This window comes from Pinus tabuliformis, chromosome 4_1 (assembly GCF_031772625.1).
Source record: "Pinus tabuliformis cultivar Carrire ecotype Pingquan chromosome 4_1, CPIR1, whole genome shotgun sequence".
NCBI lineage: Eukaryota > Viridiplantae > Streptophyta > Pinopsida > Pinales > Pinaceae > Pinus > Pinus tabuliformis.
The window spans coordinates 947,753,026-947,825,114 of NC_142303.1; the positions used below are offsets into that span (position 1 = coordinate 947,753,026).

Sequence of the window (72,089 nt, forward strand, 5' to 3'; positions counted from 1 at the left end):
TAATTTTAATTTACAGACTCGTGTTGTTAGAGAACACAACCATACTGTAATGAGACTTGAGTTCAATGATTAATATATAATTGACGTTGTTGTTCATTTGTATTCTCTGAAGTAGCTCAGCAGTATTCGCGGGTGGCTAAGGGCTGGCCTCTGGAGGATTAAATTGCTCCCTTGTGTTATATATTTTTTTTTCTCGCAAGTTTGATTAGTTTGATAATTTTCTCATTTTCTGTGAGTTTATCTTATTTGCTATTAACTGCTTTCCTATATTGAAGTTAGTACATTTTCTTTACATGTTTTACAGCACTGTCATTTGATTCTATTTACTCTTATTGTAGATTAAATTATTTAGCCATTAAGACAATGAATCTCTATAGGGAACAACACTGGAAAATCTCAGCAATTCCAGCAGACTTGTAAGGGCAATGGAGCAAAATCAGGCAACTCTTAAAAGGGGTAGCGCCAATCCACCATGATGAGGAAGATGAATATCTCTGGGACCCAAGTGGTGGACATTATATAGTTAGGATTGGGTACAAAATCCTTCAAGAACAACCAAATCAACAAGAGTGGGATTCTTGGAAAATAGCATGGAAATCAGAAAGATTGCCTAAGATAAAAATGTTCATCTGGACTCTTTTAAAAGGGAGAATATTGACCAGTGAAAACTTAAGAAAAAAAGGCTTTCAAGGCCCAACACAATGCCCATTATGCATGCAGGTTGAAGAAAATATTCAGCATCTTTTCCAAGAATGTATCTTCGCCAAATAATGTTGGCAGCAGCTGATAAGTCCTTTGGAAATAAGAGAAATTTTGAAAAGCCCTTGCTGGATTTTCTACAAACCTTTGGGAAAGCCTACCCATACACAACAAAGAGAAAATCCACAATTTAGAGGATATGGAAATGTATTCTAGTGGTTCTATGTTGGCAAATTTGGTTGACAAGAAACAAGTGCATTTTCAAAAACCAAATTCCAAGGATAGGGAAGACCCTTTCAAAAACTTGGGGTCTAACTTCTGAAATACTCAATGTCAAAGGAACAGCTCCAACAGACTATCAAATCCTTCAACAGGAAGAGCGGGATTGGCTAAGCAAAGCCATAATAAATAATAATGGGTAAAGAGGACAGAGGAAGACAAGCACAGGAGGTATATGGAAAATAAGAATGAGTGAAGAGGAACTGACAAATTGGAGGAAAAATCAGAATAGATACTGCCTATACTTTGATGGGGCTTCAAAGCATAATTCGAGAAAGGCAGGGGCAGGAGGAATAATCCTCGATCCTGATGGGAAAGAAACTGTAACTTATGAATGGGGCTTGGGACAAATTTCAAATAACAAGGCAGAAACATACAGTTTGTTGATGGGAACAAAAATAATTAAAAAAAAGAAAAATCCAAAATCTTATCATAATAGGAGACTCAGCCATAATAGAAGAGGCAATGGTAAGAAATAAAAAACCAAGCAATGAGCACATAAACAGAATCTTTAGAAGAATCAGGAAGAACTTGGAAGGATCTGGTGATGTAATTTACAGACGTGTATTGAGAATTCACAATCAACAGGTAGATTACTTTGCAAACCAAGTAGTGAAAAAAAATGAAGGACTTGTTCGTGAAAACCAGGAGGAATATCATAGCTCAATCCCTTAACAATCAACAAAATCCTTATGTTTAAAGCTAACCAAATCCAAAGGAAAATCACAATGAGAAAAGCAATAAATCAAAAAACAACAGTTACAAATCAACAAAGGACACAACACTGCAGCAAAAACCAGGAAAACAGGGGAAAGCAAAGGAAAAAGCATGAAACTCCAGGCTCTTGTACGAGCAATAGCAGGAATGAAGGAACTGATCCAAGTCACAAGAACTACATTGCAATCTATCTCATCGAAGGTAGTTTTCGCACTAAAATAAAGCATAATAAGAACAGAGGGTACATTCATAAAAATTGCAGCAACAATCCCATCGAGGAAATCCCCATTTTTCATGTTATTATAAAGATTCTATGGTCTCCAAGACCCTCCCTGTCCTATCTAATAGCCCAAAGAGTTTCCTCTACTCAGCGTGCAGACTTCAGTTTAAGCCTCCACCCATCTATTTACCTGTGCCTCATCCAGACTTCAAAAAATCTTTCATTTGCATCTATTAATATTGTCGGGCCCGCACTACAAAACCTTTTCCGTAGTGATGCTCCCCCATTTCCCCGATTTTCGATCAAGTCAGGACCATTGATCGGAAGCCCGATCTGACAGTCGTTGTTTAGCTCGACCATCCAAATCTGCGCGAACCACCCGCACCGTCGATCTGTACACATAGGATCAGACAACTCTCACCGATTTCGGGCAGTCAACAAGCACGAAGATTACCCGCCTGAAAAGTGATTTTCTCTCCCTCCTTTGATGCTATGTGTCGCCCGATCAATGGAATCGGGCGACCCTTCCCTTTTACCACTTATGGTTTTTAACTTGCCCGATATTCCACCTCCGCGTTTAATCCCGCCCTTCTGCTCGGTTAACTTGCGGACCTGTTCACGCCCGATGACCGTCGATCTCAGCCATCGACGGTTGCGATGGATCCTCTAGCCTCCTCTTCCATCAGTGCCTCTGGCTAGTCCCCTCTGCACAACCTCTAATCCCAACCCCTGCGATTTAACCTTGGCTGCTAATCTCCTGATAATCTCATCCGTTGACACATCCAACGGTTCCTGTTTATGCCAAAAAAGAAGTGGACATCAACAGCAAAAAAAGAAGCATCTCAAGAAACACAAAATTAAAGATATACAGCAAAATTCAGAGCAGAAAGAAAAGACAAGGGAAGAACAAGCACACAAATCACATGGTAGCCAACCCAATAAAGGAGAGAACTCATCGAACAACAAGGGAAAGGACTCGGACAATTTTGACAAGAAGAACTAGTCAAGTCATGAGCATTTAGTCTTTAAGTCCTGAAAATCTATCAAAGAGCTCATGACTTGTAAATTTCTTTTTCTAGAGGTTAGTTCATTAGGCAATACACTAGAATACATATAAAACCTCATGAAGTCTTGAACACAAGCCTAGGAGAAGAGACTGCGTTCCTATCTCATGGCTTAGAGGTTTTTCATGATACAGTCTTTGCAATAGGAGCTTGCTCCATCAAAACTTTTGGTAATATATAAACTACCCGATCTTGTCAAAAAAAAAAAATTTATACCATATATTTTATTTTTATTTTAAAATAAAATAAATTATTGTTTTTATAATTAAAAAAAGTATATTAATGAAAAATAAAATCGTTTTTTCACTGCAAACGATTAGGTATATTCATGACACTACAATGTGGGATATGGATCTCATTTCTTATAGTTCAGACGTGCTTTAACAACTAAAGGTACATATGGTAATTAGATCAAACTTTGAAATCCTAATGAAATGGAATTTGATTGAATGAAATGAGAAAAGAGTTAAAAAATCCATGTTTCAATTAGAGATTCAGAAATTTGGATCCTTTTATTTTTTAGATAGTCTTATTCATGAAATCATTGGTGAACTCTAAAATGCTGCTTATATTTGATATCATAAATAACTATAATCTTATTTATAAATAAGCTCGTAAATAATCGGAAAATGAAAGAGCCCGGTGTTAGAATGTATCATGTGCATCCTGCTCATTTGAGATGAGCACCTATATAGTAAAAATGTATCATGTGCATCATGCCCATTTGAGATGAGCACCTATATAGTAAAAAATAGGAATAAGTATAAAATTAGAGGAATGTTGTGATAGCCCAGTTACATTTCCCATTTATTGAAAATTAAATTAAATAAGAAATAGGAATAAGTATAAAATTAGAGGAATGTTGTGATAGTCCGGTTATTTCCTCCGTTAATGGGTTGATTCAGTTAACAGTCATTGGAGATTTTACGGGGAACACCTGTTATAAAAGGAGTGGTCCATTTCTCTGTCAAAAGTTTTTGCTATTGATGCCATTGACAGAGTCCTTTCACATCACATGATTTTATAGGAGGATTTACTAGGAGTATAATTATTTTTCATAGTTTTTTTGTTTTTAATTAAATTGTAATTTTTTGTTGTTTAAAATGTTGTTGAATGCATAAATAGTTTCAGTCATTTGTAACATTTAAGGGTACTTGAATGTGTAGAATTTACAATTCAAAATTTTTAAATAGTGAGAAAATCTATCATAATTTAATTGTTAAATCAATAATAAGGATGGAAAAACTCAATTGTGAGCAAATACAGTTTGACTCATCACTATTAATCAAGGACTAATTACCTATTATGGTATGTAAGAGGCAGGTTTCACTTCTAATTCACAACTCAAACTTATGATTTCAAAAAAAATCTACTTAATTTCAAACAAATTTAACTCTAAAACACATCACAAATAAATTACAATAATATTAATTAATATATTAATTAAAGTGTTCATAAATATATTTTTAACCTATCTAGATTTTTTTAGAAGGTTGAATTTATTTATATAATCAAAAATACATTTTAAATGACTAAAAATCACAATTTCACTTAAAATCATTAAATTTTTAAAATAAACTTAAAATCATTAAATTAAATTAAAACAAAAAAATACAAAAAAAATTACCAAAAAAATAATTTCGAACTTAATAAAAATCCTCCTATAAAATTCAATAAAAAGAAAGTATATTCCACTAACAATACTTTCACTACTCATCCACTTTTTAGGTGTCATAGGGGAGTAAACTGGTTGAAGTTCACCAGTTTACCACCACTAACCTAGCTTGATTTTGAAAGTGTGGCTCAACTGGAGAGATCTTTGCCAACAATTTTGTATCTTGGTTTTTTCCTCTCAATTTTTTACTAACATATTTTTGGTCACATAGCTAGCGTTTCCTACCGCATAGTTTAATTATTGAATTTTGAAAGCTATGAACCAACTCTTATATTTATATTTGAAGAAAGGCTACAAAATATGGTAGCTCAATTGGTGATTATCTTTTCTATGTAAACTATAAAATTCAAAGCCTTGCAGGTCATTCCAAAAAGAAAATCAACATTCTTAATTCATAAAATTCATATGTCATTACTTAGACACATCAATTAAGCAAAATCGTTTTGGATTCTTTATATTGAAATTTTTCTCTCTCTATATGTATGAATTAATAATACATAGTATAATGGTTAGAATAATGTTTTGAACAATATTTTAATTTTTGAATCAAGAATATAATTGTTTTTGAAAAAAACAATTTAATTAGTACAGTAAATATTTTTATAAACAAGAATGTGGAAATATTTTCTTATTCATTAAAAATTAAAAAGATATTTTTGTTCATTCAAAATAAAAATAAAATTAAAATTAAAATATAGAATAGAAACTTTATTTAACAAACAAAATCCCGCAAGGATTTTTGCAAATCCAAGTTATAGTTGTTAAACTTCAAAATTTTAGGCGTGTTAGACGTTTTTGATGGTGCTGAATCCATTTCCACCATCAAAAATTCAAACACTGTCTCTACAAAATTTTTTGAAATAATTTTGCCCAAATTCTGGCCACTTTTGGTTCTCAAAAATTCAAACACTGTCTCTACAAGATTTTTTGAAATAAATTTGCCCGAATTCGGGCCACTTTTGGTTCTCTGGGCAATTCCTCCATCTCCATAGACGACTCCATAACTATTTAAATCTAAAAAAATTAAAATAATTTATTTTAAAAAATTAAATTAATTTTCTAAAGTTAACTTTAATAAATATGATTTAATTTTTAATAAAAATGAAACTAATTGGGAGTCAAAAAAAATATTGAACGCGTGTACGCGGCAAGGATAATAAGACTTGCTTAAAGATGGTATAATCCCTTTGGATAAATGTTAAAATCAAGTGGGGTTGATGACATTGAATTGTCATTTTGATTTAGAATATTAAAATGTGAGAATCGACACATAGTCCCACCTTCAAGAAACATTAAATTACGCATCCTTTCTTCCGATGAGGACCCGACAACTTTGAATGATGGAAGTTATAGTGGTCATAATGGTCAAATCAATGACCAATATAAAGAAGATGAAAGATGACAATGCTAAATACAGAGTTACTGGACTACTGTTTGATACCAAATCATCATCAACTCCAAGCATTGCAAGTGATAGATGAGTTTGGATGTCACAACTCCCAGAGTTTGCTCCAGATTCGTCCTCAATCAATTCATCTAATTCCATGGGCCTTTTCAATTGCCTCTTGGTCCAATAAGGTAGGTCATCTCCTTCTCCTCACAGTAATTTCAAAATCTGCAATAATAAGTTACAGATAAACAATGAGGAAGAATAAGTTCACGTTCTTACATTAACATTTATCCATTGTTTGAAATTTGACAAAGCTAGTTTAATGCAAAGGTAAGCCACTTTATTTGGGGAAACCAAAGCTTTCAATTCAGATCTTGCAATCCAGATTTCAGCTAGGATAGTGATTCTCAGGAAAGATATATACTCTCTTGATATTGGAGCGAAAGCAGATATGCTGGCTCTTCTTGCCTATTCAGGGAGGGGTAATTTGCATACTGAAGCTTTGGTTTGAGATATGATGTAATCTCTTTTGCTAATATTCAAAGAATCTTATATTTCATTAATGGAAAAAGAGATTATTGGCAATTGAGGCTTTGAATATTTTGCCATAATCCACCATCAGCATTCAGGGCTAACCTGTTTAAGGGTGATGATTTTACAAATTGAACTACTGAACAAATGTTTAGATTACAACCCTAAACACTAGATCTAAACACCCTTAACTCTATGTCAGAAGGATATCAACTCGATATTTCATGTGCCATTCTTCGTTATGGGCAAAAACAATTCTAGCACTAACTCCTCACAGGAAAGGAAACATCTTCAAGCAACTAAATTTGACATAAGATCAGAAACTGAAACATATATACGCAACTAAAGAGAATAAGAGTAATTACTCTATTCATTCAAGGTCGAAACTGAGCTGCCTGTCTCAGACAACATGTTGCACCAATGACCATTCTCTTCATCTCGCTCATGTCATAAGCATCTTCCAAAAGTGGATTTGCAAGTTCTTTTACAGAGCCAGCTGCCAGTAATGGCCTTGCCTAAATTTTGAAATTTACAAGAGATTAAGATTTTGAACCAAGACAAAGAAACCAAAAGAATCCAAAATTATCAAACACAAAACAAGCAAGGACACTAGAGCCCTACCCACATAACCAGGCTTTCTTGGCCTTTAGGATTCTTGTCATTGATTGGTTTTCTTCCAGTTATTAGCTCTAGAAGAACTACTCCAAAGGAATACATGTTCATCTTCTCATTAACCTTGCCATACATGAAATATTCTGGAGCCAGATACCTGAAATATGATAGCAGCTAGTTTTATGAAATCTTGATTATAAATGACATTTATTTTCCCATGGAAAGAGCTGGCGTAAAGAAGGAAATGGATATTTACCCAAATGTACCTACAACATCACTACATGTGATATATGAAAATGTTGTTGGCCCAAAATCTGACAACTATTCACAGAATATCTTTAGTTAACGATCCATCGAAAGATAATTTGCTAGTTATGATAAAGCAAATCTTATTATAACATCTCCAACCAAAAAATACAAACAATTCAACAGAAGCTTGAGAACTTGTTTCTCTCACAAAGATCAAGATACCTGAGGTTCAAAGTCTTCAGAAAGAAAAATATTAGATGATTTCACGTCTTTATGGATGATAGGATGAGAACAACCTTCATGCAGATAAGTCAAAGCTTCAGCAATTCCAATGGTCACTTTCAGTGTATCTTTCCAATGACCCTGTGGCTTATCCTCTCCTCGTGTAACCCAACTTTTTCTGAGAACTGGGAACAACACTTAACACTAAAAAATAATAAAAGTCTCCAAGGACATAACATGATAAATGCATGAAAATTGGCATACTACATACCATAAAGAGTTTCTTCCAGACTTCCTCTCAGTAACAAGTTGTAAACAAAAAATTACTCCTTCTCTTCAACACAGTAACCAATTAATGAAACAATTTCTTCGTTATGGGCAAAAACAATTCTAGCACTAACTCCTCACAGGAAAGGAAACATATTCAAGCAACTAAATTTGACATAAGATCATAAACTGAAACATATATACGCAACTAAAGAGAATAAGAGTAATTACTCTGTTCATTTGAGGTCGAAACTGAGCTGCATGTCTTAGACAACATGCTGCACCAATGACCATTCTCTTCATCTCACTCATTTTAATGTACACACAAACTATTGGGTAGTTAAAAAGAGGAATCTAATTGTAGCAGAACTTAGGGCGAACAGCAATAATGCCTGCTCTAGCTTCACTAAATTTGTACCTGCACGGTCCAATAGATATGCTAAGCAAACTATCAAAACATTTTTACAGACATTCTTATCCACCCAAAACTTCCAAAGTCATAGACTGCTGAGAAGATATGATAACTAGCTAGATTCAATGTAAGGAAATGTGCATGGTGGATATCTAATTTTCCCTATTCATTCTAGAAGTTTAATCAAAATGAAATCAGGCACAGTTCAATAAGAATCTAAGATAATACGATCAATACAAATACAGCTGAACCACATGCAGTTAATTCAATGAAAGCACTAATACAAGATAATTCATGCTAAAAGTCTGAGATGAATATATACCCCTTATCAATAAGAAAGTTTTTAATTGCAATAGGAAGAGCAGCACCACCACGACTATGGACTCCAACTCTTACAATAGAAAAAAATACAAAGAGATGAACAACTCCTGCAACAGCAAAAAATACAAAGAGATGAACTTACATATAAGGATGATGAACATTTAACAAATATAACACAAAACAACAAGCATATATATACTATATGAAACTATATTTTGCTGTGAGAGGAATCTGCTATCCATAATGAGATGATGCCCATCACTAGATTAGATGGAGTCACATCATACTGGACAACAGACAACAAAAAATCACAGTTTCATGGATATAATTGTTTTTCCCTTGCATATTTCCAATATAACGACTTGTCCAATCGCTCTATCTTTTCCCTTGCATATTTCCAATATAACGACTTGTCCAATCACTCTATCTTTTCCCTTGTGGCAATATCTTGCAAATAGAGCAGAAACCAGTAAAACATATATTGTTTGTGATCTGATAATCACCCTATGAGTGACCTCGGTTGAAGATTTATTAAACAAAAGGTATTACAAACTCATGTGCTGGTGTGTGTGTGTTCTGTGTTATTTAAGCAACGGATCGATCACATTGCCAATACACAGAAAATAAAGGGAAAGATAGCAGAGAAATACAGTAAGCAACATAAAGCACAACTTTTTTTAAGAAGGAGTTCACCCTATTCTCCAGGGCTACGTCTCCGATCCAGCTTCAGTGGTGGCCTTGTTTTATTATGTCTTACAGCAGAGCGATTACAATACAGGGACTCAATATGAGTTCTCCTGATAGAAGATTTTGCTTGGCAGGGTGGTTCTTGGATTCCCCAAGCCACTCAGAGTACACAGACTCTTATTCTTCCTACCAGCTCTGTGACCTTTGGTCTACAGTGGAAAGAGCCAACTGTGATGCTCAATCTAGACAGATTCCTCTATGGGAAGGCTTGAATCTTCAATCTCTCTAGTGCTCGATGTTGTCTGTGCTTAGCTTGGCCCTCTGTCTCCTCTGCTTGGCTTTACTGCTCTCTGTGTTCACTGTCTCTCTTGGTCTGCTTGGACTCCTCTCCAATCCTCTGTTCTTCCTCCTTTTTTCGACTGTCTCTATTCATGGCTTTAGCCATTCGATCCCTATGCCTGTTCGTTTCCTCTCCCGCCTACGTTGATTCACCTTATGCAGCTGCATTTGGAGTTCCCTATTCGGCGTCAGCATGAACGCTCGAGAAGTGGCCACGTGTCTCCATCTAACTGGTGCCAGCATGCTTCATCGGTTCGTTTCTTCGGTTATGTCGTGGATACGTTCTTTCTCCACCGTGGCGGTCAATCAAATTCCAAATCCCTTTAAATCGCGGCTTAATTCCTTGTCGATTCCGCTTCTTTCATCGGGTGCAATCTTAGTCGTCTGATCTGGGCTCCTCCAGATCCAACGTCATACGCACGTCGAGCGTGGTTGACTTGCTCGACCGATAGCGCGCGATCACAACAGTTTTTCTCTCACCTCCGCTGCCACACGTCGATCGCTGAGTGGGATCGCTCTGCTCTCCTCCAAAACCTCTTACCGTTCAAGGGCGCCCCAATCAATACCACCGGTTTTTCAGAGCGCGGGTCCCACCTTTTTCCTTTAGCGCTTTTTGTTTTCCACCCGCGGTTCTCCAGCTCCCAATGTGACCGAGTGCTTAAGGCTTTCCCATTATAGCCCTTTTCGCCTAGCGATGCGCGATTAGCGCTAAGTGCTAATCGCACATCAAAATCGCCTCCTTTTCCCGATCCGAGGCTCCCAAGGGTTGTTTTGACCTCCTGCACAATCTCCATGGGCCTCGGTCAGCGCGCTTTGACCGAGGTCCTCGTTGTTCCACGTTGGCGGCCATTGCCACTGGTTCAAGGTGTTTTTTGATCGCTATTTTGGAATTTTTCAAGGATTTGTTCAACTCGATACAGTCAAGGTTTTTGACAGTCTTTTGTGGATCCGATTCGGATCACGGCCTCCCTACTGAAAAAGCTTTTGGACCACCAAAAGTTGGTTTTCTTCAAGCATCGACTAAGTGAGGAAATTTCTGTCTCACTTGTCCAATCTCAATCCACTTTGTGCTGCTCGACTTCAAACCTTTAAGCCCAATCCTGAGGTATTCCACCTGTCCACTGCGCATCATCCTTACCTTCCTATCCAGCACTGTGTCTTCCTGCAATTCATTAAGATATTCAGGTAGCAGGTCGTCAATAGAAGGTAATTGACTCTGCTCTTCAGAGTCCTCAATCATTGAAGGTTCAAACAACCTCAAACAGTCTGCATTTACGACTGAGTAGATGTGCATGTAAGCTGGTAGCTCAAGGCAGAAAGCATTCTCACCAATCTTCTCAAGTATCCTGAAGGGTCCATACCTTATAGGTTTTAGCTTTTTACCTTCACCTTGCATCCTATTCTTGCTGATATACAGCCAGACTTGGTCTCCAACTTGAAAACTATGCTCCATCCGATGCTTATTATGCCTAGCCTTGTATTTGGCCTGGCTCTTTTCCAGCTATTCCTGTACTGCCTGGTGGATCTCCTGGATCTGTTCAATGAACCTAGTTGCCTTGTCCACATCACTGTGTCTATCAACCATGGTATCTTTACCAAAGACAAAATCCAAAGGAGACCTTGGTATGAAACCAAAACAGGTCTCAAAAGGAGATCTCTGTGTAGAAGAGTGTTTGGCTCTATTGTAAGCATGCTGCACATAGCACAAGTGCTCATCCCAAAGCTTAGGATGTTTGCTGCAATATCCTCTCAGTAACTAGATCACCGTCCTGTTAACTACTTCTATCTGGCCATCTGTTTGTGGATGAAAAGCTGTGCTTTTCTTTAATTTGGTGTCCATTAGTTCCCACAGACTTGACCAAAACTTCCCCACAAATCGGGTGTCTCGATCAGATACAATAGAAGTGGGTAATCCAAAATGAACCCATACATGTTCAAAGAACAATTTTGCAGTTTGTTCAGCTGTAATCTGTTTACTACAGGGTATCAAAATACACATTTTTCTGAACCTATCCACAACAACATACAGATAATCATGACCTTTTCCAGATTTAGGCAGTCCTCCGACAAAATCCATGGAAATGCTTTCCCAAGGGTGAGAAGGAACTGGTAATGGAGTGTATAAGCCTAGTTTTCTGTTGCTGGGCTTGCTTTTAGCACACATAGCACATCCCTTTACATATCTAGAAATTGTCTCATTCATTTTCGGCCAATAGCAGAACCTTTGCAGTTGTGCAACTGTTTTACTTACCCCAAAGTGACCTGATATCAGAGAAGTGTGTGCTTCCCTAATTATCTTTACTCTCTCAGTTTGTGGAATGCAGAGTTTCCTACAATGATATAAGAGTTGGTCCTTCACATGATAGTCCAATTCTTCTACTCTTTTGCCTTGACTCAAAGTTGCATATACATCTTGAAAGTCCATGTCCTGAGCATACTGTTCTATGTAGTTTTCATGCAGCATAGAATTATGCTTAAGTATGGTAGATGCATTTATAATGGGTCTAGATAACATATATGCAACCTTGTTATGTATGCCCTTTTTATATCTGATGACTAAATGAAACTGTTGTAGAAAACCCATCCATCTGTAATGTCTTGATTGTTGCAACTTAGTTTGGGAGTGTAGATATTGAAGTGGCTGATGATCAGTGTGTATTACTGTTTCCTTGCCCATTAAGTAATGTTCCACTTTTTCACACTCTGAACTAATGCATACAATTCTTTATCATATGTAGGATAGTTAACTACTGCAGGATTAAAAGTCTCAGAATGATAACATATGGGTTTACCGTGCTGTTTCAACACTGCTCCCATGGCATAGTCACTGGCATCAGTTTGGATCTCAAATGGTCTTTGTATATCTGGCAGTGCTAGTACATGTGTTGTACTAATCTTTTCTTTCAAGGTGTCGAAGGCTTTTTGCTATTTGCCTCCCCACTGAAACACCTTGTTCAATCCTGTCAAAGCATGTAAGGGAGCTGCAATTGAGGAAAAATTTGAAATGAACTTCCTCCAATATTGTGTTGCTCCTAAGAAGATTCTCACTTCTATAGCAGACTTGGGTTTAGTCCAATTCACAATGACTGCCACTTTAGAGGGATCTATTTTCAATTCACCTCCCCCTACTATGTGACCCAAATAATTTAGAGAGGTTTTGCCAAATTCACATTTGGAGAGTTTAACATAAAGTTTTTCTCTTCTCAAAACATCTAATGTCTGCTTAACATGCTTTAAATGTTCTTCCCACGTTTTACTAAAAATCATAATGTCATCCAGATACACAATAACAAAATCATCAAGAAAAGGTTTGAGTATATCATTCATTAATCTCATGAAAGTAGCAGGAGAATTGGTCAAGCCAAAAGGCATAACTAGCCATTCATACAATCCCTGCTTTGTTTTGAAAGTAGTCTTCCATGCATCTTGCTCTGCAACTCTGACCTGATGGTATCCACTGTGCAAATCCAGCTTGGTGAAATAAACAACTTCCTTCAATTGATCTAAAAGATCATCTATGCGAGGAAGGGGATAACGATTTTTTATTGCTATCTTATTCAGTGCTCATTAATCAATGCACATTCTCCATGAGCCATCTTTCTTTCTTACAAAGATTATGGGCGACCCACATGGTGATGTGCTAGGCCTGATGAATCCTTTCTCAAGCAACTCCTACACCTGCTTCTTGATTTCAGCATTCTCTAAAGCAGATAACCTATACATCCCAATGTTAGGCAAAGGAACATCTTGCTGCAAAATAATATCATGTACTATTCCCTTTTTTGGTGGCAGACCTTTAGGTTCTTGAAATAATACATCATACTCTGAAACAATCTTTTCTATATCAGCTTTCTGATTAGCATTACAGCCCTCAAATACATTGGTTTTATCAGATTTCTTTTCCTTTACAACCATCAGTAAGAACTGTTTACATGAATTTATCATTCCTTTCATCTATCCTGAGTTTATGAGAGTATAATTATTCTTAAGCTTATGAGCTCTTACAAAGTATTCGATTCCATCTTTAACAAGTAGATACTTGTTCTCAGCTCTATAGAAAATAGCCTTTCTATCATACAAGTAGGGACTTCCTAAAAAAATTCCACATATATCTAAAGGAATTACATCTAACTCAACCTCATCTACAAATGCTGACCCAAAAGAAAACTTGAGTTTGCACTGTTCAGTCACTTGTAGTTGTGCTTTATCATTCAACCATCCTAATGGGTATGGTTTCTTATGAGGTGTAGTTGCTAATCCCAATTTCTTTACAATTGCTTCAGAAATCAGATTTACTTGTGAGCCACTATCAAACAAAGTATCAATCTTTTGATTTTCAGAAACAAATCGAATATGGAAAAGCTCATGTCTTTTTCTCTCATGTTCTTCATCAATAACAGATTGAGCAGAATTACTGGTAGATTCTTCAGAATTCTTACCTTTTATACATGTGTCTGCAATGATTGTTTCATCTCCTGAGTCTGACCCCAAATCTTTCTGAATAGTTGTAGTAGTCCTCTTCTTCTTGCCCTCAAACTTCTTAGGTCTCAGCTCTGGATGCAGAATCCAGTAGTGCTCATCATCATGCCCCTCCTTTTTACAGTGAGTGCATGAAGCTTTGCCTTGTGCAGTGTTAGACTTCCTTTCTTTCCACTTCTGCTTTCTTTACTCCTTTCTCTTGCTTATAGTGGGTTGGGATGGTTCCCCAACTTCTGGATTTCCATTCTTTCCTCTAGCTTCTAGATGAGTAGCTTGTACAGATACCTCATCTATACTAGTGGGATTAAACATGAGGATGGTATGCCGCATGTAGCTTTGTAGACCACCAATGTACTTCAAAAGAGTTTCTGGTGAGTCTAATGAAATACCCAACATCAATGCTCTCTTTCTAAACTCTTGAGTATACCCTTGCACACTTTTCCCTTTCAACTGCTGAAGAGTTTGCCAACTCATCATGGCTTGTTGCATGTAGGCCAATGGATATAACTGCTTTTTGATTGCAGCAACAAATTCACTCCAGACAGAGATGGTCTTACCATGTCTTTTCATATCAGCTTGGGTTCTGCCTTCCCACCAAACCAGGGCAGTGCCTCCTAGGCGTAGGCTTGACAGCTGAATCTTACTCTTGTCCGAGTCTATGTTCTGCACTCTGCAACACACATCAATTTGTCTAATCCAATTGTCCAATTTTTCAGCATTTAGCTCTCCATCATATATAGGCAAATCAAATTTTACATCTAGCTTAATCAAAGATGCTTTCTTATTATGCACAGGGCTATTAGGAGGTGTAGGGAAGCTTTCTTCTTTTCCCTTTCCTTTTGAGTGGTTATGGGAATGAGATTCATCTTCTTCTTTAACTTGTTTAGAGCCTGATGAATCTTCATCCTTATGCTTTCTAAAGTGCCCATACATTTCTTCTACCATAGACTTTATAGCTAGGAAACTTTCTATGAATTGAAGGTCTGGCCCTATAGAACCTTCTTCTGACATTTTCTTCCGAGAATAGACTCTCCCAATTTCAGGATTAGTTTCCACCAACTCTCCTTCTCCTAATTTGAGCTTTGACCTAGTGAGCATTCACAGCTAAACCAACACAAGCTTGTCTAACCTTACACCCTAAAGCTCTGATGCCACCTGATCTGATAATCACCCAATGAGTGACCTCAGTTGAAGATTTATTAAACAAAAGGTATTATAGACTCATGTGCTGGTGTGTGTGTTCTGTGTTATTTAAGCAATGAATCAATCAAATTTCCAATACACAGAAAATAAAGGGAAAGACAGCAGAGAAATATAGTAAGCAACATAAAAACACAACTGTTTTTAATAAGGAGTTCACCCTATTCTCCAGGGCTACGTCTCTGAGCTAGCTTCAGTGGTGGCCTTGTTTTATTGTGTCTTATAGCAGAGCGATTACAATACAGGGACTCAATATGAGTTCTCCTGATAGCATATTTTGCTTGGCAGGGTGGTTCTTGGATTCCCCAAGCCACTCAGAGTACACAGACTCTTGTTCTTCCTACCATCTCTGTGACCTTTGGTCTACAATGGAAAGAGCCAACTGTGATGCTCAATCCAGACAGATTCCTTTATGGGAAGGCTTGAATCTTCAAGCTCTCTGGTGCACGATGTTGCCTGTGGTCAGCTCGGCCCTCTGTCTCCTCTGCTTGGCTTTACTGCTCTCTGTGTTCACTGTCTCTCTTGGTCCGCTTGGACTCCTCTCCAATCCTTTGTTCTTCCTCCTTTTTTCGACTATCTCTATTCATGGTTTTAGCCATTCGATCTCTATGCCTATTCGGTTCCTCTCCCGCCTACATCGATTCACCTTCTGCAGCTGCATTTGGAGTTCCCTGTTCGGTGTCAGCATGAACGCTCGGGAAGTGGCCACGTGTCTCCATCTAACTGGTGCCAGCATGCTTCGTCGGTTCGTTTCGTCGGTTTTGTCATGGATATGTTCTTTCTCCACCGTGGCGGTCAATTGGATTCCAAATCCCTTTAAATCGCGGCTTAATTCCCTGACGATTCCACTTCTTTCATCAGGCACAATCTTAGCTGTCCGATCTAGGCTCCTCCAGATCCAACGTCATACGCACGTCGAGCGTTGTTGACTTGCTCGATCAATAGCGCGCAATCACAGCAATTTTTCTCTCACCTCCGCTGCCACGCGTCGATCGCTGAGTGGGATCGCTCCGCTCTCCTCCAAAACCTCTTACCATTCAAGGGCACACCGATCAATACCGCCGGTTTTCCAAAGCACGGGTCCCGCCTTTGTCCTTTAGCGCTTTTTGTTTTCTGCCCGCGGTTCTCCGACTCCCAATGTGACCGAGTGCTTAAGGCTTTCTCATTTTATCCCTTTTCGTCTACTCAAAATCGCCTCCTTTTCCCGATCTGGGGCTCCCAGGGGTTGTTTTGACCTCCTGCGCAGTCTTCATGGGCCTCGGTCAGCGCGCTTTGACCAAGGTCCTCGTCGTTCCATGTTGGCGGCCATTGCCACTGGTTCAAGGCGTTTTTTGATCGTTGTTTTGGAATTTTTTAAGGATTTGTTCAACTCGATACAATCAAGGTTTTTGACAGTCTTTTGTGGATCTCATTTAGATCAGTTTGAAACTGTATTTTTGCTGAAATAGGAATCTGCTGTCCATAATCAGATGATGCCCATCACTAGATTAGACTCAGTCACATCATATTTGACAACAGACCAAACAAGAAATCACATTTTCATGGATATAATTGTTTTTCCCTTGCATATTTCCAATATAAGCACTTATCCAATTGTTTTATATTTTCCCTTGTGGCAATATCTAGCGAATAGAGCAGAAAACAACAAAACATATACCGTTTGAAACTGTATTTTTGCTGAGATAGGAATCTTCTATCCATAATCAGATGATGGCCATCACTAGATTGGACTAACATCATATCGGATAACAGATAGAACAGGAAATCGCATTTTCATTGATTCAATTGTTCTTCCCTTGCATATTTTAATATAAGGACTTATCTAATTGCTCTATATTTTCCTTGTGACAAAATCTTGCAAATATAGCATAAAACAACAAAACAGAGTGTTTGAAACTGTATATTTGCTGAGATAGGAATCTGATATCCATAATCAGACGATGCCCATCACTAGATTATAGTCAGTCACGTCATACGATGCTCATCACTAGATTATAGTTAGTCACATCAAAATTTGACAACAGACAAAACAAGAAATCACAGTTTCATTGATATAATTGTTTTTCCCTTGCATATTTCCAATATAAGGACTTGTCCAATTGCTCTATATTTTCCCTTGTGACAGTATCTTGCAAATTTTTAGAACAACCAACAATTGATTTCAGATGAAACAGTGAAGTAACTTCTTACCTGTTATGACTTGAAGTTCAGATGGCCTCCAAGTTCGCAAGGATAATAATCCCAAAGATTGTTGCTCTGTATTGAAATTGCTTCGCTGGTTTGTTCCTGGACCAGATGGGGCAGAAGTATTGTATTCAATCATTTCCAATCGCAATTCCAAGGCCTACACCGCTTCTGCTGCATGAAGCCCATACAGGTGTATTTTTGCATGGACAAACCTAGCATTTAGCACAATTGCATTGGGCAGATTGAACTCGGAAACATTTTGGACAATATCGCAGAGGGCGATGGTGCACAAGGAGATACCAACAGTGATTTTTATTCAAGGTGACTGGAATGAATTCACTTCAACTCACTTATGAAAATGGAAATAGCATGGGATTTTCTTTATATATTCAAAGTGAGTTACGAAATAAAAGCCTTTCTCCTCCCGAATTTTATTTTGAAAAAACAAAAAATACATTTTTGTTTCTAATTGAAATGAAAATCTAGAAGAGGAAATGGTTTGCATGTCAAAGATAAAGATGCTCTTTGAGGTTTGGCCACTTAAACTACTCTGTTAACCTATTTGGTTTTATAGAACAAAAAAAATAAAAATAAAAAATCCCATGATAGTTATGCATGCCTCCATTATGTTGCTTTAATCTTATTTTATCTCTGATCTAAGGGATTTTTTTAATGACTAAGGGATTATGTTTGGCCACCACCATATATTTTCTTCTTTAAATACTGAAAATTATGATGTTTATCCCCCTCCTCCCCACCACTAATCTCTAATACCTCAATTATTCCCACTCATAAAACACACTATAGCAAAATGAAGATTACTCAAAGAAACTGTTCTGCTCTTACAGAAGAAGATTAGATCAACACACTATTTAGTGATAATGCTCTTGCAGCTTTGCCTTTTGCTTTGCCTGCAAAGCAAACCTGCCTACATAATCGTCAGCATAAACATGTGCTGATTAAAATATTATCATGGCTTCAAGAGTAACTACATCATCAAAATAAACATCAAACTGAAGATGATCTTGTATATAATATGACTCACTGAAGCAATTTTTTTAAGGCCTGAACATGTTCTCCTCCTGTGTAGCTGAGTCACTTCCTCATGTCCCAAATGCCACTAGTTCTAGGAACAAGTTCACTGTAGTGACCTAAGACAGGGTGATGATCGCACTACAATAGTTTTAGATGCCTGCTTCTGTTTTTCAAAGCTATCCCGTGCTTGTGCTTTCAGGTTGTTATCAGCAATAACACTATCTTTTCTTGAATCTTCACCTGCAAAGGGAACGTTGTTAACTTCTCTACTTTCATAATGATGGTTCCAAGGGAAGATAGATAACTTATTGGGGTGACAAACATATCAGTTTCTAAATTACCTTTTTGGGAGTGGATCATTTTCGTGTCAGGGGACTGACATTTTGTTTTATATCCTCCATTAGATTTTTCCAGATGGATTGGACTTCTACTTTTCTTTGTCAACTTTGCTTTTGATGTGGCCGCTTTCGAAGTCCTTTTACTGCGTAAGCTTCCATCAAGTGTTTCTAATGAAGTACGGGCATCATTTGCTATAGATGAGGATTCCACATGGTTAGGACCCATGATCTTTGGCCTTTTTATTCTTTTTCCATCCAATGATATGTTATCTGAAGCAAGTTTTTCATTGTTAGAGCCATGATCTTTTAGGCCCTCTACAGTTGGTTCAGTAATATTTTCGCAATCATCATTCAATAAATGCTTATTCTTGTTTGGCCCTATCGATGCTACCTTGGAATGATTTTTAGTACCGTTAAAGCCATTCTCTTCTGGCCCTTCCTTGGCTTCTTTGAGATGATGCTCATTGGTAGTATCATTTAACAAATTTTTCACCTGCAGAGGATTTGTTAACACAACAGTACATTCGGGTTCCTCTGCTGTAGTTTGAGGTTGCTTTTTTCCCTGTTACACAGCAAAAGTACAATTAAATAAAGTTAGCCATCCCAAAACCGATAATAAAGTCACCTGAGTAAGTGGAACCTCACACTAAAACATTTTTTTGTATGAATAGCAAAATAGACACCCTAAAAACTAAACATTACAATTATACTTCATAATGATAAGAAAACCCAAAATCACCACGAATCCCTTCAGTGTTCTGCTATTTATCCATATTTTCAGCATTTACACCAGTCATAGACAACTTTGAGTGGTCAAAGGAAAAGTTGATGGACGCTGGATGCGAGGGGAACCTCTGAAGCCATTCTAGGACACAGGAATATGTCTTAGAGCACTATATGGTTTGCGGACTATGTTATATACATACTCAGATGGAAATCATTAATTAATGACCGGATTTCTTCCTTTCAGGTAGAAACAGAATTTAACAGCTTCTAGAAGCAGCAAAGATTACTCCATGGAAAGTAAAAGGTACTTAAAATAGTGTTAATAAAATGATTAAAAATGTTTTATAATATGTTGAGGCATGAACTGTGACTTTGCAAATTTAAAGGGGCCAATTGAAAAGATAAAGTGAGGATAGCATTACCTTTCTGGAAATCCTTCCCGTGACCGTATTTGCCACACAAGTTCCGTTATTCTCTTCATTCTTCTCAATCTCCACACTCTGCAAACTTCCAAGCGGTTGTTGATTATCGCAACTGGAAACGACATGAAACCGGGGAGAGGAGCGAGTTGGACCAAGACCTGAGTGCTTCTCTTTTGATCTCGTGGAACTTACATCCTTGTTGGCCTGTCTCTGCCTCTTTTTTACCCTTTGTTTAGTTAACAAGGCCTTTTCATCTGCTGTGATCGCCTCGCAAATAAGCTCTTTCAGCTTCCCTTGAATGTCGATTTGCAGCCCTGCTTGAAAACAAGCGATGATAATATATGTTCATGCCTTCCCAATTATCAGTAATGATCACCTTAAAAAAATTCAATGGACTTCATGGAAATAGGCTGGCAAAATATACCTGAGCATCCGCAATGCTTCCTTTCATTGTTTCAAATATACATCATCTTCCTCCCATTCTGGCTCAGGGGGAGCAGTTGGCATGTGTCCTCTTGCAACTATCACATGTAAATTTTCAAAAGCCAAGGACTCAGGCAATAGAGGGCCACTTCCTTCAGAACTCTGATTAGGTAGAGAATTCTCAACAGCTTCAGATGCATCAGAGGGATCTGAATTCTCTGGCAATGTCATCACAGCCATAGACTCCAGGGAAGCAGAGGCTTGTTCAAGCTCATAATTAACAGCCACTAAAACATCCTCTATCAGGCTCTCATCAGCCCAACCATACAAGGCCTTCAGTTTCTCTACTGCAACCTTTTTCTAATTTGCATCATCTGTCATGCCCTGTAGCATAGCAGTGCTAGCCAAGTTGTATTAGGATAAGGATCAATCAATTTCTCTGGCCTAACAGCAACTTTTTCTATTAATTGAGAAAATCCTTTCCAGGGTTTGCCTCTAGAATTTGGAGACATAAAGGAAATATTTTCGTGCCGCACCACAACCGAGACATCATTCTATCTTTCAGATAATTCTTGTCCATAACAGAACCCTGACTTGGCTTTCTCTGGAGATGATTAGAAGAGGATGAGGTTGGAGGAAAAGGTGGGAAAGGGTCCACGTCAGCCTTAGGAACCCCACCCCGCTGTTGGGCATCAACGGAAGCCCATCCTAGAACCTTAGCCCTTTGTCATGGTGGTCGGATGGACCTCTTGGGAGCACCACTGGTTCCCATCATGGAGCACTTACCCGCCGCGAAAAGTATTGTTGGGTCTGTATAAGGAGATCACGGGATCGAAACCCTTTGGGTTTCCATCCAAAGCAAGATAAAAAAGGGGGGTCTACTGTTTACTCCTTCGACTAAAGATAAAGGGAAACGGATCATTCATTAATGAGGATCTTATGCACAGAATTTCAATGCCATACCTAGCTAAAGAACTCTCAAAGCCACCTGTTTGTACTTCCAGAGCTCCCGAAACCACGCGCAGGATTTCAGAAAAACAGAGTCGTTGGATTGCTATTGTCGATTTTTCTTTTGTTTGAAGGATTTGATGTACAAAGATGAAGAAGATGCGTTGAATTTGCATTGAGAATTGGACCGAAAATCCATTAACAAAGCACGTGAGCTCTGAGAAATTTTGACCTCCTCAAGAATTGCAGGCTAAGAACAGACCCAAATCGAATTGCGCTCGGCTCTTGCCGTGTTGCTATAGAAAAAGGAGCAGTTGGATTTCTGCGCGAATATATACACGACGCTATACTAACCTCTAAACCCTGTCGAATGTAGAGGGAGGAGTTTGTGCAGACAGGTGCATGCACCTAGACTTGGGATTGTGCTGCACCCAAGTGGTGTCCTGGAACTCTGACGTAAAATGTGTAACAACTGGCTGTAAAATCGGCAGTAGAAACCACCCTTCAAATCAACGGTTGAAAGTATCTCATTTGATCGAATGGAACAGGGTAAATAGGTTGACGATTTTTGATGCATAGGAAGGCCTATCGGCCTAACTAGCAATTGTCCCAAAAGGTACAAAGAGAGGCCGATAGACCTATGAAGTTGGAATTGTTGAATTTCTATGAATGATTAAAAAGTACAAGTATTTTTCAAAAAAATATTAAAAATTGAAAATAATGAATATTGGAAACCAAATAACATCTACAGTCTAAATTATTTTATTAATATATATATAAATAAATTGAGATTTAGTACAAGTATTTTTCAAAAAAATATTAAAAATTGAAAATAATGAATATTGGAAACCAAATAACATCTACAGTCTAAATTATTTTATTAATATATATATATATATATATATATATATATATATATATATATATATATATATATATATATATATATATATATATATATATATATATATATATATATATATATATATATATATAAATTAATTAATTAAAATCTCAATTGTATTGTCAATTTGTCAATTTGGTTATTGGTTAACTTTTACACAAACATATGCTTCCACAATTGTAACTCTTCTCCAACATTGATTCATATTCTTCATGAAACCTGCCACATTAGTGCAGTGCAATAAGAAATATTGTAAAGAAAGGTTGAGGGAGGAATAGTCCGAGAACATATGCCAGATACAACCTACAACCGCCAATTGCATATGAATAGTCCGAGAACATATTATAAATGATGAATTCTTCAAACATCAGAAACTATAGCCCATAACTTGACAAAAATCCAGAATGCATAGAATGTTGAAATTGCCAACAAAACTTCCTAATAGTTGAGATAAATAATTTTCAGTTTGCATGGTTCTACCTGTGTATTTACAATATCCTCATAACCAATATTTATATCTGCAACCAGAACCTGTCAATCACCAAAAAACCTTAGTTGGGGTAGGTATTCTTAACCTTATTATATATAATCAACAAACATGAATAATATTCAGTGAAAGCTTGTCAATCTTATATATTTACACTTAATTGTATTCTAACCTGAGAAATCACCACCAACTGTTCATCTTTTGTTCGTGCCATAGAATGCAGTAGCTTGTCCAACAGTTTTACTGGAGCATGGTAGTCATAATCTTTTCCATACTGCACTTTGGAATCTCATTGATCATCAGAAACTATACAAATAGATTTTATTCATCCTAACATTAATGTAAGACAAAATACTTTAGTTCTATGAACCCTCAGGGAAAATATACATGGCAAACCTTTGTCCTCCAAATAATCATAAAATATGTGGATTGCTGTTGAAATGGTCAATGAACCACAACAACATATTAGTCGAGAACAATCTATTCAACAACATTCTCTGAAACAGTTCTGTTTCTGAATTTACTATCTAGGAAACCAGCCCTACACAGTTGAAGTAACAGAACATTCTCTATGACAAGAAAAGAAACTTTGAGAACTTTGACTGACATGTAGCTTTAGTTAAGAAAGAGGCAGTGCATTATGAATTCTCATTGTGAGCAACTGCAGCCAAGAAGATGAACTGCCAATGCTATTCACATTATTTGAACAGACAGAAAATTCCTATCTTCTCTTTTTTGATGGGATTTTAAAATCCAGTTGAAGTTTCTCTATTTTTATTCAAAAAACTAAATGTTACATATATTATGGGATACATCGAAGGCAAAACCCAATGTTACCGTAATACCATTTTTGTTCAAGTTTCCATATTAATACATTTCTTGAAAATGATTCAATCAGCAACCAAAGAGGTCTCCAAAAACTAGTTTCATAAGCTTCTGTGTTTAACTTACTATTGTTTTCACTGTATATAGTCACAAGCCCACTTCATAAGCTCTCCTAACTTGCATGTAAGTTTTTGAGATGCATAGTTCTTTTCATTTAAATCTACCAGTGACCTAATCATATAAAATAGCATTTTTAGCCAACCTAACTATTAAGCCATGTGCCTATTTTGTGACCCCTTTAATTAGATCTATTGTTTTATGCACCCCAGAGGTTGTCAATTCAAAATCTACCTGGGATAGGAGCAGATGCTTCATATCAGTACAAACTCAAGAGAGGATAAGAATTAAATGCTAATCACCAAGCGGGATATAGGCAGATAGAAAACACAATTGGAGCAGTTTGCAATAATTTTTCACATCCATAGAATCGCTGGTGTATTATAAGCTTTGGAGATTACTTTTGCACGTCCCGTGTTGCAAATTTGGTATGCAGTACTTTCTAGTTCAATTGACCTATTTTGGTCATCGGTCAATATTAATATAATTTCATTTCAATTCTGAAACTTCAAAGTTTGTGGCCATGATTTGGTATTTTGGATCTGTTTTATTTGTTTCAGGTGATTTGCACCTCTTTATGAGCAACTGAGTCCTTTCCTATTTTAGATCACCTTTGTATTCTCACATTGCATTAGAAACTTTCCTCCGATATCATTGTGCTTTTCATAACAATTGTTGAATTGTGTTTATCAGAAATCTATTTATTTTTATTGTTGGATACTCACTCATAGAACGTCTTCACCTTGATGCCAGAAGTTTTAGTATTTATGTTTAACAAGTTACAAAACACACAATTTCCTTCATGTACTGCTTTCCTTAATGAATTGAAGTGAAATACCAAAACAAATCAGTTAATGTACATAACATTCACTTCCTTTTAGTGAGCTATTATTTTAATAATGAAGTGTAATTTTGTTTCATTTTTAGGTACTAAAATCACTACTCATGATCCATTGCATCTATATGTAGTGTAGTTATACACTACATCATTCATTGTATACATCAAGTTGAATGATCATCTTTATAAAAAGGTTTAACATGCCTACGGACACTTCTCAAATCTCTGTATTTTAAAGGAAACAGTGGCTGGAACCCTAACTACCTTCCCCAACTGTTCAAAGCTTCCAAGAAAAAGAAGTAGGGGAAGGAAAAAAGTTGCGCTGTAGTGATAGGCATGAAAAGAGAAAGGAAAATCCACTTGCTATGTCTGGTAACGATAAAATGGCAAGAGCGCGGAGCGCAAGCAACCTGTGGAAGACTAAAGGTCTTATGAATAAGCTAGGGGGGAGATTTGGTCTCGAAAGACAATCTCATGGTCGGGTGGATGACTAGCTACAGAATCAGAGGTGACCTCTACTTGTGCAGTTACTTACTAAAAAGCAACTCAGGTATGAGGTACCATCCTGAGACTGTGCTGATATTTTGAACAGAGATAGTAGAGTACTGCAAGCAAAGGGTTCCTAAGAGAGTGGTTAATATGTATATGTTTACAGAGGAACCCTGATGCATATGGTTTTTTTTACAGAGTATGATTAATCATAGGAATTTTAGGAAATGCCACTGTCGTGATAAGACTATTTCACTGTGAATTTAAATATATTATTGATAAGAACTCAGTTCAGCCAACCCTTAAAATCTGTGGAAAGTTAGTTAATTTTGAAGAGCAGTATTATAGTTCTTTCTTTTTTTTACAGTAAACTTCGAAAGAAAATGACACCCAGATCTGTTTCTTGTTTTTAAGCAAAAAAAATTGGGAGAATAACTGTTAAACTTGTAAGAAGAAAATTGTTGCTACCTGTTAAATGCAGGAATACAAATGAGCATAATATAGAGAAAACAGAACACTGCATAGGAAAGAACTTTGCAATTAACGAAGTAAATTCGCTTGCATAACCTTTCGAACACTGCTAGTAAACCTCTAAGAACAAGAAAATTCAAGATTGCTTGCAACGAATTAAAAATCTGGAATTGCCACTAGTGCATAGTGGGAGATGCTGAGTTTCAGAAAATTCAGAAAACGGATCGGACTCAACCAATTCTGGGGTTTGTAGGCAAGTCACCTACACCGCTGTTCAAGAGTATTCTGAGGGATGAAACCCTCTAGATATAACCTCCTTCAAAACAAATGGCGGCAGAGGATGAAATCAACAAGGTTAGGCAACTAAAGGACCATGAAAACCCTAACCCTGTAATAGGGAATCCTTGAAAACTAAATGCAAAGACTTCTGCGGAAAATGGAGTAAAATTGAAAGCCAGTATTTAACATTTCCAAGCAAACTGAGGCAGCCAAATATCATGATGGTCGAGGCCGCAAATTACCTAGAAAGAAACTAATGTTGTTGCAAATAAATCGTAAAAGAAAACAAACTGCACAGTTTACTTAATGTTAATATACAAGCGGATAGTAAGGCCAAACCTCAGAATAACTTAGATAACAATAGTAAAGCGATACATGAGCAATTATCGTACCAGCATGAAACAATATATCTATCTATAAGCAGAGAAATTAGCACAGTGGGTAAACCAGAGGGATTCCATTCATTTCAAGCAACCGCTAGAGTTTAGATGGACCCAATAGCAAAAAAATACAAAGTTTGTGGAAGGGTCAACACCCTTAATCATCAAAATATAAAGAAGTAACCCCAGAGGGAAAATCCAAGCATTAACTTAGGAACTCCGCCAAACCCTACCAAACAACGACAGATTTCTGGAAAGAACAGAGCCGAGAAAACTATAACAAGCACAGGACGTCAAGACCCATTTAACTAATGCTGCAATCCCTCCAGCCGTGAACCAAACTGGAACAATTCTCTTACCCGGAAGCCATAGAGACTGTTGTAGAAAGAGCACTTCACCACCAAGCGTACCCAGGAACCTGGAACAGTAATCCTTCTACCTACAAGGCATATACACACAGAGAAAACGATTAGCGCATCTGGAAAACGTTTAAACAATAATTCATGCGGAAAACATAGACAAATAAACTGAACATCGTTCTGGGGGTATTCGTGGAGGATCCGTACCTGTTGGAACCCCAGCCGAAGCTATACCATATTATTATGTTCCTCAGCAACATCCGAAGACACAGGTTGCACCTTTTGGAATGATTGTTGGAAAGCCAATGGATCTTGCAATGTATGCTCAACAACCCTGCTCTCGTGTTGCTTATATGTTGCGACAAATGTGGCCACAACAACAAATGCCAGCGCAGTCCAGCAGCCCATCCTCTGGAAGTTAGGTGCTTTGAGTTGTTTTCTGAAGGTAGATGGTAGTCGTGCACCGAAGAAATCGTTGGGTGTGGCACTTCCTCGCAGAGTACTACCAAAAATGTAGCCACTGTAAACGGATCCACCGTTTTGGAGAGACCCCGAGGGCAAAAAAAAAATAATGCATGAGAACCAAATGTCAGGGGAGATCCTAGAACTCCGATGTAAAAGACTCCAGCATAAAACTGGTGTGCACAGATGTCAATTGGGGGAGTAGAAAGGTGATGGAAAATCTGTGCACAGATGTCAAGTAGGACTATAGCCAGATGTGGAGTAGGAATGTCAAGCAAGACTATAGCCAGATGTGGAGTAGGAAACCATACCAGATGTCTCAACGAGAATGAAAGTGTTGACGATTGTGTTGATGCATAGGAAGGCCTATCGGCCTAAAAATAAACTATTTTAAGATATACTGGCAATTGTCCCAAAAGGTACAAAGAGAGGCCGATAGGATTATTAAATTGAAATTGTTGAATTTTTCTAGAAGAGTTAATTGGTTTGTGGAAAACCTTGTTTTCTTGGACTGGATCATTATGCGATTACTTTTCTTTAGATGTTTTGTTTATATCTATATTACAAGGAACACATTGAATGTCTTATTTCATTTCTGCTATCCTTACTAATATCCTTTCCGTGCTTTTTCTTGATCAATTTGATGAAATATTCCATTATACTTTGGTAACGCTGACTGGCTAGCTGGACCATGTAACTCTCGCATTTTAATGTAGTAAATGATCTTCGAATCCCCTGGAACTTCATTACTTTGCTCATGATTTACGATCAACTTTCATCGAATAAAATTATGAAATATTGTGTTTTCTTTTAACAAGGTGGAAAAACCTATCATAATTCAGTTGTCAAACCAGCAGTGAGGACAATTATCTTTGGTTGTTAACAGTTAATGCATCGCTCTTATTCAAGGAAAACCATGCCCCAACTGGAATAACCTGCTAGTGGTCCGTAAGGGGGCAGACTTTCACACCTGCTAGATGTCTCTGGGTCTTGGGCCTTAGACAAGCAGAAACAGTGTTAGGGCATTGAAACATTGTTATGACAACAATGTGAAACATTTCTTTTTTATCAAACAAAAAAGCAATGAACCTGTTGAAACAAATTGAACCTCTTTTATAGTTGAAGGAAAAAGTGAGATTGTTGATATTAACCTCTTCAAAAAAAATGAACCTCTTTTATAGTTGAAGGAAAGAGTGAGATTGCTGATATTAAGTAGTTCACAGTGTTTTTCTTACATCTTAAGTTATTATAACAATATTTATTAATATATCAAAGCTCAACATGGTATTTACATAGATCTGAACCACCAGCCAGCCCATAGTTATACTCAAGAGTGTTTCTCTGGGGCTGTAAGCCATTACAATAATATTCATCAAGATATCAAAGCTGAAGATTTGAACCTGGATGAGAAAGATAACGATCATTTCACCCAACCACCAGTCAGCCTACAATTATACTCGAACGCATTATAACAAAAATCATCAAAATATCAAAACTCAACCTGTCATTGGTGGAGACTTAAACCTAGATGGAAAAGATAACAATGATAACAATCATTCCACCGAATTAAATAACCACAATCAAGAAAATCCAAAATATTGTTAATCACTGTATCAAATAAAACTTTGATGAATAGATAAATTGGCTCTGGCCCACATTTAAGTCAACTTTATAATAAAACAAAGATGCTTCAAAGCTCAACATGTCTTTGGTAAAGATTTAAATCCACATGGAAAGATAACAATCATTCCACCCAATTAAATAACGGCAAATATGTAAATTTAATCAGCCTTACATGATTTATTCGATGGATATAACTGTTAACTTAATGTGTGATTAAATGCTAAATTAATGCATGGAACATAATAGCTGGGTATTCCATACCATGGCAGCACTAGTGCAGTTAAATTGACAGATACACAGAATTAATTGAACACAAGGAGCCAACCATGGACTGGTGTGGTCACAGGACTCTGGAAATGAGCCAAAGTTTAGAAATGTACTATGGTTTCCACTTAAAAATTTGTAATCCCGATTATGAGCATGTGGTAGCTTTGCCCAAGGGGCTGGGAGACGGACATATTCCCACCCAAATTAAATTAACCCTTAATACCACAATCCAAAACATTGTTAATGACCGTATCAAATAGAACTCTGATGAATAGATAAATTGGCTGTGGCCCACGTTTTAGTCAACTTTATCGTGAAACAGGGATGCAGAGTTTAGCCAAAGCTCCCCCACCATATTTAAAACAGAAAGGAAATTAAGAATGGAGGAGAGCAAAAGTTGCAGGAAGCCATGTGCAAAAAGGCGGGTGTTGACAAAGCGGTTGACTAAACATAATTTGGTGGCATGTACTAATTTGGTGGCATGTGCCTGTCTTTATCCGCAATTAGTGCATATATCTACTCTCCCTTTTCTGCCTTTGTAGACCCATGCCACCTGGAAAGCCAAGCGACAACGACAATACTCTTAAAATGGGGTTTTCGGCGTTTCGAACACAGGCCAGTGGAATCTTCTGTGTAGTGTCGTCTTTAGTTAGTAGTCGGTCATTTTCGTGGATAAAGCGAACGCACCACCCAGGTATTGTGGTGGTGGTGGGTGCTGCGTAGTAGTAGCGTTATATGCGGCGTCTATGGCTTTTGAAAAATGCACGACTTTATACATTTGAGATGCTGAAAGGTAAGGTTGTCCCCTATCCAACCAGAAACAAATGCATGTGTCATCTATGATTAAATTTTTTGTCTCATCCTTTGTCCAGTTCACAAATATTTTGTCCATATCCATCCTGGCCCATCTCCTTTCCTACTTCAGAATCCCACATATACATTTCACTTAATTTGGGAGTTTGTTTTTTAAGAAAAGACCCACTCTCTGCCCACAGGATAACAAATATGAGAAAAATAACAAATATTTCTCTTTTTCAATTGGGTACAAACATCAACATGGATGGAAAAAGGAGAAAAATTGTCTATTAGCATTAATCAATTTTTTCACTTTAATGTTGTTTTTCACTGTTTTGGTGTATTGCTATGTAAACCTTACAGTGTAATCTCTGTTCAAATCATATTGTAATTGATATTTATGTGATGTAAGAAGTTTTCATCTGTGCTTGCAAGTAGGATTTAAAAGTCATAATAATAGTAGTTGTTGAGGTTATAGTGGTAGTAGTTGAAATTAACTCCATGTCACCAAAAAGTAAGAAGTAAGAGACCAACAGATTCTTCTCAATAAAAACGAAAAACATTATCTTTTTCTTATTATATTCTATCACATTATTTAGTGTAATATTTTATGGTTATTGTTCATGTAATGTTACAAGTTATCTTTTTCTTATTATTCTTATTATTATTCATACATTTTATGTTATAAGTAATCTTGGAATATTTCTATGTTGAGATTTTGTTCTGACATTTATAATCACCTTCTTCTCAATGAATTGTATTTTCCTAATAAAACCATCGTTTTATATTCACTAGGCCAATATGAAACATCATACATCGTAACAAAGAGGTAACAAGAAGGTGGATGATGATATTACAAGCATCAATTTTCATTAAAGCTCTGAGCTTCGCTGGCTTGGAGAGTAAATTGAAAAACTCATCTCTGTGAAATACCATTATTACACCTCAAAATAGATTTAACAATGCCACATTAAAAATTCTCTGAACAAAGCCTATGTTCGAAAAAGCTAAAACCTCTCTGACACACATAGGTAGGCAGTGCAGGCTTCCCTAGTGACAATGAAAAACACAATTGCCTAATAAACAGACAGTGCTCTGTGTTTCCCAAGTCTAAAATCAAACATAGGTACCTAAAAAGCAGAGAGTTATAGCTCTGTGTTTCTCTTGCCCTATATCAAAAACATCGTCTACCAACTTCAATCGATTTGCCAAGTAGTGAACTGCAAATTATAAAATCAACTTGATCATAAAAACAGAAACAGAAAATCATTCTGTAAATTTGAAACCAGAGTTATTAAACACTTTGATTATGAGAAAAGGTTGTTCCAGTGTAAATAGATATAAGTAAAGATAGATATTTATGCCATTGCATGCATAGGATCAAACCTACTCTTCATATTTTGTTATTTACGTACCAGTGTATGTAATTATTTAGGTTTCTATTCAACTGAAAAGATGTTCGACTGTGTTTTCTGATCTATATAAAATTTCCTTAATTTAATGAAAGATAAAAAGCTTGGATGATATAACAGACTGAATGAAAATGCCACATTTCTTTTAACTAGTGAAATACAACATAATGCGTTGTTATTGTGGCCTGTCACTCCAGAATGTAGGTCTAAATATGTTAATGATAAATATGCAATTCAATGCCAAAATACTCTTAATTTATACCTTAACCTGTTAGTGAATCCTGATTCTTGGTGTATACACGGTGGATGATGAACAATAGAGAGTCTATTCTCGCTGTGTGTTTGGAAATAGAACCATGAAAGAAACAGCATAGTCACTGCATTGGTGCTTTGAGGAATCAGATTAAATTAATACATTATATAGTTTATTTCAGTATAGGTAAAGAAGCATCTGAGACAATAAAGCTTATGTAGTCACCAGTACCACTGATACTATGAACAAAATTGGTCCAAAAACCATGGACAAGAACAATACAAAGAAACACAGGCATGGCATTTGCGCTTGACAAATCAGATTAAATTATTACATTGTATTGTTTATTTCAATATCGGTAAAAGAGGAATCCGAGACACAGTACACCCCTTGTAGCCACCGCTGATACTATGAACAAAATTGGTCCGAAAACCTTGTACAGATTATTTGATCTTTGAAGTGATTGCACAGATATGCTAGAACTACTAAACACACTGAAGCATAATGCTTATCACGTTGGGAAAAAATGTGTTAACTACTGAATTAGCTACCCATCCAATCATATCAGGTATAATATTTTGGCAATATATATGATATGAGTTCAGAGGATTGCATTCCTCTCCCAACTATGTCAACCCATACCAGAATATGCACAAACAACAGAATGGCTGGCACCTGGATCAAGAGTTCTTGATCACAAGACAAATTCTCAATAAATAAATTATATAAGCCCGAAAACACTGGGACAATCCTTACCTTCTGAAATAAATGGCACGGACCTAAACAAACCAAATTAATAATTAACACTCTTCTACATCTGATTTTAATGTAATTTCATGACCTAGTGGTGATTATGAAACAAAGCCTAAAAGTCGAATAATTAGAATTTAGAGATATAAAACATGGTAACTGTAGAGGGCAAGGAGCAAAACCCGCATGCTGGATACTAGAAATTTTTATGCAATGGCAGCTGATGATGTTAGCACCAATTATGGTGATAAGGAGAGGGACTGAATTTAGGAGAAGGGAGAGCCAGAGCAGATATTGAAATAAGAGAGCATTAAAGTTTATAATTGGTAGCAATAGGGTTTGTGGTTTAGGTGTAGATGTTGGGTTTTCTGTACCTGTTGGATTAGTTATTCTCTCCATCTCCTGCTGAAGATGTTGCGGAGCCGGCTTCCTGCGAGTCTTTGAAGAATCTTCTTGGCACCTGCAACCTCCATCTCTACGCGCTTTTGCAGATGTTGACATGCTCCAACTGTGGCAATCTTCTTCCTGCAGGTTTTGTTGGTTGAGAGAACCAACAATGCAGAAAGGGGGAACTTTTTAGCCACAGTCTGGTTTCTGGGATCCAGCAATTGCACCAGATGGGCCACGCTCTTGTCATCCTTGATGAATTCCTTCTTGTCAGTCTGCACAACGAGCAACGCAGAAAGTGCCTGAGCAGCCGCCTCCTGAGATGTGCTTGGCTTGGCTTCAAACATCTTCACCAGAGGGGGAATACACCCTGCTTCACCCAATGCCTTCTTGGTTTCATTACTAAATAAAAGATTGCAGATAGAGGAAGCAGCTAGTTGCTGGACAGTCGAATGCCCCTTTTTCAGAATAGAAGCCAACTGCTTCAGAAACCCTAAAGAAGAAACCAAGGCCTTAACAGTGCTGACAGAAGCAGAAAGACTATTTATCGCTCTGATGACGAGCTCCTGCGATTTGGGCGTAGTGGGTTCTTCTAAAAGACGTAACAAGGTTTGAATTCCGCTTTCTTTGGCAATCAACTGACGCATTTTATCATATTGGGAAGCCATTGCATGCAGGGACTCTATTGCATTTTCTTGCGCAGACGGCATACTAGAAGAAACCAAATTGAGCAGAATAGTAATCGCCCCTTCTTCCGCCATCGTTTTCCTTATCTCTTCCACAGTGGCCACATTCCTCAGCGCCCCTGCAGCCATGGCCTGTGCAGCCGAGGTTCCCGATTTGCGAATATGAATCAGAACTGAAACCCCACCATAAGCTGCAATTCCCCAAGCATTTTCTGCATTGCTCGTCAGCCCTCCAATGGCCGCCGCAGCCTTTTCTTTACACAACGAGCTCCTGGATTCCAGGAGCCGAACCAATGGACCTAAAGCGCCCTCCACAACGAGGATATGCTTGCACCCATCGGTCAAAGAAAGAACAGACACAGCCATGGCCGCAAGCTCTCGAATAACAGCTATATTCGAATCCAACAAATGCACCAAGTAGCCAATATCGCCTTCCCCGGCCACAAGAACTGCATTTTTATCATCCTCAGCCAAGAGCTGAACCAGAGATTCCAAAGCCTTTCGTTTGAAATCTGCGTTGCCAATCTGGAGTCTAGCAAAGAGATCCTTGATAAAAAATACCACATCTTCTCGCCCAGCACCCCGTCCGGGCATCGAAAGCACTATTGCATTTGAGTATCTCAATACCCCGCTCTTTGTCAAAAGATCCAGGTCATGCAAATGCAAGTTCAGTTTAGCGGCCACCACGTCCAGATCGCTCTGCATCAGAAGCTTCCCGCTGTATGACATCTCGCTGCATTGCTTGGCCAAATCTCTAGCCTGCTCGAGACTCGAACGCACGTCGGGCAGGAGTTCCTTGATGAGATCATTTTCTGTCCAGTGAGGAGACTCGGCTACTGAGGTCACACAAGCCTTCAGTTGCTCTAATCTTGTTCGAATTATCTGCCATCGCCCTATGAAGACCTTAATTGTCGAAACGGTTATCAGAAGAATTGGTATCAGCCTCTGAACAATTGCCAGTAGTGACGCAGAAGAACTCTATGTAGTAACACTGAGGTCCTGCGGGGCATCAGAGTTTTTGCATAACAGAGCCAAGTTCAATGCACAGCAGAACTCGGAGGTGAAAAGAGGGCAACTCAATAGATATTTGGAAAAAGCCGTCAAAGTGCAGTGAAAAAGCAGTCAAAGTGCAGTGCATGATTGCCACATGACACTTCAAATCAATGGTTGAAAGTGTCTGACTGGAAGAAACGGAGCAGGATAAAAGTGTTGACGATTGTTGATACAGTGCATGATTGCCACATGACACTTCAAATCAATGGTTAAAAGTGTCTGACTAGATGAAACGGAGCAGGATAAAAGTGTTGAAGATTGTTGATACATAGGAAAGCCTATCGGCCTAAAAATTAACCTTACATATCTTATTTTGATATTTTTACTCCAACTAAAATAAAATAAATTATTTTAAGATATAAAATTAACATTACAGATCTTATTTTGATTTTAAAAATTAACCTTACATATCTTATTTTGATATTTTTAGTCCAACTAAAATAAAATAAATTATTTTAAGATATAAAATTAACATTACAGATCTTATTTTGATTTTTTAGTCCAACTAAAAAATAACGCATTTGCGAATGCGTTATATGCTGCCGAATAATAAGTCCCCTAAAACATTTAATTTGAAAACATTGTGGTAAATAATTAATGTTTTCTAAAGTAGCTGTTATGTGTGCTATCACGTTAGCAAAGAATTTACATTTAACTACTGAGAGAAAATAATTTAAATGTATAAAGTCAACCCTGAAACTTTATAGTTTTCCATGTTCATCATATTAATTTGCACAACACACATATTTTCATTATTGTCATAAAAACATTATACAAAATACAACGACTAACATAGATGGTCATAGCCACTATTGTGGGGCGGATGGTCCATAGGCCGGCCCCCTTATAATTTACAATAGGCGACGGAAGGTGTTCGCCCACTATGGGACTTCCTTGGATATGATTTTATTATAATGTGGTGCCGTCGTTATTTTATTTACGGCAGTCCATGTATATCTTATGGCGCCGTAAAAGCGGGGCACTATAGGCTTGATCTTCTCGTCGAATACAGAGAAGGAGAAGACCAATACACACTAGATACACGAATACAGAGAAGGAGAAGACCAATACACACTACATACAGATTGTAGATGATACGTAGATAGAGAATCTAGTTGACAGGGACCCAGAGAACGCTTTCGCCGGACACCAAGTGGCAGATGGGTGCACCACCGGGCTTGACATTGAGAACCTTGAATGCATAGTGTTGAGGATTCCACGCACTCGTGTCACTGTGACACACCGCCGCTCCCTCTCCAGTGCTGCCATCGTCGCCCTTGAGAGACACCCGCGCAGCGGTGGTCTGGTGAATTTGATGGCAATAGTACACAGCGTATGGATATATCAGGGTGTGACAAATCGCTGACTTTAAGCCGGATTTGCTCTGGAAAGGAATGCCAGTGATAGTATATCGCTGAGAGTTGAGGTTGCAGGGTACATTCGTCTCTAACACACTCACGCCACTGGTCCCGAAAGTAGATGTGGCATAATCAATCATGGATTCCAACGACGTTGGGCAATATTTGATCTCTCCACTAAATGCGGGACTTTCACACTCTTGTAAAGTGTGCTTCATAGCAAGAGCTGCGTAGGATCCTTGGGATATGTTGAGCATTTCCAAGGCTACTGAGAGTTTATCAGACGAGAATGGAATAGCTTCAGCTAAACGACGCGGAAGGAAGAATATTCTACTGTCCGGGCTTGATCTCTTCAGATTTTTTCTGTAGAGCGTCAACTTTGCTCCAGTGCGCAAGTCCTCCTCCAGGAAAAACATCGCCGACAAGGAAGGGTCGTCTATGATGGCATTGTCCTCTGCCACGACATAGTATACTCTCCCCACCGCTGCTGGGCGGTCAAGTTTAGATGTAAGGGCAGGTTCTCCTGTAGAAACTTTGTTGCCCTCTCTTATCGCGTTCAGCAGTTCCGACGTTTTCTGGGATGAGAAAGGGAAAATGAGTTGCTGCAGAGCATCAGGAATGGGCGTCGTTGGCAACTTGCGATGCCAGTAACTCAGTGTCGGAGATGCAGAAGACTCAGCCTGCACTTCTTCACTGCCCACTGCGACATACTGATATCCGCATGCCACAATAGATGTATAAATGTCAGTTATACATGAAGGCATATGAAAAGTCGTATAAGTGCTTACACATCGAAAACTTACCAGTAGAAGAACAACGAGGGCAGTAGAAAACCACATGTTGCATGCCATGAAAGCAAATGAAAGCAAATCCTACAAAACGCAGCTCAAAGATTTTCACATATCAATAAAACTAAGGAACTACCCATAATTCGAGAAGCAATCATGTTAACAAGTCGAATATTAAATAATTAACAGCCCAACACAGTTTTTGGCAAACTAAAGTCTCGACAATAAGACTATTGATTCCAATCTAACGCAATAATGTAGCCAGAAATATCATCTGTCCAAGAGTTAAAATGACTCAGCTGCAATAATTCCAATCAAATGCAGAAAGCATTCATCAATTTAGGCCAGAGATACCTTCAAAATAGTATTATCCTGAATCACGTTGATCAGTTTGCGTGTGGCTACGACTAACAACGCTGAAACATAAATAGGCAAGGCAGTGTCCAGGCAGGCGCCCAAAAGCCTTCTCGGTCATCTGGATGCGCATCGATGGATGAATACGTTCAACCGCTCACTGTCAAACGCGTCGGTATCATGACCCATAATTACACTATGGTTTGTCTCACTCAACTAAGTTAAAATTAACAATTAACTGTCATAGTCAATGTAATACTAAGTCGATTGTGGGTTAATATTGTTTATTGAATATTATTTTATTTTATTCTCATTCAGGAATAATTCAGGAATAATATGGAAGGATAGTGATTTATTTGGATTAGAGTTATCAAGTTTCGAATTCAAATCTGATTAGGTAGGAAAAAATGGAAAAAAATATGGAAAAAATTAAGAGTATATATTTGGGGAATGGGAAAAGAAAACTCACTACTTTTCCAACATTGATTCATATTGCTCAAAATGTTATAGACATTTTTAGTTTAAAAAATGGTTTAAAATTGCTAAAAAACAGAATGTATCAAAATGTTATTATTACATATTAATGGAGAAAAATATAATTTCCCATCAAAATTTAAAAATGTCATTGGCAAAATTTCTCATCAAAATTTAAAAATTCAAATCACCCTGAAGAGGTTACTCAAGTAGCATTGAGACCTTCTCTTCACAAGGAATCTTCAATGTAGCTCCCTTGTGTTATTTATCAAGCCTTATTTTGTATCTGCCTCTATCAGTGAGTTTGGCCTGTACCACCATGTTAGTGAGGAAGTCTGTTGCTTCCCATGCATCTTGCTAGAGTTTTTGGATCTCTGAGGTGGAACAAATTGCTCGGTTTTCTTTCTTCAAACTTGAATCAGATTTCTTTTGCAAGTTGAGTTAGCATTGGATTTCTTTTGCAGACTGAGCTAGCATTGGAAGATCGCTCTCAGCATCACTCTGTATGCAACTAGAACCTCCTTCGTCATTGTTTCTTCCCACTCCTCCCTCAACTGCCTAGCATTTTCATTCAGAATTGGCATTTGCTTTCACAATTAACAAACATGAACTACCTATCATTTGTATTCACAATTAACAAACAAGAAACAAGAACAACCTAGCATTTGCATTCACAATTAACAAGCAACAAACAAGAACAACTCAATAATCAAAATCACATGTTACTGAGGTGGAAATGGAGATCTCTCATTTTAAGTTTGGGCATGGGAAATTCGTCCACCTTAATTTGCAGCTTCATAGTATCTAAGTAAGCCTCTAAGCCTCTCATTAGCAAGCGGCAGACTCAGTAAACAAGCCACATATATTTTCTTGAAAAAAACTATATATTACTAGCGAGCTTCGAAACTACACGAGACTCTCTTCTAGGGTGCATTTTTCTGCGAGCCTATTCATCTCATTGTAGTAGCAATGCAAGCAAGACAAATAATCACTAATCCCATAAGCTGGCGCAATGACAGTTGCAGGTGCAAATTTGGTATGGCTTGCAACTTCACATGGGAGAGCAGTTGTGATCCCTGACTATGTATGTACAAGCCCAAATAAACTCCACAATGAAAGAGCATCGTATTAATGATAAAATTAGTTATTTATACATGTGTAATACAAGTACGAGATAGTTGTGTCTCGGTAACTTATTAATTGTAAAAAAGGAATGTAAAACTAATTACATATTGTACAATAATAATCTCGAAGGATTAGTTAACATCCCCCCTTAATCCGAAGGGACATCTGCCATACTGAGTAACATTCTAAACTTTTCAAACTTTTCATGTCCTACTGACTTTGCAAATATGTCTGTGATCTGCTCTTAAGTAGGACAATGTGTCAGATGAATAACTTTGGCCTCTACATAGTGTCGAATCAACTGATATTTGGTGTTAATATGCTTGGTTCGATCATGAAACTTTAGATTATGGACCAACTAAATTGCAAAAGAGTTGTCAACGAGTAGTGCAGTTGAAGCTTTTTGTTTCTCCTGCAAGTCTTCAAGTATTTTGCAAAGCCAAATGATTTCTTTTGTAGCTTGAGTTGCTGCAACATATTCGGATTCGGTGGTAGAATCAACAGGAACGGATTTCTTGTGTGATCTCCAACTAATGGTTGTTAATCCAAAACTCATCAAATAACCAGAAGTAGAGACTCCATTCTCCTTATCTCCATCAAAATCAGAATCTAAATAACCAGTGAGATGGAAATCTGCAAATTTTAAATATTTGATGCCATATGTTCTAGTGCCTTTCAAACACTTGAGCACTCACGTTGTTGCATTCCAATGACCTTCACATGGCTTATGCATGAACCTAGAAATTAACCCTACAACAAAAGTTATGTCAAGTTGAGTAGTAGTTAAAAAATTCAAACTTCCAACAAGTTACATGTACTTTGTTGGATCTTCAAACATACTTCCTTCAGTGGAAGTAAACTTCAAATTCTACTCCATAGGAGTAGTGACAAGATTACAATCAGGCATCCCAAATATGTCCAATAGCTATCCAATATAATTTTTCTGAGAAATGAAAATGGATTTGGGTCTCTGATCAACTTCAATCCCTAAATAATAATGTAATAAACCCAAATCTGTCATGTCAAAAACTTTTAATAATTATTTTTTAATGGATGCTATATAGTCATCATTGTTTCCTGTGATCATCAAATCATCTACATACACAACCAAATATACAACTGAATTTCCAATTTTCTTAACAAAAAGAGTTGCATCATGTTATGAAACCAACTCACAAAAAGATAGAAAAGATAGTTGAACGCCTTAGAATTCAGCCTCTTCGAGGGGGCAACCTCCTTTACATTACATAAATGAACAATTCTTGGATGATACAAATGACAAGACCTCCTTTCTATATATAGGAGTCTAAGGGGTTATAATATAATCAGAGCTGACATAACAATAATAATTTAAGGGCACAATAATAACAATAGTGGACTTCAATGGGGCATAATAATAACAATATGGGGACTACATGGGTACAACAATATAATTAGGGGGTTGTACTAATAACAATAAGGGGTTACACTAGTAGTATAGGGGCCTAACATGCCCCTCTCCTTCAAAAAGTGTTGTCCTCAACGCTTGAGTAGTTCTTGATGCTTCTGTATAAAATTCTTGTCCTCGCATGTGGAATCTTCAGCGGGTAAGTTCTTCCACTTGATGAGATATTCTGAAATTGATTGATTTCCTAGCTGTCGGGTTCTTGTTTCTGTGACTGCTCCATGTTCCAATACGATTTTTCCTTCCTCTTCAAGTTCTAGCAATATTGTTTGAATTGGGATATTCTGCAACTTTTGCATGAGTGGCCACACTTCCTTGTCCTTCTTCCATTCATCCCTTGCTTCATTTATCCAATCTTGTTGGATAATAGAAATAGCACAAAATAATGCTTCCACATCCTCATCCTTTCTTGAGAGTGCATTTGCAACAAAAAATTTCTTCCATTTTCTGTAGATGATGTCAAATTCATAACCCAACATATTTGTGATCCATTTTTTATGTTCTTCTAAAGATAATATTTGTTCTAAAACGTATTTAAGACTATCATGATCCATTTTTACCTTGAAGTGTCTTCCCATTGGGTAAGGTCACCATTTCTTAAGTGCATGTAGTATTGCCAACATTTCCTTCTCATAAATAGCTTGCTTGAGATGTAACCGTAAAAATACCCAATCACCTACATCAAAACTTTTTTCACTATGATGTTGATCTACCTATTGTTTCATTCGATTCTGCACCAAAGTGGTGTTATCCTTTAAAAGTTGGAGAACTTGTTGTTGATGCTCAATGTGATCTTTCACTGCTTGAACCTTTTCTTCTTGATATTTCCTTCTATCTTGAGAGTTTGAGGAGTGGTAATTTCTTCCAATGCTTTACAAGATATGGTCAGATTCATTTCTTGATGCTTGATGTGATCTTTCACTTCTTGAACATTTTTCTTCTTGATATGTCCTTCTATCTTGATAGTTTGAGGAGTAGTAATTCCGGCCAATGCATTACAAGATATGGTTGGATTCATTTCTTCTTTCTCGATGTGATCTTTCACTTCTTGAACCTTTTTCTTCTTGATATGTCCTTCTATCTTGAGAGTTTGAGTGGTAATTCTTGCCAATGCTTTACAAGATATGGTCGGATTCATTTCTTCTTTCTCTGGGGTTGGGTCTTGGCGTATATCCTCTTCTTTTGATGTTTCTTGATCCTTTTCTTCCTCCTCTTCATACTCTATGTAAAATAATTTCTTCTCAGCACACTTATGACCTTTAGTGCATTTTCTATCATAATTGTAACAAAGCCCTTTTTCTCTTTTTTCTTCAAATTTTTGTGGTGTAAGCCTTGTAGGTTGTGGAAGGCTAGGAGAAGAAACACGTCCATAATTATAGTCATGAGTGGTGGGATTCCTTGTTTCCATAATTTCGCTTTCATTTTTTCTTGCCAACTCGAATGCCTCCTCCAATGAATCAGGTTCCCAAAAATGAACCTCATGTTGAATGTTATCCTTTAAAGTCCCTATGAAGACATCAATCCTTTGCTTCTTTGGAATATAATTTACCCTTCTATTCAATTTTTGAAATTCCTCAATGTGCTCTTCCATTGAACCCTTTTGTTTGAGATTTATCAATTGGCTAAAGAAGGAGTTTCTCTTTGTATCCTCATAATGTGCTATCATTTCCTCTGTGAAAATTAACCACGTAACAAGTTGTTTACGAGAACAAAGCCCTTTATACCATGGAAATTGATCCGGTTCTAAATATGAAGATGTAATACATACCTTTTGTAACAGTGGTACACCATGTAGATAAAAATATTTCTCCATCTGTAGTATCCAATCTACCGGATCCTTGCCATCAAACTTCCTCATCTCGCTTTTTCTTGATTTTAGGAGCTCGATCTTGAAACGACTGTAACTCTGTAATTTCGGATCTTTAGGTTCTGCAATTTCGACCTATAATAGCCCTCTGATTCCTCTTTCCAATGCCACCAGTCTGATTGAAATTAGATTCTCCAAGGCATATTTATGTACAATCTCCAAGATGACCTGATTATAGACCTTTCCAGAAGAGCGAACTTGTATGAAGCGCCACGTGTCACTGTTTTGACCTTAGTATCTGAAAAATATACACAGGAAACTAAATTCCGACCTCTTTCTGCAACTTCTTACGAAATTTCAAACTGATGCTTGAAAGAAAAGTTATGACGATTTTCCCAAGGTCACCTGTTTGGAATGTGATTCAGGAGTCTGCAAAAAGGCCAACTTCCTCAGATAATATCTCCGCAAATATAGTGCGAAAAGCTCTGAAATTCGGACCCGAGGTTCAGCGCGATTTCATCTCAAATGGGTTTTTTGTTTCGCTTCTGAAATGTCACAGAAAAAAGTTATAGCGAAAATTCCACGATGACCTATTTGGAGTAGCGAAACCCTAGAATCCAAAGCTCTGATACCAAATGTTATGAAACCGGCTCACAAAAAGATAGAAAAGATAGTTGAACACCTTAGAATTCAGCCTCTTCAAGGGGGAAACCTCCTTTACATTACATAAATGAAAAATTCTTGGATGATACAAATGACAAGACCTCATTTCTATATATAGGAGTCTAAGGGGTCATAATATAATCAGAGCCGACATAACAATAATAATGTAAGGGCACAATAATAAAAATAGTGGGCTTCTATGGGGCACAATAATAACAATATGGGGACTACATGGGTACAACAATATAATAAGGGGGTTGTACTAATAACAATAAGGGGTTACACTAGTAGTATAGGGGCCTAACACATCATCCAGATCAAATAAATTATAACTCAACTTGAGAAGGTGTTCAGTTAATTTTTCATGCCATACACAAGAGGCTTGTTTCATTCCATACAAAGCCTTAACCAACTTACATACCTTTTTCTCTTTGCCTTTAACAGCAAAACCTTCGGGATAAAACATATAAACATCCTACTTCAAATCGCCATTCAGAAAAGTTGTTTTAACATCCATATGGTGTATCTTCCAGGTATTCTGACTTGTAAGAGAAAATAGAGTTCTAGTCATGCCCCATTTTGTTGTAGGAGAAAATGTCTCTATGTAGTCAACACCTTCCTTCTCAGCATATCCTTTTGCTACAAGCCTTGCCTTGTATTTATGAAGTGAACCATCTAGTTTGTATTTGATGTTATACACCCATTTGCAACCAATGGGTTTGACACCTGCAAGAGGATCCACTAACCTTCAAGTTCCATGCTTAATAAGTGCATCATATTCCTTTTGCATTGCATCCTTCCATTCATCACAATTAGCAGCCTCTTCAAAAGAATTAGGTTCACTAATTGTACAATGGTTGAATTCACAATCATGAGAAACATTGCCTAAATCACCTTTAGAAGACATTCTTGTTTAAAAATCATCATACATGCTTGGACCTTTTTGAGCACGTGTAGATCTTCGTAAAGGTTACTAAAGTGGTTTTGATGGTTGTTCATCCTGAAGTACAGATTCTTCAAGAACACTTTCTAACCCTGCAGAAACAACACTATCCTCCAAGTTTTCTTCAACAAAAACATCCTCATGAGTCAAAGATGGAAAAACCACAGACTGATCCAGAATGGGAACCCCCCTTCAGTGTGTGGAACATCATTATTAGATTCAAAATAGAACTTCTTAGATGAAAATTTATCCAAATGAGTCAGTTTCCTATCGACAGTGGAATTATCCTTATCTGATTCAAGGAAAATAACATCTCTAGAAAGAATGAATTTTTTATTTTCTTCATCATACAACCTATATGCTTTGGAAGTAGTAGAATATCCCAAGAAAATAGATTTGCGACTCCTAGCACCCAATTTGTTGCACTGATGTTCGGGAATTAATGCATAGCATAGAGAACCAAAGACTCTAAAATGTTGAACAACAAGAAGACGATTATACCACATTTCATAAAGAGATTTATTATTGATGATAGAAGAAGGACAACGATTGCGAATATAAGTTGCACAAAGAATTGCTTCTCCCCAAAACATCAACTTAACATTCTTAAAGAACATCATAGATCTAACCATATTAAGCAAAGTTCTATTCATACATTCTGCAACGCCATTCTGTTGTGGATTATAAGGTATGGTAGTCTGATGTTTGATTCCATTGTCCTTCAAATATTGTTCAAAAACATGAGAAGTATACTCTACTCTCCACTGTTATCATTGCTGAGAATGCCTATATTCTATTGAGTTTCATTTTTAATCATCAAATGAAAAGTTTTAAAAACTTCAAACACTTGTGACTTATTCTTCAACAAATACACCCAACACATTCTCAAGTAATCATCAATAAATGTCAGCACATATTTATTTCCATTGGCAGTTGCAACATGCATAGGTCCACATAAATTTGAATGTATAAGACCTAATTTTCATGAAGCTCTAAAAGAAGAACTATGAAAAGGTTGTTTACAATGTTTTCCAAAAATACAAGCATCACAAGGTGTAATCTTTCTTGGAAATGTCAGAAGACCTTCAATACCTTGCTTTTTCATAATTTTGATCCTGCCATAATTGATGTGACCAAATCGAGCATGCCACAACAAGCCGGGAGATAGGATATCACTTTGTTGTGTTAAAAAAGTAGAAATTTCACGAGAATTAGTAGATGAAGTACCATTTAACTTAAAAAATGTACCTTTTTCCACACCGTTCATAATAACTGCATGATCAGTTTCTCTTCTTATCTCGATGATGCCATCAAATATATGAATAGAATGCCCCTACTGTCGGATATGGATAAGAGACATCAAATTTCGTTGAAACTATGGAATATAAAGTACATCATGTAGAACATAATATGCAAGATTTGGTATCTTTAAACGAATAGACCCAATGCCATGTGGTTTAATTTGAGACTTATCAGCGATGTAAATAACATCATCAATATCATCACTGAAAGTTTCAAAAAAATCTCACCTAAATGTCATATGACAAGTGGCTCATGAATCCAAAATCCAACTATCTTGCCATGAAGAAAATATAGTGTTGAAAACATCATTAATATTAAAATTACAGTGAGAAACAATGTAATTTGCAGACTCTGATGATTTTCCCTTATCTGGTTGTGGTTGATATTTATTTTCATTCAACTATTCTCTCCTTTCACTGACTTTCTCCCAAGGGATTTTACAATTAGTAGCAGTATGACCAATTTTACCACATCTAAAACATTTGATAGCTGGTCTATCATTAAAATTCCATTGGTGTCTATCTCCCTGATTACTCCCCCCCCTGCCTCTATAATTTCTCCTACCACGGTCTCTACTACTTCTATCACCGCTAGAAGTTTGAGCATGAGACTTCTGATCCTTTTGTGAAAGGCACAAAGTTTCTACGTTAGATTTAGGTGGAGCCTCTTTCTTCCCAAAGGCTTTTTCTTTTTCAAGTATTTTTCTTACTAGTTTATCAAATGTAATGTCTTTTAACTGCCCACTAGCTTGGAGAGATTCCAAATAGTGTGAATAGACAGGGTGAAGAACTTTTATAAAAGTTGTAAGTTGTAAATCTACTTTAAATCCAATGGCTTCTATATCATGAAAAATGGATTTTATTTCAAAGGCACTCTTGAAAGGAACGATATCCTTCATCTCCAAATTAAAAGAATTTAACAATAACTGAACAATTTCGAGTTTTGAGCGTGAATCATACAATTATTTCAACTTCTTTATTGCTTCGAATGCAATACCACATGAAATGATATATCAGCACTCTTCTGTCACTGATGCAATTATTAATGCATATGCCTTGTTGTCTTTTGTCTCCCAAATTGCACTCTACTTCTCATTATTAGGCAGCTCCGGTGCAATTTCTTTTCCATCATTATCCTTCTTGCCTTGACAAACTTCCCATAAATCATTAAAAACAAGGGCACTTTTAATTTTTCTAAACCACTCTTGATACTTTTCCTTTCCATTAAGAACAACTCCAACTATGGAAACTATTGAAGTCATAATTTTTGTGCAGCCAAATATTCTTCAAATCCTTTCAAATTCAAAATATATGCAATACTTCTGAAAAGATATAAAAAAATTCTCCTCTTGTTTCAAACAAAGTTGGCTCTGTGGTTTACTGGTAAGTTTCAAAAATGTGTTAAAAATAGCCTACTAAAGAGCTAGGTTCAAATCTTATTAGCCTCCAAATATTTTATTTTACTGTGATTAAACTCTAGTCCTTCAAAAATTTTATTGTAATTAAACTCCTATTTATTGTCGTAAATGCAAATAGATCCTTCACAAATTTTATTGTGATTAAACTCTTATTTATTGTAGTAAATGAAAATACTATACTTCAGAAATTTCACTATAAGTAAACTCCCCATTGATGCAGTAAATGCAAATAAAGCCTCACCTCCCAAAATTAGAACAACAAGTGGCCCTTGGATACATGGAACTTAGACTTTTAGAAAACAATCCAACAACTATTGGTATTCGACTCAGTATTGGAAATTTTTATTGAGAACAACAACCACTCAAAACTCCAACATGTGTTCTAACTTCCAAGGATATGTTAAAAAAAAATTTGTATATCACAGAATTTCTCCAATCGTCTTTCATTATGATGAAATTTTATAAAACTTACAAAGAATCAATAGTTTGAGTGTCCCATTGGGCTAACCTTATGTTGCATTCAACTATCCTCACAGTCTTCATGCTCTGTGTCTCCTTTACGCCATAGACTTCAAATACATGGAGTTTAGAAACAACTCAATCGGGGCTCTGATACCACTGTACAAGCCCAAATAAACTCCATAATGAAATATAACAATGAAAGAGCATCATATTAATGATAAAATTACTTATTTATACATGTGCAATATAGGTACAAGACACATGTGTCTCGGTAACTTATTAACTGTAAAAAAATGAATGTAAAACTAATTACATATTGTACGATAACAATCCCGAAATATTAGTTGACAGTATAAATGGTGAGTAGCTAACAAGGATGGATGTTGATGGTAGGGAAACTACTTGCTTGGGTGTTCTTTCTCTGTCGTTGCAGTAAAGACAAAGACATAAATTGAAGTGATCCTTGAGTGGCAAGAAAATATAAAAATAAACAAGAAGTAGCAGTTATCAGCTAAGGGATTAGTAGAGGAGGCATGTGGGATGCATGCAAGCCATGCATGCCTACTCCTAAGTTTTTTCCTTTTATTCGCATGGACGGATGCCAACATTTACCTGTCATGTGTGCCCGAGCCCTTACCCATTCGTCTGTGGCTGGTGAAACATGTCGCCCATATTTAACTCTTTCCACTTGGACGTGGAAAGATTTTATGATGAAAAGGGGTATATTTTATCATCAACAAATGCAGTGCAACTCCATTTCTGTGTTTTGTTGTTTTAGAGCATGACATGAAGCATCATATATCGACTCCACTTCTGTGTTTTGTTGTTTTAGAGCATGACATGAAGCATCATATATCAGTGTATTTGAAGACAATCAAAGTGTGCAAGAGGCAACCATTATGCATCACATGACGTCGTGTTTAATGCTTTTGTATGTCATCGTTTGGGGACACTCGCCTACGAGCTCTCATGCGAGCGACTCGCCATCCATTTTGGTGAGTGGCAACAACAGGTTTTGAATTTACAATTAACTATGTCGTTCAATTTGACCCTATTTAGAGCTTTGGTAGTTTTAACATTTGATGTTATTCTACAGTCAAAGCATTTTGACCTTTAACTCTCTCCACGTGGACGTGGAAAAATATTCTCTTTTTTTCAATGTAACGGTGGTTCACCTAGTCTATGTTAGTGTGTAGTAACATGGGGCTTATCTTAGTCACCCGTGACCAACTATTGTCCTTTTGAAATTTAGTGAGGTAGGCAAACCTCTAGCCATGTAACCACCAATTTGAATTTGAGTGGAGTGGAGAAAGCTCAGGACGTAAATGTCACTCCCTCGTTAATAAATAATACTTAGCCTTTAAGTTTACATAGTTTTTTTTATAACATTTCATCAACTTAAATTTATTTAATGATTATTTAGATGTTTGCATTGCTTAATTATTAACTTTTCAAAGAATTTTTTTGTTTTTTAAGAGTAGAGTAAGCTAATTAATTTATGTTAATTAAATTATTATTTTCATTTTATTGGTGCCCTCAAATACCTATTTTAATTAGATTTTATAATATTAACATTTAATATATTAAAAATATATTTTATAATATTAATATTTAACATTTTTAAATGTATAAATGGCAAAAAAAAAAAACATAAATTTAATTTAGAGATGGTTATAATTCCATTGTAATATTAACATATTAAAAATAACTATTATAATATTAATATTTAACATTTTTAAATGTATAAATGGAAAAATTTATACATTTAATAAAAAACCACTCATAAAGCGCTAACACAAATTTCCAAATCTTAATAAAATGTTAATGACTGAGTCTTTACTACATCTTTGAAGGAGTAGGGTTGGAAAGTGGAGGGTGCATTGCCACCTATGGCTCATCCAAAAGTTTTAAGAGAAAATGCATTATAACATTCTTGTTGATGACATCATATGCTATAAGGAAATCTAGTATTATTTTACTTCCCACATGTAGAAACCACTAATGGTTTAGTCTAATACACTCCTTCGTTTGGATTGGAGAGTTTGGAAAACCTTATGAGCATGCATGCATTCAAGAATGGTGAGATGACATTCCAATCTTCTATTCCTTCAGCGTACCTTTGCACCTTTAGGGACAATTGCTAGTTATAAAAAAATGAATATTGTATAATTATTAGAAGTAAAAAAAATGTGTGAATCAGAGGTTTAAATCTTATACTTTTCAAAAATATTTGAACAAAATATTTAAATAAACTATTTTAAAATCTATATTAACTAATAAACGTTAATATCAATTTCATATATATATATATGGTTAGATTTTTTATTTAATCATATATATATTCTTTTTAACATTCAAAAATTAAACGATGAAAAATAACACATTATATTATATTGCACACTCTAAAAAAAATTTAATCTCCTAAAATAATTCTATACTAATTTACTATATTATTCTATACTAATTTACTGTATTTCCTATCCAATAAAGTGATATATATCACTTTAGATATTCGCCCTAGATATATATCTTCATCTTCATTCAACTTTAGATATTAGCCTTAGATATCTCATTCATGTGGGTATCATCCCTACATTATGAAAGCATTGTGTCGTGTCAATATTTCCTATCCAATAAAGTGATTAATTATCACTTTAGATTTGCGCCCTGGATATATATCTTCATCTTCATTCAAGTTTAGATATCAGCCTTAGATATCTCATTCATGTGGGTATCATCGCGACATTATGAAAGCATTGTGTCATGTCAATGGTAAGGTTACGTTAATTATACGACATCGACATCCAAGCTGGCTCGCGTGCTTATCCATCCATAACTGGCTACACTTAGAGATATCTCATTCACGTCGGTATCTTCGCTACATGTGTAATCTATGTGTCATTCAAGTGGGTATCTTCGCTGCATATTTTATATGTGTCATGTAATCGGCAACGGCAATTTTGTGTACAAACAATGAGTAGTGAAATTTTTTTTTTGGTAAAATTGTTATTTTTTATTATTTAAAAAATATTTTTAAATAAATAAATAAAATTTGATATTTAATTTTTTAAGATATATTTAATTTATATTAATTTAATAATTTAAATATATATTTAATTTAAAATAAAATTTATGAAATATATATATTTAAAAAATAATAAAAATATTAAGATAAAAAAATCTAAAAATATTTATTTATTTTTTATTATGTTTTTGAATATTTTCAAATTTAATTTATAAAAAAAATTATGATACTTTGTTTTTATCAAGTTTTTTTATACTTATTAATTTAATTTATTGTCAATTGATAAGTTTTATTTAAAGATGGCATCAATAAAATACATGTGGTTAGTTGATTTTGAGAAAATTTCAAAAAAAAAAAAGATCATAAAATATATTAGTATAGATCCATCTTAATCACGGATGTAGAGGGATCAAATCCCTCTTGAGGTGCAAACCCTTTTCAAACTGTGAAACTTAGAAAAATTTCATCCCTTGAGACACTTGCTATATTCATGGTTTATGGTTTTTTATTAATTAAATTGCATTTTTGAATGAATATATAGACTCAATGTCTTGAATTTCTAGATTTTAGACAAAATTGACCTAATAAATATACTTCAAAAAGGATCACAATGTAAATTAGTGAGACACATGTTTTTTTTTTTTTTTTTTTTTTTTTTTGCCGAAGGTGGCAAAACCTATCAAACTCAGGTGTCAAACCAACAGTGAGGACAGCCATCTCTAGCTGCTATCCGCGAATGTCGGTTTGACTCATCACTGTTTTCAAGGAAAACCACGCCACCTGTAATAACCCGCTGGTGGTCCGTAAGGGAGCAGGCTTTCACTCCTGCCAGATGCCTCTGGGTCTTGGGCCGTTAACCTGTTTCCTTACGTCCGAGGAAGACGAGCTCTTAGCCAAGCAGAAGCAGTTTTACGGCATACTCCAGGCCGATAGTGAGACACATGTTTTAAGTATTAAATTTATTTTTTTCAATTACTTTTATGTAATATATACATAGTTTTTTAAGCCATATATAATATATGCATAGTTGATATTAAAATATTTTACTTAACATGAACATTGAAATATTATATTTATAAATTACATTTTTCACATTAAAATGTTTATTTATTTTTTATTAATATTTTTTTGAAATATATGTCAATATTACTTAACCTAATATTTTATTTATAATTCATATTATTTTTTTTATTAATAGTATTTTTTAAATGCAATATATTACTTTCATATTAAAAATTAAATTAATGGTATATATTTCTTTTATTCATAAGCAATTGAACTTTTTACTTCCAAAAAAAATTGAAAAAAAAAATCTATATATATCACGTTGATGTCCAAACAAATTATTTAAGATGGATATTAATAGTTTATTTAAGTCCATACTAAAATACTTATAGAAAGTAAAAGAATTATACATCTTTCTCACACTAAAAAATGAAAATATAAGATTTCGTTTTTTTAATTAGTTGATATAAAATTACGTTACCTAGTTATTTATGGAGTGAAATATTTTTATTGTGTATTTGTCACCTTCATATTGGCTGGTAATATCAACAATGGAATCATGATACTTGATTATTTATGGTTAAGAATGAGAGTGAAATATTTTTATAGTGTCTTTGTCTCCTTCATATTGGGTGGTAATATCAACAATGAAATTATGTTATTGTTATTTATGGCTAAGAGTGAGAGTGAGAATATTGATGTTTTATAATACCTTTAGTTAAAAGTAACCCAATATTTATATTCATTTTTATTTTTTACTATAGCGAACATTATTTTTTTTATTTAAAGAATATTTCATTTTTATTTTAAAATGGATATTTGTCAACTCCACTTTCAGTAAAGACTAAATCACACATCCCCTCATACTAATGTGTAGAATACACACAATAACCATAATTTCATGATTGTAACTTCATTTCATTGATCTAAACAACATAGTTGTTATAGGATTAGTTTAGTTTTTCTTCACAGTTGAGGATTTGTCATTGAGGATGTTGAAGGAATGAAGAATTTTTTATTCACAGCTAAGGATTTTCCCTTGATGATATTGAAGGAATGAAGAAGTGGACTTCTATAGGAAGACTCCAATTTTGGAAAAATAATATGAACTCCAATTCGCTCGACAAAAACACCGTGTACTCCTATAAATTTAGGCTAAAGATATCTTCAAAATAGTATTATCCTTAATCACATTCACCGTGTTTGTGTGTGGTTACGACTAACAACGCATAAACCTAAATAGGCAAGCAATGTTTAGACACCCAAAATCCTTCTAATAGTCAAGGCAATGTCCAGGCACCCAAAAGCCTTCTCAACAATATCCTCGATGTGCATCGATGGATGGATGAATACATGTAACACCTCATCGTTAACAAAAATTATTTATAGATTAAGAATCTCCATAATAAAGTGGGGGTGAACCTCCATGGTTAAGAATCTTGTCGCATGATTTTAAATCTATATATGCTTAACTTATATATTAATTATTTTCATCATTAATAATAACAATGGTTATCTTAAATAAAATTATAATTTAGTTAACTCTTGCGATTTTTTTAATTTTGGAAATTTGAGATGTATAGATAAAGTAAGTGTTTTGATGCATGTCGACATTTACCAACTATTTAGTTTATATGGCTACACTAGTAATAACATTAATAGAAACAAACATATTTACATCGATAGGGTGTCTATTTTGAAATAAGGTTTCCATAATTTTAATTTAACTATGAATAGGTGGATGGAAGGGATTTAACTGCCATGGAATATTCTAGAATATTCTTAATAGCATACACAAACCAAAATTTGAGATTTATCTCCAAATTAGTTGTGCCCTTTTTACCCTTTTAATTTAATTGATTAATTAAAAATATATATCATATGAACAAGTACCATATGAAGTGAGTTGTGGTTTTCTGGGCATGTTGTAGTAGTCCTTAGATAGATCTTTCTAACAAGGTATCGTACATGTTAAATGGAGATTGTATGCCCAAGTTACGACCCCAAGCAGTTGATGTACCAATTTACCCCAATAGGTCCCAAAGACTTTTGGTGCTTCATCTTCTAGGGTTAGGTTTTTGGATGTTTATGGTTTTCCATTGTTTCTAAATAATAAATAGGCCTTTGAGCCTCATTGACACACAATTTAGCAGGCATGTAGCCACCACATCCCTTCTCAGAGATAAGTTGTCATTGCCTGAGGCAATTTATTTCCATTCTACATGTAACAGTTTTCAGTACTTTGTTATTAATGAATTGAAGTTTCTTTTTCGTTGTAGCTTTGTGTTTATGTTTATATCTCTATTTCATTTCATTCCTTCATAAATTTGGATCAATTGTATCAGAGCGGTCTACCCTTTCTCTATTTTTTTGCATGAACTGGTTGAGCCCTTGCAAGGCCGTCCCTGCTAACATCGATGGCATCCTACGGTTGAAGAAAAAAAAGATGAGGGAGAAAGAGATCCTACCAAATTGTTTCTCAAAGAAGCCCTTGAGTGAAAAAGGAATGATATGTTCGAAAAATTTGTCTAGATCCTTCGGCGGATGCCAACAGGTGACACATCTTCATCTTGTAGTCACTTCGAAGGTTTTGCCCCATTCAAGGTACAAGTTAACTTTGAAATTCCTATATTTGAAGTCCAAATAGATGCAAATGCCATAGATAAATGGTTAAATCTACCATAAGGATATTTTTCATTTCGTGATCTTTTTGATAGGGAAAACATTTGTTTTGAGCTCCTCAAATTCGTCCCCCTCGTCAAGGACTGGTGGGAAACCTGCTATGAGCAGAAGGACGAGAGGGAACCCTCACTATTTTCATCTACACCCACTTGGAAATCCTTTCAAGATGACTTCAAGGAAAAATATTACCTTTTCGGGAGCTATGAGATAAGTACATAAAATGGACCACATTGCGGCAAGGAAGGGACCAAGATGTGCCATAGTTCACAAATATTTTTCATACCCTTTTCACGAAGTTGGGTATCAATGATTCTGAGCGACATCTAGTGCTCAAGTATCACAACTATCTACACATACACATCCAAGACAATATGTAGTTGTTGAACATCTCCTTGCTTGGCACCGCATACTAATATGCCATCAAGATCAAACAAAAATTTAAACAAAAGAAGTGATACTTTGGATCTACGAATCTAAAGCAGGGCAGCCCCAAACTGTAGAACAAAGGAAAAATCAAAGGTGGTGACCCTGGAAAAACCATCAAATCTGTAAGCAAAGAATAACACCACAAAGACAAAGAAGGACACAAACAAGTGGTGTAAGTTCCACAAGAGCCCCACTCACAACACAAGTGAGTGTCGCATTAAGCAGTCACTAGTGGCCAAGTTGAAGGCTTTAAAGGCAGATGCATGTTCAACCTCTAAGTCAGAACCTGAAAAGTGGAGTGACAAATCGAAGTAGATTATCGATGCGGAGCCCATCACCATCTTTATCACCACAAAGGTCTAGAATATTGAGCCCGGAGATCTAGAGGAAGGGGAGCATCTCTTCCACTCACAGATGTGGGTGAAGGGGTCTTTGTTGCAATTCATTGTCAATGGTGGGAACCAAAAGAACCTCATATCAGCAGTGGTCGTTAAGCGGTTGGGCCTACCAACCACACCACACCCACAATCATACACCATCATGTGGCTCCACCGAGGATGGGCTCTCTGCATTAGCCAATAGTGTCGCCTTCCCTACAACATCAAGCCCTTAATGGATGAGGTACTATGTGATGTTGCTCCTCTTGAGTCTTGTGATGTGTTATTAGGCCAACCATACTTGTGGAAGCATAATGGTGTGTATGAGTCTAGGCCTTGCACTATTTTTATTACTTTGGGAAATAACTTATACCAAATACCGTAGGTAGCCCCGCCTACCACCATTTCTTTAATCTATGCTAATAAGCAATGTAGTAAGTTCATCTCCTAGATTGGGAATTTTTTTTTCATTCTGATTCGATAACAAAGTAAGGGGAATATAGTGGCCACATCCATGGCCCCCAGGAAGGGTTCCCCCATGCAACAGAAGAAAGTGAATAAGGTCATGGAAGAATACAAGGACATCTTCTCATCACCCACTCGGGTACCTTTGCACTGTGAGGTCAAGTATTTGATCGATCTGACTCCCAAAGTACCTCTACCCAATGAGCCAATATATTGTCGCTCCATTCTGGAAAATGAAGAAATCAAGTGGCAGATCCAAGAGTTACTACAAAATGGGCTCATTCGAGCAAGCTCCTCACCTTATGGAAGCCTAATTGTACTTGTACAAAAGAAAGATGGAACCTAGAGGCTCTGCATTGACTATCGGGGACTAAAGAAAATAATTTTCAGGAACACGTATCCAATCCCACGGATTGATGACCTTCTTGACTAACTCAAGGGGCCAAGTATTTCAAAAGTATGGCAATCACCAAGTTCAAATAGAACCCCCAAATGTATGGAAGAACACCTTCAAATCCAAGGAGGGCCTTTTTGAGCGATTGGTCATGCCTTTTGGGTTGACAAATTCCCATGCAACTTTTGTAAGGCTGATGGATGACATCTTGTGGGCCTTCACCAACTTGTTTGTGGTTGTATATTTGGATTACATCCTCATCTTCAACAAGAGTTGGGAAGATCACCTGCAACACATTCAGCAGATCCTTCAAACCTTGAAACAGCACAAATAATGTGCCAACATGGAGAAATACACTTTGGAATGAGCCAGGTCCAATATCTCGGCTACATCATTAATGAGCAAGGCATGCATGTCAATCTGGCTAAGATCTAAGTCATTATGGATTGGCCGACCTCGACCACTCTAACAAAGCTTCGCAGCTTTTTAGGCCCTACCAATTTTTATTAAAGGTTCATGTTGGGGTTCTCTTATATCACTTGGCTTTTGAGTCATGTTACCAAGGGTGGAGCAAAAGAAAAAAATTCCTAGTCCAAATCCCGACATAAGGCATTCATTGAGATGAAGCACCACCTCTGCTCTACATCAGTACTCACATTACCATACCTACAACAACCGTTTGAAATCGAGACAAACGCCTTCGACTATGCCATTGGTGTAGTTCTCACACAACAAGGGAATTCGGTGGCCTATCATAGTGAGATACTTTTCGATACAATTTGGAAATACCCCACCTATGATAAAGAAATGTATTCTATCATGCAAGTGTGTCAGCTATTAGCACTCTGTATATTTCTCTATGCTGAGGAGAGAAACCCCAGAGGTAACCACAAGCCAATTTTAGGCTAAGGTCCAGCCCCCCTAGCCTTAGAGAGGGCTCTCTCGCTATGTTATTCTATCAATCAATTGAATGACTGAAGGGATTTGGGTTTTAGGCTGGTTATGATAATTAGAGTGAATTTTTTTTTAAATTGTGGCTACAAGGTGAAAGAGAGATTCCATTGGGCATGGAGTCAAAATAATATTTCAGTAACTAATCACAATCAATAGAGCAGTTTGAACTAGAGTGAGGTACGCAGACTTATGGATCTACAAAATTTGTTGTAGTATGGATGAGATGAAATGAGAGTAAGGATCTATTAAATATAAAGCATGTATAAATGAATATGATATCTAACTTTAGAAGAAAAAAATGAAATTGTTTAACAAGCATCAGCAGGTTACCAATGTAAAATCTGCAACATAATTTTCTTTCAAACAATTAAGAAGCAAACGTACATATGAAAACTAGAAGGGAAGACAAATCACAAAGAGAGGTACATCACCATTATGGCTGACACAAGAATCCTGGAACAAAACAGTCCCTGTGTTGATGTATTGATCATTGTTTTAAAACTTTCTCCACTATTTACAGAGTTTTCTCTTTTCACTCTCGAATTCCTCTTTTTACATGTATTTACATCGTTAAATACAATAAGGAATTAGAAATTACCACTCTACGTGGTCGAATTCACTTCACAAAAGTAGAATAGTCTAGATGCAATGCATCTGCAAAAAAGCAAGAACTACCATATCGAAGTTATCATAATTTAGAAACATCACTGATTTAAAACTTAAAATAGTTTAGAAACATCATGTCTGGAAACTCAACTAAAATGACTTATCCACACTTATCTAACCAGAAAAATCACTTCTAGAAGGTACCAAAATACAAATTTATGAAAATAACCATGACTGGTAAACTCGCACAGCATAGGGGATAGAATTTCTAAAAAATAGGGTTCAAAGACAAGCTCATATATCCTGAATCTTGACAAATTTTACAAAATCGAAAGGTTTTTTGTATATTAGGGTACCCTTGAGAGAAACCTCTCTCAATGTCAAAATATTATTCTCCATCTCTTCACAATCTGCACCTGAACATCATAACTAAAACAGGAAAAGCCAAAACCAGAAAAATAGATTGTAAGTATGTATTTGACTCTTCCAATATATGACACCTGTATAGAGAATTAAGGAGGTTTTCGTTCTTTGGCCCGTTCTTGGTAAAAGCCTCTTTCAGTTTTCTAAAATTTAGCTCCATCTGGTCGAAAATAGCTTTTGAAAATAATGGCAAAAACAGTGAATTCCGTAGCAAATTCGCAGTGACTGTTTAAACTCAACATGCAACCTCTCCTTCGGCTTTCTCAATGATGTATTTCACTTTCAACTTGATCCAGAGCTCAAACCAGACTTTGGATGAGATAAAATGAGAGAAGTTTCAAACAAATTTGAATTTTTAAGCTGCCCAAAACCCTCTCATGTCATGTGATCCGAATTGGATCCTCAAACAATTCCATGATTGTTAAGAATGGATGATAGACTTCAAGAAATCTTATAGCTATCAGAAATAACCTCTGAATAATGGTAATTTGCAGCCAGCACAGAGCAACGAGGACCTTCAGTCAAAGCGCGTTGACTGTTGGCCCATGGAGACTGTGCATGGCGCAAAAATGGCAGTTGGGAAGCTCAAACCCAGAAATGGAGGCAAAACCCCTCGAGAAGGAAAAGCCCCAAGTGCTCAGTCACAAGGGAAACCAGAAAACTGTGGGAAAGCGCTAAAATCGACAGGCGGGTCCCGTGCTCAAAACCAGTGGAATATCGAAGGCATTTCGGGCAGTAATTGGGTTTGGCCGAAGACCCAGCGATTCCATACACTGAGTGACGCCTGTCCGGCAAGGAGAGAGAAAAACTACTTACATCGCGTACTAACGGTCGAGCAACTCAACCGCGCGATATAAGCGAAGGCCATAGGATCTAGGGGCTCCAGATCAAACGACGAAGGTTCAACCCGATGGATGACTAGACTCGAGGGAGAAATAAGCTACGTCGCATAAAGGTTTGAAGTCCGCTTTGACCAATGAGTCGACAAGCATCTGGGAAATAACGTAAAAAACGATTGTTTAGGAAGAACTGACACTCAGTTCGCAAGAAGACAACTGGCCACCTCCTTGTGAAGCGTTACATAGCAATGATGATGCAGGGAAGAGAAGTCCCAGCGGACAGAGGCAGGTGATCCAGAGAGCCGGGAAGCTAAAACGAACAGTTGGGGAATGAACTGGCTTTAAAGCCACGAGTTGACAGAGACAAGACATAGAGAGACAATGAGGCAGAGAAGCAGTGAAGAAGCCGAAGGCAGAGAGACCCAAAAAGAAAGGCAAAACTGTAGAGAACAGAGAAGCCGAGCTTACCATCAGAGTAAGGGAAGCATCGAGCAGACAGAGACCAATTGAGGTCGAAATTCAGTAAGGGGAGTCTGTGAACTCTAAGGACTTGGGAATTCCAAGTGCCATCCTACTGATCATCCTCTATCAAGTGAGACTCAGATTGAGCTCCTTATTGTAAGACTCTGCTTTAAAAACATAATAAAAAGGCCACCATTGAAAGTTGGACTAGGAGACATAGCCCAGGAGGATTGGGTGAACTCCTTATTAAATTTTGTTGTGTTTCTATTTTGCTTATTGTGATCTCTTACTGTCTCAAGTGTCTATTTATGTTGCACTATTATCGATCCATTGCCTAAGATAACATAGACACACACACCATCACATGAGTTTGTAATACCTTCATTAATTTCCTGAGGTCACCTAGGGGTGATTTCAGATCAAGTGGTATCAGAGCTATAGATTGATAAGGTTAGACAAGCTTGTGTTGGATTTAGCTGTTGAATGCTAACTAGATCAAAGCTCAAATTAGGAGAAGGAGAGTTGGTCAAAACTAATCCTGAAATCGGAAGAGTCTATCCTCAGAAGACAATGTCGAAGGAAGGTTTTGTGGGGCCAGACCCTCAATTTATAGATAGTTTCCTGTCCATAAGGTTCATGGTAGAGGAAATATATAAGGACTTTAGAAAACATAAAGATGAAGATTCATCAGGCTCCAAACAAGATAAAGGAGAAGAAAAGTCTCTCCTCCATGACCACTCAAAAGGCAAAGGGAAAGAAGAAAGCTTTCTCACACCTCCTAATAGCCCTGAACATAAAAAGAAGACATCTTTGATTAAACTAGATGTTAAATTTGATTTACCAATATATGATGGAGAGTTGAATGCAGAAAAGTTGGACAATTGGATTAGACAAATTGATGTTTATTGCAGAGTGCAGAGTATCGATTCAAACAAGAGCAAGATTCAGCTGGCCAGCCTACGCCTTGGAGGCACTGCCTTGGTTTGGTGGGAAGGCAGGACCCAAGTTGACATGAAGAGACATGGTAAGACTCTTTCTGTCTGGAGTGAATTTGTTTCTGCAATCAAAAAGCAGTTCTATCCACTGGCCTACATGCAGCAAGCCATGATGAGCTGGCAAACTCTTCGACAATTGAAAGGGAAAAGTGTACAAGGTTACACCCAAGAATTTAGGAAGAGAACTTTGATTCTAGGAATCTCATTAGACTCACCTGAGACTCTGTTGAAGTACATCGGTGGTCTACACAGCTACATGAGGCACACTATCCTCATGTTTAATCCCACTAGTATAGATGAGGTATTTGTCCAAGCTAAGCATCTAGAAGCTAGAGGAAAGAATGGGAACCCAGAAGTTCGGGAATCATCCCAACCCACTGCAAGCAAGAATAAGGAGAAAAGAAAACAAAAATGGAAAGCAAGGAAGGCCAGCACTGCACAGAAAAGCAAGTCTTCATGCACTCACTGTAAGAAGGATGGGCATGATGATGAGCATTGTTGGATTCTGCATCCGGAGCTGAGACCTAAGAAGTTCGAGGGCAAGAAGAAGAAGATTGTTGCAGCTATTCAGAAATATTTGGGGTCGGACTCAGGAGATGAAGCAACCATTGCAGCCACAGGTATAAAAGGTAAGAATTCTGAAGCATCTACTAGTAATTCTGCACAATCTACTATTGATGAAGAAAATGAGAGAAAAAGACATGAGCTTTTCCATATTCAAGTTATTTCCAAACATCAAAAGATTGATACTTTGTTTGATAGTGGCTCACAAGTAAATTTAATTTCTGAAGCAATTGTAAAGAAGTTGGGATTACTGACTACACCTCACAAGAAACCATACCCATTAGGATGGTTAAGTGATAAAGCACAACTACAAGTGACTAGACAATGCAAACTCAAGTTTTCTTTTGGGTCAACATTTGTAGATGAGGTTGAGTTAGACATAATTCCTTTGGATATATGTGGAATTGTTTTAGGAAGTCCTTACTTGTATGACAGAAAAGCTATTTTCTATAGAGCTGAGAACAAGTATCTACTCGTTAAAGATGGAATCAAATACTTTGTAAGAGCTCATAAGCTCAAGAATAATTACACTCTCATAAACTCAGGGTAGATGAAACAAATGATAAATTCATGCAAACAATTTTTACTGATGGTTGTAAAGGAAAAGAAACCTGATAAAGCCAATGTATTTGAGGGTTTTGATGCTAAACAGCAAGCTGATTTAGAAAAAGTTGTTTCAGATTATGATACCTTGTTTCAAGAACCTAAAGGTCTGCCACCCAAAAAGGAAATAGTGCATGATATTAATTTGCAGCAAGACGCTCCATTGCCCAACATTAGAATGTATAGGTTGTCCGCTTTAGAGAATGCAAAAATCAAGAAGCAGGTGCAAGAGTTGCTCGAGAAGGGGTTCATCAGACCTATCACGTCACCATGTGGGTCTCCAATCGTTTTGGTGAGAAAGAAAGATGCTCATGGAGAATGTGCATTGATTACCGAGCACTGAATAAGATAACAATCAAAAATCGTTATCCCCTTCCTCGCATAGATGATCTATTAGATCAATTGAAAGAAGCTGTTTATTTTTCCAAGTTAGACTTGCATAGTGGATATCATCAGGTCAGAGTTGCAGAACAAGATGCATGGAAGACTTCTTTCAAAACAAAGCAAGGACTGTATGAGTGGCTGGTTATGCCTTTTGGCTTAACTAATTCTCCTGCTACTTTCATGAGAATAATGAATGATGTACTCAAACCTTTTCTTGATGATTTTGTTATTGTATATCTGGATGACATTCTGATATTTAGCAAAACATGGGAAGAACATTTAAAGCATGTTAAGCAGACACTAGATGTTTTGAAAAGAGAAAAACTTTATGTTAAACTCTCAAAATGTGAATTTGGCAAAACATCCTTGAATTATTTGGGACATATAGTAGGGGGTGGTGAATTGAAGATAGATCCCTCTAAGGTGGCAGTCATTGTAAACTGGCCTAAACCCAAATCTGCTACAGAAGTTAGGAGCTTCTTAGGAGCAGCACAATATTGGAGAAAGTTCATTTCTAACTTTTCCTTAATTGCAGCTCCCTTACATGCTTTAACAGGATTGAACAAGATGTTTCAGTGGGGAGGAAAATAACAGAAAACCTTCGACACCTTGAAAGAAAAGATTAGTACAACACCAGTACTAGCACTGCCAGATCTTCAAAGACCGTTTGAGATCCAAACGAATGCCAGTGACTATGCCATGGGAGCAGTGTTGATACAACACGGTAAACCCATATGTTATCATTCTGAGACATTTAATTCTGCAGTAGTTAACTATCCCACATATGATAAAGAATTGTATGCATTAGTACAAAGTGTGAAAAAGTGGAAACATTACTTAATGGGCAAAGAAACAGTTATACATACTGATCATCAACCACTTCAATATCTACACTCCCAAACTAAGTTGCAGCAATCAAGACACTATAGATGGATGGGTTTTCTACAACAGTTTCATTTAGTCATCAGATATAAAAAGGGCATACACAATAAAGTTGCAGATATGTTATCTAGACCCATTATAAATGCATCTACTATACTTAAGCATAATTCTGTGTTACATGAGAGCTACATTGAACAATATGCTCAAGATATAGACTTTAAATATGTATATGCAACTTTAAGTCAAGGCAAATGAGTAGAAGAATTGGATTATCATATTAAGGACCGACTCCTATATCATTGTGGGAAGCTATGCATTCCACAAACTGAAAGAGTAAAGATAATTCGAGAAGCACACACTTCTCTAATATCAGGTCACTTTGGGGTAAGTAAAACAGTTGCACAACTGCAAAGATTTTGTTATTGGCCAAAAATGAATGAGACAGTTTCTAGATATGTAAGAGGGTGTACTATGTGTGCTAAAAGCAAGCCCAACAATAGAAAACTAGGCTTGTACACTCCATTACCAGTTCCTTCTCATCCTTGGGAGAGTGTTTCCATGGACTTTGTTGGAGGAATGCCTAAATATAGGAAAGGTCATGATTATCTGTATGTTGTTGTGGATAGGTTCAGCAAAATGTGTATTTTGATACCTTGTAATAAACAGATTACAGCTGAACAAACTGCAAAACTGTTCTTTCAACATGTATGGGTTCATTTTGGATTACCCACTTCCATTATATCTGATCGAGACACCCGATTTGTGGGGAATTTTTGGTCAAGTTTGTGGGAACTGATGGACACCAAACTGAAGAAAAGCACAGCTTTCCATCCACAAACCGATGGCCAGACAGAAGTAGTCAATAGGACAGTGATCCAGTTGCTCAGGGGATATTGCAGCAAGCATCCTAAGCTTTGGGATGAACATTTGTGTTATGTGCAACATGCTTACAACCAAGCCAAACATTCTTCCACACAGAGATCTCCTTTTGAGACCTGTTTTGGTTTCACACCAAGGTCTCCCTTGGATTTTGTCTTTGGTAAAGACACAACAGTTGAGGGACACAACGATGTGGACAAGGCAACTAGGTTCATTGAACAAATCCAAGAGATCCATCAGGCAGTACAGGAACAGCTGGAAAAGAGCCAGGCCAAATACAAGGCAAGGCATGACGAGCATCGGATGAAGCATAGTTTCCAAGTTGGTGATCAAGTCTGGCTGTATATTAGCAAGGACAGGATGCAAGGTGAAGGTAAAAAGCTGAAACCAATAAGGTATGGACCTTTCAGGATCCTTGAGAAAATCGGTGAGAATGCTTTTCGCCTTGATTTGCCAGCTTATATACACATCTACTCAGTCGTCAATGCGGACAACTTGAAACTATTTGAAACTTCGTTAATTGAAGATCCTGAAGAACAGAGTCAATTGCCTTCTATTGATGACCTGCTACCTGAATATCTTAACGAATTGCAGGAAGACACAGTTCTGGACAGGAAGGTGAGAACGACGCGCAGGGGAGATGTTGAGTACCTCAGAATTGGGCTTAGGGGTTCAAAGCCAAGCAGTGCAAAATGGATAGAGATTGGACAGGTGAGAAAGTTGTATCCTCACTTAGTCGATGCTTGAAAACCAACTTTTGGTGGTCCAAAAGCTTTTTCAGTGGGAAGGTCGTGATCCGAATTGGATCCTCAAACAATTCCATGATTGTTAAGAATGGATGACAGACTTCAAGAAATCTTATAGCTATCAGAAATAACCTCTGAATAATGGTAATTTGCAGCTAGCACGGAGCAACGAGGACCTTCGGTCAAAGCGCGCTGACCGTTGGCCCATGGAGACTGTGCATGGCACAAAAATGGCAGTTGGGAAGCTCAAACCCAGAAACGGAGGCTGTTTCTGAGCGCTAATCGCGTATCGCTGGGCAAAACCCCTCGAGAAGGAAAATCCCTGAGCACTCGGTCACAAGGGAAACTAGAAAACCGTGGGAAAGCACTAAAACCGACAAGCGAGTCCCGCGCTCAAAATTGGCGGAATATCGGAGGCATTTCAGGTGGTAAGTGGGTTTGGCTGAAGACCCAGCGATTCCATACACCGAGTGACGCGTGTCTGGCGGGGAGAGAGAAAAACTGCTTACATCGCGGACTAACGGTCGAGCAACTCAACCACGCGATATAAGCGAAGACCGTAGGATCTGGGGGCTCCAGATCAAATGGGGGAGGTTCAACCCGATGGATGACCAGACCCGAGAGAGAAATAATCTATGATGCATAAAGGTTTGAAGTCTGATTTGACCAATGAGTCGATAGAAGGATCCATTTCGCAGGCATCTGGGAAATAACAGAAAAAACGACCGTTCAGGAAGAACTGACACTCAGTTTGCAAGAAGACAGGTGGCCACCTCTCTATGAAGCGTTACGCAACAATGATGATGCAGGGCAGAGAAGTCCTAGCGGACAAAGGCAGGCGATCCAGAGAGCCAGGAAGCCGAAACGAACAGTTGGGGAATGAACTAGCTTTAAAGCCACGAGTTGACAGAGACAAGACAGAGAGAGACAGTGAGGCAGAGAAGCAGTGAAGAAGCCGAAGGCCGAGAGACACAGAAAGAAAGGCAAAATTGCAGAGAACAGAGAAGCCGAGCTGACCATCAAAGTAAGGGCAGCATCGAGCAGACAGAGACCAATTGAGGTCGAAATTCAGTAAGGGGAGTCTGTGAACTCTAAGGACTTGGGAATTCCAAGTGCCATCCTACTGATCATCCTCTGTCAAGTGAGACTCAGATTGAGCTCCTTATTGTAAGACTCTGCTTTAAAAACATAATAAAAAGGCCACCACTAAAAGCTGGACCAGGAGACGTAGCCCAGGAGGATTGGGTGAACTCCTTATTAAATTTTGTTGTGTTTCTGTTTTGCTTACTGTGATCTCTTACTGTTTCAAGTGTCTGTTTATTTTGCAATCTTATCGATCTGTTGCCTAAGATAACATAGACACACACACCAGCACATGAGTCTGTAATACCTTCATTAATTTCCTGAGGTCACCTAGGGGTGATTTCAGATCATCATGATGATGAAATTTGAAATCTTGGAGGTATGAGAGATATAACCTGCTAACAGACCCATGACATGACTCCTTCCACTCTAATAATGACCCCTCATGGACTATTGAACCTTTACAAATTCGACCTTTACAAATAGTTTGACCTTTTTGCACAAGGGACTCTTTAGACTATGACACATAGGCTAAAATTGACAAACAAACCTCCAAAATGAAATAGTAAGATAGGAAAACACTTTGATTCCTAGACTATAGGACCCTAAAATTGGCTCCAATGGGGATGGAAACCTCCTAGTGAGGTTCCAAGAAGATTGTAGACTAGTAGCCTTAACCATTGGGCTTATTGACTCCTTGACTAAACTTCAAATTGACTGAAAATTAATTATATTAATTACAAAGTTCAAAACTTATAAAGGAAATTGACAACAAATCACCAAAGCCTTAGGGCCTTCTTCCCAGGCTTCAAACTCTAATGATACTTGTCCACACCTGCTGAAGATAAATATAAAATCATGTGTAATGATCCTTCCAATGTAACCAATCAAGCAAATGACTACTTGATTGATGCTTGTATTAAGCTCCACCAGGCATAAAGAAAAATTCAGAAAATGGCAACTCAAATTGTAACTAAGACTGATAACCATAATCCATAAATACAAGAAAATCCATCTTCCTTGATGACTGCAACAAATTGGAAAAAGGGTCTTGAGATCATCAAGTCCTTGATTCGGTTGATCCTTTCTCAAATAGCAATGTGACAAATTGTTTGTTCCTATCATCCACATGACAGACAAGGCTTATATGTTCTTTCAAATCTTCAAATGAGACAACCGCATATTGAATAATGAAAGTGTCTACATCCATGGGGTCTAGAACAACCTGCTTTTCTCCATTATCTGCTTGCAATGTTTGATAATTATTTTCCTCCATAATTACATTGTCTGAAACTTCCACACATGCCAATTCGAAATTCTTATTTACACAAATTTGTTCTTGAAATAACACTTTAGAAAATGGATGATATAGAGAGAAATGAGAGATGAATGTCCAAAGATCCTTGTTCATGTATTTCATCAGAAACTTCATCTTGTTCTTCACAAACTTGGTCTTGAAATAAAAATCCAAAAAAAGAACAATCTGATGATAAAATAAAATAAAATAAAATTGAATAACTATATCCATACCTTTGATCATACAAAGACTTACAAGCCTGCTACAAATTTTCATCAAATTCAGAAAATAGAACTTGACTGTCATCATCTAAATCCTAAATGAATAACTATAATAACTATATCCATACCTTTGATCATACAAAGACTTACAAGCCTGCTACAAATTTTCATCAAATTCAGAAAATAGAACTTGACTGTCATCATCTAAATCCTGCTTAGTTTCCCTTTCATCTAATATATCAACCACCATTTCTTCTTGGTAATGGAAAGGTTTCTCGTTCAAATCTTCCTGAATCTCTTCATCCATGAATTCTTCCTCACCATATGTATTTTCCAGATTTTGGATAAAACCCTCAAAGTGTTCACAATAATTCTCAACCAAAGACAAAGAAGGATGAGATTCTCTGTATTTTTCAAAAAATGTTGAATGAAAATCTTTAAGAGAATAAATACTAGCAGATGGAAAACCTTCATACCAATATCTCGCTTTTTCCACCAAGGTAGCCATGAACATTTTCATCAGGAAGACTCCATGAAATTGAACCTTAAGCCTATGCACATGCATGTGAAACTTGACCAAATGAAGAGCAGCATCATCTCCTTTCTGATCTCTGAATTTTGGAAATAATGTTTCCAATCAACACAAGGCATGTGATTTGGAAAGCCTTGAATATGAATGCTATGCATTGGAGCATACCTTGCAAATCTGTGATCCATCTCAAGCCGTTAGAATTGCTAGTAAAACCCTAATTTATGAATCTTGCTGCTAGTGGAGTCTTCGGATCAGGTTGAAAATTGATTGGAGTCGCCAGGTGAATTATTCAACCTTCATATGTCTGACTATTGTCCACCATCAGCAACCACATTTGAAACTTTGATGATCTTTCCCAGAGAAGATGGAACCTTTCGTTTCCCAAAAACGATGCCACAATTTTAGAACTCTATAAAATTCTCCAGGTTGAGGAGAAGAATCCCAAAGGTAACCACAAACCACTTTTAGGCTAAGGTCTAGGCCCCCTAGCCTTGGAGAGGGCTCTCTCGCTATGTTCTTCTATCAAGCAATTAAATGACTGAAGGGATTTGGGTTTTAGGCTAATTATGATAATCAAAGTGAAAATGTTTTTAAAATTGTGGCTACAAGGTGAAAGAGAGATTCCATTGGGCATGGAGTCAAAATAATATTTTAGTAACCAATCAAAATCAACAGAGAAGTTTGAACTAGGGCGAGGTAGGAAAACTTTTGGATCTACAAAATTTGTTGTAGTATGGCTGAGATGAAATGAGAGTAAGGATCCATTAAATATAAAGCATGTATAAATGAATCTTATATCTAACTTCAGAAGAAAACACTGATATTGTTTGACAAGCATGAGCAGGTTATCAATGTAAAATTTGCAACATAATTTTCTTTCAAACAATTAAGAAGCAAAGGTACATGTGAAAACTAGAAGGGAAGACAAATCACAAAGAGAGGCACATCACCATTATGTCTGACACAAGAATCCTGGAACAAAATAGTCCCTGCGTTGATGTACTAATCACTGTTTCAAAACTTTCTCCACTGTAACTTACAGAGTTTTCTCTTTTCACTCCCGAATTCCTCTTTTTACATGTCTTTACATCGTTAAATACAATAAGTAATTCGAAATTACAACTCTATGCGGTCAAATTCACTTCACAAAAGTAGAATAGTCTAGATGTAATGCATCTGCAGAAAAGCAAGAACTACCATATCGAAGTTATCACAATTTAGAAACATCACTAATTTAAAACTTAAAATAGTTTAGAAACATCATGTCTAGAAACTCAACTAAACTAACTTATCCACACTTATCCAACTAGAAAAATCACTTCTAGAAGGTCCCAAAATACAAATCTACGAAAATAACCATGACTGGTAAACTTGCGCAGCAGAGGGGGCCGAATTTCTGAAAAATAGGGTTCAAATACGACCTTATATATCCCAAACCCTGACATATTTTACAAAAAATAAGTACTTTTTTTGTATATGGGGGCATATTTGAGAGAAACCTCTCTCAGTTTCCAAATATGAATCTGCAGCTCGTCACAATCAACGCCCAAACATCATAACTAAAATAGGAAAATCCAAAACCTTAAAAATAGACTGTAAAGATGCATTTGACTATTCCAATATATGACACTTGTACACAAAATGAAGGAGTTTTCGTTCTTTGGTATGTTCTTGGAAAAACCCTCTTTCATTTTTCCAAAATTCAGCTCTATCTGGTCGAAAACAACTTTCAAAAATGATGACAAAAATAGTCAGTTTCGTAGCAAATTCGCAGCGATTGTTTGAACTCGACCTGCAACCTCTCATTCAGATTTCTCAATGATGTATTTCACTTTCAACTTGCTCCAAAGCTCAAACCAGAAGTTGGATGAGATAAAAAGAGAGAATTTTCAAACAATTTTGAATTTTTAAGCCGCCCAAAACCCTCCCATGTCATGATGATGAAATTTGAAATCATGGAGGTATGAGAGATATAAACCACTAACATACCCATGACATGACCCCTTCCACTCTAATAATGATCCCTCGTGGACTATTGAACCTTTACAAATTCATACTTTACAAATATTTTTACCTTTTTACACAAGGGACTCTTTAGACTATGACACATAGTGACTCATAAGCTAAAATTGACAAACAAACCTCCAAAATGAAATAGTAAGATAGGAAAACACTTTGATTCCTTGACTATAGGACCATAACACTGACAATGGAAACATTACATTCTAGGGAAGGAGATGGTCATCTACACAAATCATCAACCTATTCAGATTATATAGACACAAGGGAAGTTGCAGAATGATCGACATCGGAAGTGGTCTACATATACATAAAAAATTCCACTTGAACATTAAATAAAAGAAAGGAAACACCAATCATGTTGCAGATTGCCTCAGTCGGCCCCCAGTTGCAGCACTTACTATTGTTCTCAACTCTTGTGGCCATGAGACCTCTGGATGGCCGCAACTATACAAAAATGATCTAGAGTCTGCCACCACATACTAGATGCTAGTGGATGGCAGGCGAGTTCCAGAATTCCACCACCAAGATGCATTATTAGGATACCTAGGCCATCTTTGTGTTCCTTATCATGAGCCTTCCAAGCTGATGCTGGAGGCGCACTACAGTCAGGTCGCAAGACACTTTGGTGTGGAGAAAAATGTCTTCATACTGCAAAAGTATTTTTATTGGCCAAAACTCCAACAAGGCCTTGGAAAATATATCAGATCCTGCATTGCTTGTGCCATCACCAAGACAACCATCAATAAGCAATCCTTGCACACTCCTCTGCCTACTCCCAACCAACCCTGGGAATCCATCTCCATGGAATATCTATCGAGCCTCCCTTCTACCAAGCATGGCAATGACAATGTATTTTTGGTCGTGGACATATTTTATAAGATGCCTATATTGGCAGCTTGCAAGAAGAGTATCACATCAGAGGACACTACTAAACTCTTTTTTCAACGAGTATGGGTACATTTTGGGATCTCACAAACCATTATATCAAATCAGGATAGCAGGTTCTTGAGCAGATTTTGGTCGAACATCTGGACATTATTGGGCATCAAGCTCACCAATTCGACTGCAATCCATCCCCAGATTGATGGCCATACAGAGGTTGTCAACAAAATGATAGTGCACATACTACGCATATACAACTCCAAGAATCCACAAACTTGGGATGAGATCCTTCCTTATGTGTAGCATAGTTATAACAAAGCTCTCCATAGCTCAACTAGCCATAGTCCCTTTCAAGTGGGTTTCGGATTTCAACCATTGTGTATGATATATGTTGTCATGCCTCATGTGACTACACAGACAGAATATGCACATGTATAGTCCGAGATGATAAAGCAACCAGGTTTATTGAATGCATCCAACACATCTTCCAGTAGGTGCACAACATCTTCGATAAGTCCAATGCTAAGTACAAGCAGCAACATGATCAACATTGGGTGCCACATAAGTTTAAGGTGGGTGACCAAGTTTGGTTACATTTGTAGAAAGAACGCCTTGTCGGAGCCCATCGAAAGCTCCAACCTCTCTGACACATGCCTTACACCATCACCAAGGTTGTGGGAGAAAATAATTTTGAGCTCAACATTCCCCCATTTGTTAGCCTGCTCCCAGTATCCAATGTGGCTTGCCTTCGGCCATACTTTCCACCATTGCTAGACACATCAACCATTGCAAAACAACTACCACCAACAGATCTCAACCCAAATTACATGGAACAAGTCGCAACTAACTGAATGATGGACACATGGATCAAGAACAGTTACCACTAGAAGATCCAATTATATCAAGTTGTCAAAGTTGGAAAACTCCTGCACGAGGGCACATGGCTCACCTGGGACCAAGTTTAGCAGAAGTTTCCCCAACTCATGGAGGCACTCAATGCAATGGAAACCATTTCCTCCTAAGTGGGGGGGGGGGTTGGGGGGGACTAATCCAGGTGGATATTAGTGGCCACCCACCTATTCCACTTGGGCCCCCAACATTACTTATTTTAGTTTCGTTAATTGTAGCATAATTTTACTAGTTTTAGCAGTTTTTTGGGTGTTGAGCTTTCAGAGCCATTTTGAGGCCATAAATGGCATTTTTTTGGAAAACAGAAAAAATCACAACCAACAATAGGGGTTTTTAGTCAAAATTTATAGTCCTCAATGGATATTTCTAACAAGGTATCGTACATGTCAAAAGGAGATAGTATGCCAAAGTTACGACCCCAGGAAGTTGATGTACAAAATTACCCCAACAAGGCCCACAAACTTTTGTCGCTTCTTCTCCTAAGGTCAAGTTTTTGGATGTTTATGGTTTTCCATTATTTCTAAATAACAAATAGGCCTCCAAGCCTCATTATAACATAGTTCAAAAGGAATGTATCTGCCACATCTCTTCTCAAAGATAAGCTACTATTGTCTGAGCTAATTTATTTCCATTCTGCATGTAATAGTTTTTAGTACCTTGTTATTAATGAATTGAAGCTTTTTTTAACTATAGCTTTGTGTTTCTCTCTCTCTCTCTCTCTCTCTCTCTCTCTCTCTCTCTATATATATATATATATATATATATATATATATATATATATATATATGTATATTCATTTCGTTCCTACATAAATCTAGATGATATGTATATATTATAAAGTAAAACTTCTAAATTGTCGTACAAGATGCATAGTGAAAAAATTTCAAGTCATAAGTTCAATTCTAAGTGATCTGATTAAGAATATTAGATTGTTGTGCTAAGATCCTCCTCAAATTAGAAACAAAATCTTTTTCATGTGCTTAAGGATTTATGAGTTTTGCAAGTGTAAAATGAGTTTTTATGTTACTTTTATGAGAAATTTTAACATAAATAAGAGACTGCACAACAACATAAAAATGTATAGAACATCACCAAAAACACATCACAACAGGAACATGATGAAGGATTTCACCCCTCCTAGGCTACGCCTCCTTGGTCCAGCTTCCAATGGATTCGACCTCTCTATTATGATCAAAAGTGTAAAAATATGTGTTTACAATGCTCAAACGCTCCTAAAACCTGCTCTAAGGAGCCTAGAATGTCCAAAAATGGCTACCTAGCATATTTCTGCATCCAATTTGGACAAAAAATGGAGAATTTATGACCTCTCCTAGATTTCCCACTATTCACTCTACTTTTTCCCCAAAATCGGCATCATCCTACAATTTCACCCGCCAAGCGCTCTAATGGAGCGACATTTTCACCGATTTTCAGGCTGATTTGTAGGACCTTTAATTTTTCCGCTGAGGCCTAAAAACAAAAAATAATGGTCATGTGAGGGGCCATGCGCTTAGGGGCTAGCCCCTGGCGCTGGCCCCCTCCCTCTGGCGGTCACATTAAATTTTTGCAGGAGTGTTCACATGCGGATCCATTGGCGGTCATCGTTAGCGGTCAGCGCTGGTGGTGACCTTTGGCAGTCACATTAAATGGTGCCCAAGTGTTCACATGGGGGGCGGTTAAGTCCGCTGCCCCCCTATACCATGCAGCATTAAACTATAATAAGAACCCACCACCATTACATGTTAAGTAACACAATGCGGGTGCAGTGGTAAAGTGGTTGGTCAATGTGATGGGAGGTCGCAGGTTCAAGTCCAACCTTCACCTTGTTCGCCATAACAAATTTTACCATGCCACGAGGAGGACACGTGGCGGCCCTAGGCTTAGCCATGTGTCACCTCCTCATTGGCCCCAAACAAAACACATGGATCAATAGAGTGATGCCACCGAGCCTGAAGAATATTCCAAAGAATATGTTGAAGGAATATACCACAAGAATATACTAAGAATATTCCTTTT

General features: G+C 37.0%; 3 protein-coding genes and 1 pseudogene across 4 annotated transcripts; all 4 read right to left on the reverse strand.

Annotated features, from left to right (window-relative positions):
• Window positions 1-6,305: 6,305 nt before the first annotated feature.
• Window positions 6,306-17,686, reverse strand: LOC149179266 (protein kinase STUNTED-like; annotated as a pseudogene).
• A 737-nt stretch (window positions 17,687-18,423) lies between these two features.
• Window positions 18,424-26,999, reverse strand: LOC149179267 (uncharacterized). The gene is made up of 7 exons (XM_089422408.1): window positions 26,826-26,999; window positions 23,006-23,107; window positions 22,827-22,877; window positions 20,656-20,854; window positions 20,072-20,385; window positions 18,927-19,485; window positions 18,424-18,825 (listed from the first exon to the last, which is right to left on the reverse strand). Exons 1-7 carry the CDS (start codon window positions 26,997-26,999, stop codon window positions 18,689-18,691), a joined length of 1,536 nt encoding a protein of 511 aa, XP_089278534.1. The 3' UTR covers window positions 18,424-18,688.
• Window positions 27,000-32,539: 5,540 nt separating this feature from the next.
• LOC149179268 (uncharacterized) lies at window positions 32,540-33,955 on the reverse strand. The gene has a single exon (XM_089422409.1). It carries the CDS (start codon window positions 33,953-33,955, stop codon window positions 32,540-32,542), a length of 1,416 nt encoding a protein of 471 aa, XP_089278535.1.
• A 1,049-nt stretch (window positions 33,956-35,004) lies between these two features.
• LOC149179269 (BURP domain-containing protein 6-like) lies at window positions 35,005-36,863 on the reverse strand. 2 transcript variants are annotated; one of them, XM_089420577.1, is made up of 3 exons: window positions 36,780-36,863; window positions 36,441-36,509; window positions 35,005-36,347 (listed from the first exon to the last, which is right to left on the reverse strand). In XM_089420577.1, exons 2-3 carry the CDS (start codon window positions 36,486-36,488, stop codon window positions 35,391-35,393), a joined length of 1,005 nt encoding a protein of 334 aa, XP_089276703.1. In that variant the 5' UTR covers window positions 36,489-36,509; window positions 36,780-36,863; the 3' UTR covers window positions 35,005-35,390. The 2 variants fall into 2 exon arrangements, with proteins under 2 accessions (XP_089276703.1, XP_089276702.1); XM_089420576.1 differs by having other exon boundaries at window positions 36,441-36,498; window positions 36,779-36,862.
• Window positions 36,864-72,089: the final 35,226 nt, after the last annotated feature.

Bases quoted from the DNA above. Each gene is read 5' to 3' on its own strand.
- LOC149179267 (XM_089422408.1), bottom strand. From the start codon at position 26,999: ATGGGCTGCTGGACTGCGCTGGCATTTGTTGTTGTGGCCACATTTGTC. The intron at 22,878-23,005 runs GTTAGAATACAA...GGTGATTGACAG, and splicing joins AGTTGGTGGTGATTTCTCAG to GTTCTGGTTGCAGATATAAA. The intron at 18,826-18,926 runs GTAATTTAGAAA...TTCCCTTTGCAG, and splicing joins AATGATCCACTCCCAAAAAG to GTGAAGATTCAAGAAAAGAT.
- LOC149179268 (XM_089422409.1), bottom strand. From the start codon at position 33,955: ATGTCATACAGCGGGAAGCTTCTGATGCAGAGCGATCTGGACGTGGTG.
- LOC149179269 (XM_089420577.1), bottom strand. From the start codon at position 36,488: ATGGCATGCAACATGTGGTTTTCTACTGCCCTCGTTGTTCTTCTACTG. The intron at 36,348-36,440 runs GTAAGTTTTCGA...TGCGGATATCAG, and splicing joins CCCTCGTTGTTCTTCTACTG to TATGTCGCAGTGGGCAGTGA.